This window comes from Gossypium hirsutum, chromosome A11 (assembly GCF_007990345.1).
Source record: "Gossypium hirsutum isolate 1008001.06 chromosome A11, Gossypium_hirsutum_v2.1, whole genome shotgun sequence".
NCBI classification, from domain to species: domain Eukaryota; kingdom Viridiplantae; phylum Streptophyta; class Magnoliopsida; order Malvales; family Malvaceae; genus Gossypium; species Gossypium hirsutum.
This window is the reverse complement of record NC_053434.1, coordinates 13,859,529-13,931,617: the sequence shown is the minus strand read 5'-3', so window position 1 is coordinate 13,931,617 and position 72,089 is coordinate 13,859,529. Positions and strand designations below refer to the sequence as shown.

Here is a 72,089-nt window from a genome sequence, read left to right as displayed (position 1 = left end):
GTCTATTTCTTTTACTTCAAAACTAAAAAGATTTGCTACTTTTTTTTCTGTCGCCCTTGAAATCATATTATATATATATTTTTTATTTATATACTACTACATTTTTTACAGCCTGCTTTACACATAAATGGAGTTAATGGTGATCATCATATCTACCTTAAAAAAAGGGGGAATTTGATATGATGATGAGATCAGCGTACTTTCTCAAAGAGTACTTTAGCAATATGAAATGTGATGGTGTCTAAGTCACAGTGTGCAGCATAGTAAAAACTCCGTGCCACCGTAAGAAATGTTTGCTTGAATTCTGAGTTTTGGTCATCAGCGGCCGAGGGATTTTGCAGTACTAACTGAACGAGCTCTTGCATGTTGGAATCTATTTCCCGGGTTATGTTGTTCTCTGTTTCATTATTGTAGCAGCCATTGACGTGCACCTGAAACAGTTGACGGTAAAAGTAATTAAATATGCATGAAGCCGTATGGGTATGTTGCTTAGTTCTTAGAGTCGAAATGGAATGAGATATTTATGCAGCAGAAGACCAAAATTAATCATATCCCATGCAACAAATATTCAAATTTAGTGGATATCATACCATCCCTTAAAGATAGTTGCATGCATCGGGATTAGATTCACTTGGTATATATAAGTGGGCATGTTATACTCATTTCATTATAATTGTAAAACGAATAATGGTTTAAGCGTTCCCATTGGGAGTCTTCATGGAATCCACTTAGAGGGGGAGCCCGTCAATTCAGCAACACACAGGGATTTATACCAATGACAGTGACAATGAGATTTTCTTATCGGATTATAATGAAATGAAAGATGGTAAAAGAATGGGGACAATGTTGTTGAGGCAACTGACCTTTAGCATTTGGCGATGATAAAGCTGATGGCAAACTGAATTTGTGAGGCTGGAGAGTGGGTCGTATCGGGGATGAGACAACAGTTCGTCCAAGGACCAACGGCCAGAGCTGAGGTTGATGGTCTGCACCACTAACTCTGCGAGTCCTCGGTGCCTATCACCATCCTCCACCCACATCAGCATCCACTTTTCCCACTGTTTACACAGATAAAAAAAATAGATAAATTAGAAAGCTTAAAAAATTAACACCACTGATATATATTTTTTTTACTCAAAAGATTTACTGTTTACAACTGCATGTGAAAGTTACTGTAGCTATATCCCATGTCTCAAAAGTGTAGATACTTTTGAGAAGGGGGGGTGTTAATGATTGAATGAAAAATGGTCCATGGTGCAGGCTATGGGGATAAAATGATTACTTACAGCACGGCGAATGCTGCAGCTAATGTCTCGACCATGAGCCACAAGTGCGTCCAATGATAGATGGTTCAGGGTCCGAAGCAAGATGTCTATCATCTTCTGAATTGTCCTGTTTGAGTCCAACTTCCTACAACAAAAATCACATGTAAGCATCACTTCTTTTGTCAGCCTTTCTTCCACTCCAACACATTGACCCTACTGCCCCTACATCACTGCCTTTCGTTAAAGTACACTGTGTCTTTTTCTTTTATTGACCAGTGTTTCAGTACATATTTTACTTTGTACCCAAAATTCTTTTGTCGACGCTACAAATAAAACCTATCCCTCTCTTCAAGGGAATCAATTATTGTTTTTGTTTTTGAGATGGGGAATCAATTGGTTTAATCGTCCATTAAGGGTGAAAAATTAAAAACAGTTTTTGAGTGTATGATGATGAATTAATTACAATAAACATGCATCCATTCATAACTTAATTAATTACCTCGCATTAATGTGGCCAAATCGTGCATCAACAACAGTTCTGAAGACTAGGAGGAAAGAATTCCTAAGGTCCTTAGGTTTCCTTGCATTGTCAAAAGAAGAGGAGATGGTGTCGACCAAGAAAGCGGTCTTAGCCCAAGCCAGCCGCTCTTGCGACCTTTCAAGCTCGAATATGCTGGCTGCCGCCATAAAATAAGTTAAGAGAAGAGATCTACGGGTCACCCCAAAATCAGCCAGACCCATTTCCGAGTACCACCTGCTCAATATATAAACAGTACTTCCTCATTAACTATAATTGAGCAAGCAGGGGAATCATGATTGGATATATTTTTACTTACTTTTGCATACTATCCCATTCCATCCTATGCAAAGCTTGGCAATTATTGTAGTCTTGTTTTGCAAGATCAAGGAACACATTATTGTTCACATACCGCATCCTGCATGAGATCAAAAGATCAAGAGGCTTCTTTTTGGTGGAGCCAGCCAAAAAAGCTGTATTAATGATGATTAATGAATCTAATTTCTTTAATTTAAACATGAAGCATGCACACTAATAATAGCATTTGCATTAAAGAAAATAGTACTATCTAGGAGTATCACTACATTAATTAAGTAATCATGCCACGTTGCGAAACCAAACAAAGAAGATATCTTAAACAATATTCGAGTGGACCCCCAACTTAGTTGGTCTGAGACAGCCGAGATTATGACACAAATTAAGGCAACAAATTGAACTTGATGATGACAAATATGACCAAGAACCGTGCTAGGTTTCCCTCGACATTCCAAAATGTCTAAAGCCAAAGCTGACTTGCTTTCTTTGTTGTTTTAATTTTGAATTTCTTTTCACAAACAAGGAAACGAATGATGTCATTACCTAACTTTAGTTCTATGCAAGAATCATAATATGATGTTAGTTTGGTTGTTTTCACTTTAAAGAAAAGGTAGATAGTAAAAACATTAACAAAAATATTTTATTTTCCTATTTCATTTACTTTTTGTCTTACTCTATACACATTTTTATATTATAAAGAAGAAAAAGTTACCTGTAAAGAGTTTTTCCAATCCACACATCATCTTCACCTCCATATTGTTCTATGTAAAACCTTGTTTCAACTCTAGGCAGGCTTGCATACCATGGGAGATTCAATGCCAACCCAACCTGTTTATGTAATTCATTAAAATTTTACTACTCCATCATAAATTAACCATCTAAATCATATTTCACTTTCTTCTTTTACCCGAAAAAATATGGTTAAAATAAATTAATTAATTTATAAAAGGTGGTTTTACAACTATCACTTCCTCCCAAAAAAGCCATTATGCAAATTGCAAAATGCTGCTCATAGTGTGCCCCCCATAAATAGCCAAAATAAACATGCATGAACATATATATAATATTAGTGTGTTAGCTGTCTTAAGCGTGAGTATTCTTTGCTGTTATTTGATGATGACCCTTTTGAAGTGCTTCGCCCCCTTGTTTATTAGATATATGAATTTTAAGTATTAGTTGTTTTTTTTTTCATTTGGAAAATCTATGTGGCATGTTGTTAAATTTATGCCTGGTTGGTCGGACTGCAAACGAGAACTTGTAGCATTATAAATTGCCCTAACTTCAAAGACACACACACATTGGGCATGAACCAAAACAAAAAGAGGAAGAAATAAAGAGACAAAGTGCCGACTAATCACAAATAGTAGAAGAGATTTAATAAAGAGAGAATCAAATCAAATCAAAAAAAGTAGCCTCTATATGTTCTACTATTTTATTTGGATTTAAAGAGCTTTTTATGGAATATAGAAAAAGAAGTTCCATCCATGAACAAAACAAACAACTTTGCACTGCATATATTTAGTAATATGAGAAGTGTCCAATGGATGGATCTAAGTTAGGTTACGTCTGAATAGGAAAAAAAAAGTTTGAAATTTTCCATTTCCATTTATTATTAAAAAATTGTTTACTCCAAAATTCACTTTAGGGTCGGTCAATTTCGAATTAAACCTATTAGATCAAACAAGAAAGACGGAGTTCAAATATTTAAATATTGCCACCGTTGGGGGAGACTCAAGAAAATAAAGAAAGAATATTGGCAGTTATGATAAAAATTAAAACGAGCAACCAAAAAAACAAAAAAGGAAGATTGCAAAAGCTTAATAACGTTGGTTAGTTGATGTAAAAAGGGAAATTACACCCAATGTTACTACACTATTAGAAAATTTATATTTTCATCACTCATCTTCAAAAGTTACAAAATAATCTTTGAACTATTCAATAGCTTTCACTTAAATTACTAAATTATTCCAAAATTTTCATTTAAGTCGTTGGTTGTTAAAACTTTTTTTAGAGTCCGGCTAATGAGCTCCAAATGACAATTTGATGATCGATAAGGTGGACCAAAACCCATCAACGAGTAGAAGAACGTATTTTAGGTCTAAGTCAATTTAATTATTAGTGTTAGAGATCAAAGAAAAAAATTATTTTGATTTGCAAATATGTGACTTTAAAGCTATTTCATAAATAAATAAATAAAAACAAACTATAGAATAGAAAATGAATGAGAGGTTTCGCTTTATGCAAATAATTTTAATAGAAAAAATTGTATAATAATGACTTTATCAGCATTGTGATTTAAATAAAATTTTTTGAATAATTTAATAATTATTTTGTAACTTTTAAATAATTTAATAACCATTTTGTATTTTTTTAAGTTAAATAATCAGAAACATAAACTTATTAATAATTTAATGAATTGGTTGTAGTACAGGGAAAAGGAAAAATAAAAGTGATACGTGTAGTTGGAGGTATTTGCTAGCGGGAACAAAGAAATAGCAACCGAAATGTAGGAAAGGAAATGAAATAATAAAAAGGAGAACAGATATTACCTCACCAGGTAAGTCTTTGGTAATGATCCATTTGTCTAATAATTCATCAGCCGCTTGTTTTTGTGTTAAAAATTTGGATGAAAAGCGCTTGGCATCCTCAAGAATCTTTTCTCCAGGGAACAGCACCTGGGAAGCCCTATACAGGTTGAAAATCCCGGTTATGGCTTGGTTGGACTGCCCCACAAAGCAGAAGAACTCCCCGCCTTTCTCAAAATGTCGGAACACATCTGTTTCATTTCATGTAATCAAATCCAAGGATATCGGGTATTCAAAAATAATAACTCCATTTGCAGAGAATAGGGATAGTGGTCCAAAGCAAAGCTTATATACCTGAAGAAACCTCGTATCCATGTACCCTTAGTAACCTAAACCCCATGGCCGTGTCGTCAATGTCATAAACCCGAGTGTTTCTTGCCCAGGAAATTCCATCTTCAGTCCAGTATCTGATATTTTTAAGACACTGATGATGTCAGTATTGGGGGAGTAAATTTTGCTCATATAATTTACATGCGGGCCCATACCTATAAACGTAATCTAGGCATTCTTTAATTTCTGGGTGGAAATATCTTGAAATCCCAAGGCGTTGCAAGCGGTCGACAGTCCAAATATGTTCAAACAGGTCAACCGGATACACATTGGGGACTACATAATTTAAGTTAATATTAAAGTTCAAAATAACATGCACAGCAAAAGGTGATATATTACCAAATATGACTAGACAAAACAGGCAATAAACTAGTTTAAATTACCTCCCCCATTGAATCTTTGAACAGTTTTCATTAAATATCTGAGGCAATTCTCATCTTTGGTTTGCATGAGTGCGAAGGCAGTGGAGGATGGCGAGAACAAGAAAGACCCATCTATGCACTGCAACTTCAAAAGCTTTTCCCAGTCCAAGTCTGGCATCCCTTCAAGGCTATGGAGTAGTGTTGTGGGTACATTATGCATTATCTCCTTTGGTATCCTATCCCACACGCACAATGATTACGTTACATACATATATGTAAAGATCATGACCAACGGGTCCTACACTTTCTATATTCAAGTAAATTAAAGATAAGGCTGCTTTTCTAGTAAATTGGTGAAAAGCAAGCAACATAATAATTGTGGAAGCTTGGGAATTTGAGTTGTCTAAAAATCAATACCTTGTGAGCTTTAGATCTCTCTTTGCATAGATGTCTTTAAAGACAGGGGAGTCATACGGTACTTCAATGTGTAAACTTCGAGCTATCTCCAGAAGCGAAGGAAAAGCCACTTCAAACCCGATTGGCATGTGCTCCTCACTCTCGTTTTCGAGTTTGCTTATATTATCTTTGAAAAACGACACCCCTGATTACCATTCATATTTAAAACAATAAAATTAAGGACAAAATCCGATAAAGAATAATCCTGGATTTGATTCTTCTGTCTTTGTTTTATAGCAAAATATTTTTACCACACCTTTCTGGCATTTGTCAGGATGAATACCCCATGTTTTCAAGGCAATAACACAAGCTAAAGTGTTGATCAGACGATCATGTGCCATGAATATTTGTCTATCGCCCCAGGATCCATCGGGGAGCTGATTGTTAGCGATCCATTCGAGGCTGGATGGAAACTGAGGAGCACCGCTACCGCTAACGTCTTCAACCAGAGCAACCCAGGCTGTGTCATAAGCTGAGCTACTTATCTCTCCATCCTCCATGGAACCCAGCATCGACTTAATGGTGTCCACACGTTCCTTTACCTTATTCGACTCATAAACCTTTTTTTTTTTTCGGATAAAATAAAAATCACATCACCATATCTACAAAGCACTCACTGCTTATGATTATATGTAATGAATTAAAAATACAAAATGAAAAAGAAAAGTGTTTGGGTGTTGGTGAAATAATATATTCACCTTAAGAGCTCCCTCTTCTTCTATGTCATCATCCACAATCTCCTTCCACTTTATAACTGGCAGACCATTTTGAAACACGCCAGCATATTCTGCACATTAATATTACTCACTGTTAAATATATCGAATTTGTTGGTAATTATACAGAAAAAAAAATTAAAAATGCAAAATGTTGAAATTGGAATTAAGTAAAAAATGTTGAAATTGGAATTAAGTAAACATCGTACCTTGAGTGCGGGGTTTGGATATAGCTCTGCATAAGGGCCGAATATCAACGTTATCGCCTTTGTCTTTACCCCATAACGGCCAAATGCCTGTAGTTAAATTAAAATATTAGATTATTTTTACATAATCATGTACATGTACAATTTATACACTTTAATTACATTTCTAGACATCAGCGATGGCTAATTTACCCACTTTTAATCTAATGTTTTCTTTTTAAAAAGGACAAATAATATGGACAACATGTAGTTATGAACTTAAAACGGCCAAATTGAAGCTTCATTCTTTAAAGTAAATATAATAAACTGAGGTAAAAAAATAAAAATCTCAAGTAAAACATAATCCATGTCTTTGTCTCTCCATCAGAAACAATAAGTATTGCATGATAAGACAGAAATGTTGTGGTTTTTGCATCCCAGAATTTCAATGTAAAAGACAATCAATCCAATTACTATGAATTCTGCAAGAGAAACCAAAAAGAATGAAAGATCCCTGTTGCAGAAACCAAAATCCTAAAGGAAAAGGGAGATTAAGAAACAAATGATAAAAGAAAAAAAAACAGTGAGTCTGAATTCCCCTTTGCTCCTAGTGAGAAAAGGTGGTGATAAAATGAATATGTTTTTTTTTTATTTAGATTAGACATACCTGCAAAGGGTAAGGGAGGATGATATTGATTATCGGAGAAGGAAACTATAGAAGAAGGAGAGGAGGAGGGGAGGGAGAGGAAGGAATGGGAAAACATGTTTATGGTAAGGAGTGGAAGGGAGAGAGGAGAGACAGGTAAATAGGATTGGAGTACAAACTAAACTCAGTCTCGGCATTTAAAAAATAAAGAGAATGAAGGGGAAGCAGACAGAAACGACTTCCCAATGGATTCCCGCAAGCGGGTGCATGGGATCGTCCATATCTATGGAACCGAGGGGCACTCCTGTCCTTCTCCTTTTCCTCCCTCTCCTCTCTTCTTTTAAGGCGAACACAACAATAAACAAATAGCATATTTTTGTTTATTTATTAAGCTAAATAAATTAATATAAGTAAGATTTTTAAACTCTTTTATTAAATAAATTAATTATAAATAAAATTTATTCAATTTATTTAAATTCATAAATAAACTCGTTTATGTGAGTTTAAAACTCATTAAAAACTTGCTTATTGATTCATTAATATATTTATAAAATTATTATGGTTTGGATTTTTATTTATTTATAATATAATTATTAATATTTATATTTAATTATTTTATATTTATATATATGTTTAATTATTGTTTGTAACTACTCATAAACATGTTCACTTAACTTAAACGAATAAATAATTTATCACAATTCGTTGTGATAAATTAAACACTTTTCACCGCTTAATAAACTTGTATTCAAGTGATTTTATATCTTTTAATTCAGTTTTCTATCTTTTTACCATTTAATAGCTTATAAAACACTCATAATCTTATATTATTTTCTCTACATGTAATATTCATATCAAATACTTATAAAAAAATCATATCAATATGATATATATATATTAATATTGAACAATTGTTTGACATTTTAATTTACATAATTTACTTTAACACAAATGATGAAATTAAAAATTAAAAATCCGTGTAAAATTAATTTACATTTGTTCCAATTATTATAAAAACTAATTTTAAAACTTGAATTTAAGTAGCTAACAATTTGATTATATTGTTAATAGGAGCTTGGCTTGTTGGTTAAGGCAGAAACCTTGAGTCTTTGAGACTCGAGCCTCACCATGTGATTGCGTCATATGATATCCACCTCATTTTGTGTGTGTGCTTTGCACTAAATTCATTCCACATGCTATTGTAGTTAGTTGGACATGTATTTGTGCAAAAAATAAAATTGATTAACTTAGGTGACATCGCTGCTATTGCAACAACCATGAAAACGTGGGTTTAAGCTCATTTCTCTTCTAGTATAATTAAATTTCAACAAAAAGAATTATTCATAAAATCATAAAAAATTTAAAAATATTTTTATTAAATAATAAATGTTTTTAAACAATAAATTTTAATTATATATATAAATCAATATAATAACCAATTCTAATTATATGAGTTGGTGTAGGAGTAGGGTGACAAAACACACACACCACACAACATAATGTAACATCAAAAAATATACATAAATATATCAAATTTTATATAATATTGTGGGAGTAAATAAGAATTGGCAAATAATATGAATGTAAAATAAAGAAGTGGACAGTGTGGTGAAAGGTTAATAGTTATGAGTAATGAGAAGAGGGTGGGAATCTTGATATGCATAGAGAGATTTATTCTTTGAATTGTCCTATTCCAAAAAGAGTATACTCAGTAATGTCGTTATCAGTTTGCATTGTAGTAACCCCATTATCACTAATTAAATCCAATACTCCTTGCTTTAGTTAATTAGCATACAATTGTTATTAGTCGCTCATAAAGAAATGTCTTTTGCGGCTATCAACTTTCTTCATTTCCAACCCCAACACAGTTATCCGATCCAGAGACGTAGCTAAGGGGACTGGCAAGGGCCCCGACCCCCTAAAATGAAAAAATTATTATTTAGGCCTTATAAAAAATTTTAAAATTTTAAATTAGTAAAGGTAAAATTACACTTTGACCCCTAAAATTATAAAAATTTGATTTAATCCTTTAAAAATTATAAAGATATAAACTATAAAAAAAATAAAATTTCATTCAGTCCCCTAAAAAGTTATTCTGGCTTCACCCCTGCTTCGATCCACAGTTGTCACCCGTTTCTTATATTATTATAGCAATTTCGTCAATTATTTTTTTTATATTTTCTTGGCTTAGAAGTACGAAAAATGAGTGTTGGATATATAAACATGAGAAGGAGAATAATGCAGGTTTTGTTTGGTTGAAGAAACAAAAGAAAGTAGGGACAAAAATCAAACCATATAATATTACATTAATTAGTTCTAAAATGTTTGTTTCTACTATGGAATCTAACAATTTTTGATGCGCATACTCTCCATCTCTTATGCTTGATAATGCCTGCACTACACCAAAACAGGTCTTTAGCGGCGTATTTTGTGGCGTTTGGACAACAAACGCCGCTAAAAATTGAACATTAGCGGCGCATTAACGAAAACGCCGCTAATAATAAGCAATAGCGGCGATTCACAAAAAGCGCCGCAAAAAAATAAGGCCAACGACGTCGTTTATTGAGTTTTTGGGCCATTAGCGGCGTTTTTACAAAAGCGCCCTAATGCTCCTGTCTTTAGCGGCGTTTTCTGAGAAGCGCCGCAAAAAACCTAAGGGCAACGACGCCGTTTTCTTTGTTTTTTGGGCCTTTAGCGGCGTTTTCTTAAAAGCGCCGCTAATGATTTGTTTTTAGCGGCGTTTTTCTGTAAGCGCCGCTAATAGTAATAAAAAACCATTCCAATTATCTCATGATTTGATATATTTTTTATTATAAGATGAATATTTCGTTGTATTTATTATATATTGGTCAAATTTACATTTAAATGATAACAAATAATATTAATGTTTAATACAAAATGTTTTTATTAATTAACGAGAAGTCCTAATTAAGTCCTAACTATTTATTATTATTTTTCAATCACAGTTTATTTAAATTACTTTAGTAGAAATATATATATATAAAATTATGAGTAAAATAAAATATAATACAACTTAAATTGTTGTGTTGTAAAGAATAAAAAATAGAAAAAATTTGATATATAGTTCGACTAAATTAATATATAAATCAAACAAAGTAATATAAAACACCAAATTAATATCGTGATTAATAATATTATATATTATTTAATTAGTCGGGTTAGTACGGATAATGATGAATAATTATGATAATATGCATGGGACATGGCATATAGCTTCCTAAAACGATGTGGAGTGGGCACCAAACTCTAATTAATAATATTTTTGTAGTCCATGCCCCGGTAGAATGGGTTGAAACATCGATCTTTTTCTCTGGATAATGATATGCAAATTAAGTGAGATGCTTAGGGGTTAGGGGTGTAGAGGTTAGACGTTAGGCTTTAAGACTTAGGGTTTAGGGGTTTAGGGTTATAGGGGTCGTGTTAGGGTTTAGGGTCTAGATTAATTTTTTTAATTTATATTTTAAATATATGTTCTTTATGTACGTAATTGTAAATGAGATAATAATAAATTTAATAAACTGAAATTATGAGTATATATATAGTTGAAATTATGGCTTAAGAGATATATATTAATATATGTTATATTTAATTACTGAGATTCATACCATTTGATATTATAAGTATCTAAAATATTTATTTTGTACTACAATAATATTACGATTTGGGATTCTTGGTTTTTGAGTTTGGGGTTTAGGATTCGGATGTAAGGGTTTGTGGTTTGGGGTTTGGGGTTTGGGATTTGGGTTTTTGAGTTTAGAGTTTAATGTTTGGGGTTTGGGGTTTGGAAATTTAAGGGCCAGTTTGGGGTTTAGGGTTTAAAGATAAGTTATGATATAATATTTGATTTTAGGGTTTGTTTATGGTTGTTTCTAGTTTTTGGGTTCAGGTACGGTGTTCCGGCTAACGGGTCACGGGTCATGAGTTTTATGGTTTAAATGTGGATATTTTACAATATAATTCGAATTAAATTAAATTTAAATTATCAATTTAATAAATATATATATGAAAAAGGATTAAATCCCAGAAGCTTACAAAAATTAGATGGTTTTAGGGTTTAAATTGTATTCATTGAAAACGATGCCGTTTCTAGTGGATTTGCATTAGAATTAGCGGCGCTAAACATGAAACGCCGCAATAGATGAAATAATACCGGCGTTTATTATAAAAGCGCCGTAAAATCTTGTAAGTTGTGAAGAAAACGGCGCCGTTTTCTTATTACATTTAGTGGCGTTTTATACAAAACGCCGCAACTATGTTTTCTTTGTTACGGGAACGGCGTCGTTTTCCATTGTTATTAGTGGCGTTACACCCAAAACGCCGCAAATATATTTTAAAGATTACACGAGTTTGCGTTAAACGACTGCGTTTGACCTTATATTTAGTGGCATTTATATATAAACGTCGCAAACTCGAAATGGTGTTACGAAAAATGACGCCGTTTTCTTATTACATTTAGTGGCGTTTTAGATAAAACGCCGCAAGTATGTTTTCTTTGTTACAGAAACGGCATCGTTTTCAAGGATATTTGTGGCGTTACACCCAAAACGCCGCAAATATATTTTAAAGATTACAGGAGTTTGCTTTAAACGACTGCGTTTGACCTTATATTTAGTGGCGCTTATATATAAACGCCGCAAAATCGAAATGGTGTTACGGAAAACAACGCCGTTTACTTAGTTGGTTTTAGTGGCGCTTTTATTAAACGCCGCAAATTTGCATTATAACTTAAGGAAACTGCGTCGTTTTCCATTGTTAGTAGTGGCACTTTGCTTAAAACGCCGCAATGTTGTTTTAATTTTAATAGAAACGATGCCGTTTTCTATATATTATTCGTGGCGTTTTTTCTAAAACGCCAAGAGGTTTAGTTACTTGATGGGGAAACGACTGCGTTTGGCGATATAGTTAGTGGCATTTGTTTATAAACGCCGCAAAGGGGTTAAATATGTTGACGTAAACGACGTCGTTTGTTTTCCACCATTTTCACCAAAACAAAACTAACATAAGGTCCCCGATTCTCCACCTCCCCAAAACAGACATCTCCCCCAAATCCCTAAAATTTCCCCTAATCCCTAACAGTTCCCCAACGTAGTCCAGAACGGCACCGATTTCTTTGCTGCATCACAGCCTCCGTGCGTATCCGGTACCGCAACCATCGGTAAGTTCGTCAACTTCCTTTTTCTTTTTCATGCGTGAACATTTTCTGGAGACTGGAATGCCGATTTAAATTCAAACTGCATGCTTCTTATCCGTGCATATCCGTACTTGTTGCTTGTGTTTTGGGGGGATTTGGTTCAGCTTGCAGTCCCCATGTGCTAGTCTTTTGCTTTGACGTCAAACTGCATGCCTCCTTCTGTTATCTCTTTTAGGGTTCAACAACCAGTAGAACCCCTTCAGTGGATATTAGCAGGAAAAAAATTTAACTTATTAAAGCACTTAGCCAAATTTCAATAATTTAGTTACAACCGCCCCTTAGTTTAGATTGCTCGCTAATTACAATAGAATCTTCCAAACTGTTTACGTGACAACCTATTTTTGAAAGAACTAATTTTCTCTTAATAATCTCTTTGGAAGTATCAATTCATGCTTGAGAAATATGATCTCACTCTGTCACGTGGATCTCTCTAACAATCAATTCAATAGCACTTTTCCTTCATTGCTAATTATATAATATTAACGCAGACCAGTCACTTTTTCTATCAAGCAATGAGTTTCAAGGCATGATTTGTTTTCTGTGTTTTTGTCAATTTGTCAAGGCTAAATGAACTTGATATTTCTTTCAATCACTTGGAAGTTGAAGCAGAGATGATGTTACCAAGTTGTCAAAAACAATGATTTGTTGTCATTTTGATTTTTGATATGCTTGATGTGGGGTTATTTAATTGTTAACTTGTTAGCTTGTTCAGTACTGCTAATTTATTTATTCGTTATTACTTTTTCAATGTTAAAAGTTGACAGCACACATATATGCAGTAAAGGTTTAGTGTTTTAATATTTTCTAAGTCTTTGAATTTTTATAAAATCGTTTGTGCATAGATGGCATTCTTTTTTTTAACATATTTGGTTCTCATATTGATAAAGTTTTACAAACTGAAAAAATATTTGCTGCTAACTGATCATGGTTCATCTACTGTAGGCAGAATTAATATTTGGTGCAATTATTTTCATATCTGACCATTGACATCTGGTTTGCTGCCTGTGTTTTGGCCAAACTATTGTTTGGGCAGGTACAGGATAATTCATATACATTTTCCCTTATTTATATGCATTTTCCCAAATTACTTAACCAAATTCATGTTTCTGACTGCAGTCTGTCTTTGTTGGTGTGAGTGAAGTAGACAAAGTTGAGTGAAATATTAAGGTATGTTTTAGTTCATAACTTAAATCAGATCTAGTTTTATCATGATGATTTTTGAAAAATGTTTCTTTTGCGGCACTGGTTTTGTATACATGCAATTGGTTTTGGTTGTTTTCCTTTAGCTTATGTTTCATTTTACTTATTTTACAACTGCCATGTACTTTTCTGACTTATGTTTTCTTGTATTATCCATCAACGATTGTTATATATGTTGAGCAAAATAGAAGCAATTGTTTAAATTGTACCGGAATTACATTAAAATATTTTATTTTAAAATTATTCGAAATTTCGGAACTATACGTTACATTCAATAACAAATTAGTCCACTTTCTTTTCACATTTCAGTTTCATTGATATCAAATATGCTTAATTGTTGTATACATATTATTCTATATCGCAAGTAAATTATTTCGAAAATGAAGGTTATTTATTTCTAAATAATATAAACATTTGGTTAAAAGCTTGTATAGTTTTAAAATAATTATATGTTTTCGTCCAAATTTTTTTGTTTTTCCTTTAGTTGCTATTTTAATCACGGAAATTTAGTTTGTTTTGTTTTCTTTTATTTAATTTGAATCTTGGAAAAAAATTTCAAACTTTGACCGATTTTTAAGTTTAATTTTAGATAACTTATTGTAGGAACGGTCGTCCGGTCAAAAAGTTGGACGCCTTCAACTTTTTGAAATTACACATAGGAAGAAAGATGGATCTCCCATGACTCCTGAAGCTGCTGAAATAATGGTACGTTTACTTAATACGATTTGACTTATTTTAGTTATTTATAGTGTTTATTTTCTAATGGTTTAATTCATTGCAGTTAATGCGACTATTGTTATGTTGCATATGTTTTTCAATATATAATATTGTGTTCCTAACTATGTGATATATTTATTAGGAAAAACTAAATGATAAAAAGGCGGAGTACGAAGCAATTGCTTCTAGTGATAGTTCGGTTCATCTTGAAGATATTGATAATCGGATTATTACTGAAGTTTTGGGTCCTGAAAGGTATGGTCGGGTTCGATTTCAAGGATCTTTTGTTAGCCCAACCCAATATTTTGGATCCAGCTCCCACCAATACATGGCTTCGGGGAGTCAGGCTCAAGCTGAAGTTCAGAGGTTAAAAGACCAAATGGCTCAGATGCAAGCGACTACAATTGAGGTTCAAAGGAAATATGAAGAACTCCAGCTACAACTTAAAGCAGAGGCGGAAGCGAGGGAAGCAGCGACTGCAGCGAGGGAAGCGGAGGCTGCAGCAAGAGAAGCAGAGCAGAGCAAAAAGTACGACGAACTTCAGCAGCAGCTTCAGATTATGATGAAGATGTTTAAGTCGCAACTTCCACCTTCATAGTGTATGACATAAATATTTTTATCATTTTAACATTTAACATTTAACATTTTTTTGCAAAAACAATATGAATTCACTTTTATTTATTGATATTAATATTATTTTATTCCCTTATGTTAAAATATTATATAAATTTATTGCTATTGGTTGCTTTTGAAATGTTGCTTTTGAAATTTTGCTACAGGAGGGCAGAAAAAATGAAAAATTTAATAAAAAAAAATCCCAAAAATAGTGGCGTTTTTGTATAAAAGCGCCACTAAAGAACATGTTCTTTTGCGGCGTTTGTAAAAATGCCACTAAAGAACATGTTCTTTAGCGGCGATTAGAAAAAAACGCCGCTAAAGAACATGATCTTTAGCGGCGTTTTCCCTTAAGCGCCGCTAAAGAACATGTTCTTTAGCGGCGTTTTTTTCTAAGCGCCGCTAAAGAACATGGTCTTTAGTGGCATTTTTTTACAAACGCCGCTAAAGAACATGTTCTTTAGCGGCGTTTTTTTCTAAGCGCCGCTAAAGAACATGATCTTTAGCGGCGTTTTTTTCTAAGCGCCGCTAAAGAACATGGTCTTTAACGGCGTTTTTGTTTGTAAACGCTGCAAACATTTGCGACGTTTTCATTAGCGGCATTTTTTCCGGCGCTTTAAGAAGCGCCGCAAATATCTTTAGTGGCATTAAAAAGCGCCGCTAAAGGCCTAAAAAAACGCCGCTAAAAACCTGTTTTGGTGTAGTGCTGCCATTTAGGTCACACCAGTCCTTTTTATATTAATTACTCTTCGATTGCATCACATGCACACCTATACTATTCAATGGGAGGCCTCAATTCATGATTTCTTTTTAAATAAACATGTAGAAGTACAATTATTTTGAAATTATATCTCCTCAAAGTCAAGTATAAATCTTCTTTGAAACTTAAACTTTTTATTTAATGCAGTAAAAAGGAATGTAATGGTTTTATAAAATATATAATAGTAATTATATTTTTCTTAATAGCAAGTGAAAGAATAAATAAAACAACTATTATAAGGTTTAGAATCTTGACTTCACTTTAATTTTGTACCGATATGTATGTACAATTAAAGAAGTAAATTACAATTTATCACAAAACCAAGGTGAAAAAATGAAATTCATGTCACAACTACATGTGTTTTTTCTTTTACTTTCTTTCATTTCATCTATATATGTTATTATTCTTTGATCCCTCCAACATACAAACAAGATGACCGATAATGTTTGTTTTGCCAGCAATCATTGTTTAGGACCTATTTAATATATATTTTTAGTTGAAAAACACCAAAAATATTTATTTTGAAAATACATCAACTTTCCATAACGTGTATTTTCATATCATCCAGCCTCATTCTTTTTCCCTTTAAATTTCTCTATCGTATTTAAAACTAACCATAATTTTACATATTAAAATAAATAAACATTTTAGTAGTTGTTACAATATTAATTTGTGCAGAAATTGTGTTTAGACTTGTGCCAACAAAGACAACCACAACATCTTACACAACATTGGTTTAATTAGTAATTTTTTACTAAGTTTTTGTATTATCATTACTTATGTATTATGTAGCAAAAACAATATGTGTGAGGTCTTGTAAACAAGTTATGAAAGACTTATCTCTTATGAGGTAAAAGGATAATGTGTGAAGAATCCTCAACAATGTAAAGAGCATGCCATTACAAAGTATAAGAACTTGAGGATAAGGCGTTCGTTTCATATGGAAGATATGATGGGTTTCCAAACTTAAAGATAACGTTGAAAGTACTCTCATCGATGTTTATGTAACGATCCGATTTTCAGTGGTATCGAAAACTACAATTTCGGAACCTTATTTCCATAAATTGAGTCTATAAATATTAAATAAGAATATTTACAGACTTATTATATAAATAAATTAAAATTTGGATGGTCAATTTAGCCAAAATTATGATTAATTAGAGCTCAGGGGCTAAATTGTAAAAATTCAATCGTTATATATTTTTAATTAAGAAATGACTTGAGGACTTAAATTGCAATTAGCCAAATGTTCAAAATAGCAATTAAACCATGTCAAAGTGAGGGTTAGTGGATGATATTAATATATGCTAATTAATTAAGGTAAAAAAATAATTAACCTTTAAATTAAGTATATATATAATAAAATTTAGTGGAAGATGGCATATTCATTTTCTTCCCAAATCCAACCAAGGCTATTAAAGAAGAAAAAAATCAATCTTTCAACTTTTCTATTAGGCCATAAAGCTAATTCAAGTTATAAATTAAAAATTATATAAAAATTATAAATTCGTGTAAAATTAATTTATCTTTTTTTTACTAATATCAAACTAACCGTTCTAAACTAATTTTAAAACTTGAATTTAAGTAGCTAACAATTTAATTATGTTGTTATGGGACATTGACTTGTTGGTTAAGGCAGAGGTCTTGAGTCTTTGTGACTCGAGCCTCATCATGTGATTGCGTCATATGATATCTACCTCATTTTGTGCGTTTGCTTTGCAATAAATTCATTCTATATGCTATTGTAGTTAGTTGGGCATGTATCTGTGCAAAAAATAAAATTGATTATGACTTAGGTGACATTGCTGCTATTGCAACAACCATGAAAACGTGAGTTTAAGCTCATTTTTATTCCACTATAATTCAATTTCAAACAAAAGGAATTATTTATAAAATCATAAAAAATTTAAAAATATTTTTATTAAATAATAAATGATATTTTTTAAACAATAAATCTTAATTATATATATAAATCAATATAATCACCAATTCTAATTATATGAGCTAGTGTAGGAGTAGGGTGACAAAACACACACACCACGCAACATAACGTAACATAAAAAAAATATACATCAATATATCAAATTTTACTAATATTGTGGGAGTAAATAAGAATTGGCAAAGAATATAAATGTAAAATAAAGAAATGGGCAGTGTGGTGAAAGGTTAATAGTTATGAGTAATAAGAAGAGGGTGGGAATCTTATTATGCATAGAGAGATTTATTCTTTGAATTGTCCTACTCCGGAAAGAGTATACTCAACAATGTCGTTATCAGTTTGCATTGTAGTAACCCCATTATCACTAATTAAATCCAGCACTCCTTGCTTTAGTTAATTAGCATACAATTGTTATCAGACGCTCATAAAGAAATGTCTATTGCGGACTTTCTTCATTTCCAACACCAACACCTAAACCAACCTCAACACCGTTATCTAACTTCGATCCAAAGGCGTAGCTAAGGGGGCTGGCAGGGGCCCGACCCCCCTAAAATGAAAAATTATTATATAAGCCCTTTAAAAAAATTTAGAATTTTAAATTAGTAAAGGTAAAATTACACTTTTGCCCCCCCTAAAATTATAAAAATTTGATTTAATCCTTTAAAAATTATAAAGATATAGACTATAAAAAAAAATTAAAATTTCATTCGGCCACCCTAAAAAATTGTTCTGTCTTCGCCCCTACTTCGATCCACGGTTGTCACCCATTACTTATATTATTATAGCAATTTCCTCAACTATTTTTTTTATATTTTCTTGGCTCAAATGGAAACGAAAAATGAGTGTTGGATATATAAACATGAGAATGAGAGTAATGCAGGTTTTGTTTGGTTGAAGAAATAAAAGAAAGTAATGACAGAAACCAAACCATATAATATTACATTAATTACTTCTGAAATGTTTGTTTCTACTATGGAATCTAACAATTTTTTATGCTCATGCTCTCCATCTCTTATACTTGATAATGCCTGCTATTTAGGTCACACCAGCCCTTTTTATATTAATTACTCTTCGATCGCATCTCATGCACACCTATACCATTCAATGGGAGGCCCCAATTCATGATTTCTTTTTAAATAAACATGTAGAAATACAATTATTTTGAAATTATATCTCCTCAAAATCAAGTATAAATCTTCTTTGAAAATTAAACCTTTTTTATTTAATGTAGTAAAAAAGAATGTAATGATTTTATAAAATATGTAATATAAATTATCTTTTTTTCTTAATAGCAAGTGAAAGAATAAATAAAACAACTATTAGAAGGCTTAGACTCCTGATTCCACTTTAAGTTTGTACCGATATGTACGTACAATTAAAGATCTAAATTACAATTTATCAAAAAACCAAAGTGAAAAAATGAAATTCATGTCACAATTACATGTATTTTTTCTTTTACTTTCTTTCATTTCATCTATATATGTTATTATTCTTTGATCCCTCCCACATACAAACAAGGTGACCGATAATGTTTACTTTGTCTGCAGTCATCGTTTAAGACCTATTTAATATATATTTTTAGTTGAAAAACACCAAAAATATTTATTTTGAAAATACATCTACTTTCCATAACGTGTGTTTTCATATCATCAAACCTCATTCTTTTTCCCTTTAAATTTCTCTACCATATTTAAAACTAACCATAATTTTACAAATAAAAATAAATAAACATTTTAGTAGTTGTTACGATATTAAGTTGTGCAAAAGTTGTGTTTAGACTTGTGCCAACAAAGACAACCACAACATCTTACACAATATTGGTTTAATTAGTAATTTTTTACTAAGTTTTTGTATTATCATTACTTATGTATAATGTAGCAAAAAAAATATGTGTGAGGTCTTGTAAACAGGTTATGAAAGACCTATTTCGTATGAGGTAAAAGGATAATGTGTGAAGAATCCTCGACAATGCAAAGAGCATAAAGTATAAGAACTTGAGGATAAGGCATTCGTTTCATATGGAAGATATGATGGGTTTTCAAACTTAAAGATAACATTGAAAGTACTCTCATCGATGTTTATGTAACGATCCAATTTCCAATGGTATCAAAAATTGTAATTTCAGGACCTCGTTTCCATAAATCGAGTTTGTAAATATTAAATAAGGATATTTACAGAATTATTATATAAATAAATTAAAATTTGGATGGTCAATTTAACCAATATTATGGTTAATTAGGGCTCAGGGACTAAATTGTAAAAGTCCAATAGCTATAGATTTTTAATTAGGAAATGGCTTGGGAACTTAAATTGCAATTAGTCAAATGTTTAAAATAGCAATTAGACCATGTCAAAGTGAGGTTTAGTGGACGGTATTAATATATGCTAATTAATTAAGGTAAAAAAATAATTAACCTTTAAATTAAGTATATATATAATAAAATTTAGTGGAAGATCGCATATTCATTTTCTTCCCAGATTCAACCATGGCCATTAAAGAAAAAAAATCAATCTTTCAACTTTTCTATTCAGCCATAAATTGGTAAGCTAATTCAAGTTATTTTCGTCTAATTTTTATAGATTTGAGGTCATGGGAGCTTGATTTAGCTAGCCCATGTACCAATTTGCAAAATTGTTAAAGTTTTAGAAAGTTCTCATTGTTTATTTCTTAAAGGGAATTGATAAAAATTAAGCTTAGGTTAAGAAAAAAACTAAATTGTTAAGCTTAATTGTTAATTTCGTATGTTAGGGACAAATTGAATAAAATATAAAATTATCATGAAATTCCAATAGGAATAGAAAATATGAGGTCCCTAATGAGTAATTGTGAAATCGAGTTTCAATCCAAAGCTTTAGATTGAAAGTTATGCTTGTCCCGAGTTTAGGGACTAAATTGAATAAATTAGAAAATATGCTTGATTTTGTAGTTGATTTTGAATTGAACTTAATTTAAACTTAATTTAATAGTATTATATGTTTGTAATTTTTTTTTAGCTAACATTTATATGGAATTGTCGAGACGGAAAGAAAAATCGAAAGTCATCGACGAATAGCTCGAAAATTCAGTTTGTATTTCTATAATTCAGGACCAATTTAATTACTGTATATTCATGTTATTTTGCATTATATAGTATTTGAGTTGAGTTGTAATTGGATTTTTTAATTGAATTGCTTCAACGAAGATTGATTATTGAGACAAAGACTAAATTGAATATAATAGAAATTTCATGATTTGGTTGATATTTGATAATTGGTATGAAATTGAGTTGAAACATATTGTATCATATGATGAATTGATTATTAATTAGATATAATAAAGTATTATTTGAACTATTTATAATGAATCCGAAATTAATTACCCTATTAGTTGTTCGGACCCAGTCGAATATAGTTGGTGTGCCAGAGGGTTAGATTATTGATTGAAAATTATCATTTTCAGGCAACCCGGGATGGTAGATTGTACGTATAGAGTCATCACTTTCGGGCAACCTGGGTCGTACCCATTCTGAGTCCTTGTCTAGTTAATAGAGTTATAAACAAATGAATTAATTAAATGATACGTGAATTGGTAAATGAAATTCAAATACAATATGCGACAGTGTGCAAAATGAATCAAAAACAAGTCTTAAGGGCCAAATAAGTATGAAAAGGCCAATAGGCTTGGAAATAGTTGAAATACATATATGAAATTGCATATATATACGTAATTGTTTATGTTAATCTATGAATAATCGTAAGTACATACAAATGATATTATGAATCGATTTGATAGCTTGTAAAATGAATGGTAATTGGTAATTTGGTATGCATATTGTAACACCCCCTAACCCCAAATCGTCGCCGGAACTGACTTACGAGGCATTACCGGACATATCAGACAACTTACTAATAATTCATAATTAATATAAAATTCATAGTATAATTTAATAATTAAGTCCCTATATTGGACTCTCGAAGCCCAAAATATGTATTAAAAGTAGAACGGGACTTGTTCGAGTATTCTGGAAAAATTTTCGTAATTTTTTTTACAAAAATTTCGACGGTATTTCTGCTTATTTTTGCCTAAAACCCCCTGTAAATTCAAACCAAAAACAAACCAATACCAATGTTTCAACCAAAGAATTTTACATCTTAAACACTACTAGATCATGCTTAATCCATTGATTTATTACTTAAATTTTAAAGTGTTAACATATAAGGAACTAATTCATATCTTTCATTTCATTTCAAAATTTAATACCAAATTTACTATTTTATAACTTTAAACTTACTTATCATCCAAAATTTCATAACTATCTAATCACAACAAGATCATTTAACCTGTATATAAATATATATACATATACATGGCTCATGTATAACCACCTAGTACATGCTACTTAAACAAAAAGAAGAAATACATCACCAAAATTTTCTTGTTGGAGTCGGGATCTTTCTGGATGTTGAACTGGATCTTGAACTCTAATGACCTGCTCACGGAAACAACCGTACACTGAGTATTTCATACTCAGTGGTATTACTATAAACCAAACTATTTAACATTAATAAATTGCAACATCAACCATAAGCTTTATAAATCATTTAAACTAATTATACATAATTATATATCACTTCATAAATCTTAAATTCATATTTCATTTTTTTTACATACTAATTCAATTCATAATTTAATTCATACATTCTTTCTCGTACTTTCAGTAGTGCCAAATCAATCAATCTTATTTTCAAATTTTCATTTCAATTATTTACCCTATTAACAAGGCTCGAACTCTAATAGATACGCGGATTCCACCCAAACACACCAGAATATCCAACACAAACACACCCGGAATAATATAAATCCTCCATAACACACCAGTATAATATAGCCTTCCAAACACACCGGTATATCATATCCTCCCAAACACACCAATAAGGCATTAAATGCCTCTTTAGTTAAACTGTAGCATATAATAACAGAATCATCTTCTCGGCCGAGCTACAAATCTCCTCATCACATCGCAATCCTATGGCATGCCATTTGTATCCAATCTAGTCCGACAAGTTAATAGGGTATTATTTTACTTTTCCAATTTCGAATTCATTTCCACAACAATTTCAAATATTCAATCAATTCAAAACATCTATTATCTCAATTCACATATAATTCAATATTCACACATATTCTTACTTAATTTCAAATATTATTACTTACCTTATTTTAGATGTCCCATGACTACAAATTCAATATAACATTTAATAAATATTTTGAGTTATAGTAATACAAACTGGAATATGCGTTTACTCCTCAACGATCTTTTCTTTTCCTTTGGATGTCGACGCCTCATTTTCCTTGTTAGCAATTAAACTTGAAGCTTTAAAATCTCAATTTCTCCCCCCCCCCTTTTTTTTTCTTTCCCTTTTTCTTCCCCTGTTTTCGTTTTGTTCTCTGCTTCTTTTCTGTTCTTTCTTTTACTTTCTTTTTATTCTATTTACTTATTTCTTTTAGTTATTTTATATTACTTTAATATTAAGTAAACAAATTATTTTATAACAAATGTACCAATATTTTTATTACAATTGTCATTATTCAATTTGTTTATTATAAAAAAATCTTATAACTTAATTATTATCATAATTATTATATAAGAAATTATATATATATTTTTTACACATGTACCAATAATAATTATGCACTTGTCTTATTTCATAATATAATATCAATTTAATAATTATTAATATATATAAATATCTTTTACTTATTATTTAAGAAAATATACAAATATATATCTATATATATTTTTTTTAAATGTGTATAAATACACATATCACACATGTAACACTTTTATCATCATACATTTGGCACAAATTTTAATTTATTTATAATCTATTAACAAAATTTTAAATCAAATAATAATAATAATAATAATAATATTAACAATAATAATTAATAAAATCTAAGAAAAATCTTAGATTTTTCTATCCATTTTGCTGCCTCAATTATTACAAATGGCTTAACTGTCATTTTAATCCCTTTTGCTTTCTATTGTTTTAGAATTAAACTTTTAACCTTTACTCAATCTAGTCCTTTTTACTAATTACTCTAAATTAAACTAGTTTCACCTAAATAAAACCTAATTAGACATATAACTAGACTCATAATTATTCCTAATAATTATTTACGAACCCGTTTCACTAAGACGGAGCCCGATAATGTACTTTTTCGGTGCCCACGGATTTTGGGTCATTACACATATATAATGAGTTAGTGTAGTTAAATTGATTTTAGGTATCTTATGTTGTATTGGAAATTATTGGCATAAAGTTTTATGTGAATTGGTTATAATGTGAATTGAAATTGAATGTATTCATATGCTTTAAATTTGTAATTGTTTTGGCTTGAATCATAGAAATATTGTTTGAAAAAATCCAAATCGAAAACAATTTTCTTGTACAGTGAAAAATAAAAATTTTGAAAATCGAGCCGAATTGTGATATTTTATAGCAATAAACCCTTAACCAAATTTGTACATATGTTTTTGGATAGATGGATCCTTGTCGTTCCTAGATTTTACAACACAACAACCACTAGAACTTCAACACATGCATCTTTTGGTTCAATGCAAATAGAAAGCATGGGAGGATGAAGTATCTTTTTGTTTGTATTGATGAATTCTCGAGATTTACCTAGGTTGACTTTTTGAAAGAAAAATTAGAAGTTTGAAAGTTGTGTGTTAAATTGATGAATGGCATAATAGATTTGATTGGAAAAATACTCAAATTAAAGTGATCATGGTCAATAATTTGAGAATGAATAATTTGTTAATTTTTGTTATAATGTTGGGGTTGTGGAAAGAAAAAAAAATATCAATACCTTCTTTATAGGTATCAATACCATAGTTCACAAGGAGATTCAGAAATTAATTGCTCCAAATAACTAGTTTTCACCCTTCAACTACCCCAAACAACTAGAACTCAAAGAAGGGCCCATAAAAAGAGTTCAAGAACACTCCAATGAAGACTAGAGAACAAGTTTCAAAAATCAAGAGCTCATAATTCAAGATTCTTTCTTTTATTCTTCTTATACTCATACTTTGTACATAAGAACTTGTTTGATTTAGTTTCATTTATTTTATTCAAGTGTTTATTTGAATTTGCTAGCTTTGATGTCCAAGATTTGTATAACAATATAAGATAAATTTTATCACTAAGTCACTTGGATGTAAAACATTTTCAAAGACTTTCAATATACTCAAAAACATGTTTTAAATGTGTTTCAACTTGTTTCAAATGTTTTTTAGTTAATACCAAAATATTTCAAGGTGTTTAAAATATTTTTAAGGTATTTTGGTAGCTTAAGTATCGGTATTAAGGGTTTAGGTATCAATACATTGCAAGTTAGTAGCCTCAGAACAAAATAAAAGGCAAGGTTTTAATATCTAACCTATAGGTATCTATAAATTCCTGATATGTACTGATATTTGGCCTTTTAATGGCTATAAATGCCTACATTATGAGGGGTATCAATACCCTCTTGGTAAGTATCGATATCTAGATTGTAACATCCTCAAAACCCCCTTGGTCGTAAATAATATGAGATAAAATCTTACCGAAATAAGGTATAAGATCAAAGAAAATGAAAGTTGCAATATATCAAAAGAGAGTTAAATCAAGAAGTATGACATGATGCATTAAGGAAGGGACTAAATTGTAAATATATGAAATTTTTTGGCTCAAGTGTAAATATTCAAAATTTAGGAGATCGAAGTGTAGAAATGAGAAAGTTGAAGGAACAAAAGTGAAAATAATCCAATTTACAAAGATATGGAATTGGCATGCAGGGACCAAATTGAATATGTAAAGAATTATAAGGGACTAAATCGTAATTTTATCAAATTAAGTGATGATTCAAGGATGGAATTTTGAAAAATCATAAAGAGTAAAATGGTCAATTAGCAAGAGAGAGAGTTCTAGAATGTAATGATGATGTTGATGATATTTTGGTGATTTTTAATTAATTAATTAGTTAAATATTATTTTATTAATATTTTGCTTAGATATTTATTATTATTTTATTTAGAAAAATAGTAATATAAAAATAGAGGAAGGATGAAGGAAATGGATCATCCTTCCAACGTGAGTGAAAGGGTGAGAAAAGAAGTTTTATTTTCTTTACAATTTAGTCATTTGCCATGAAAACCTACCTTTTTACTCAAAATTTTTGAAAATTTCCTTAGATTTTAAAGATAAAAGATGAAGTGGAAATTTTAGAGAATATGCTCATCAATTTAGAAGCAAAAAAATAGTAGATGAAAGTGGAAAAAATGAGAAGAAAAAGGAAGGAAAGTGGTGAATATGAGAAATGCATGGAAATGAAGAAGAAATGAAGAAATTCTTGACAAAGGAGGTAAGTTTCATACTAAACCTACTTGTGTTTCAATAGATTGAGTTAAAGATGTTTTGAGTACTAAGATTAAGAAATGAATATGTAATCTACACATAAACATAAGTGTGTAAATTGTATAGTAATCAAAAGTTTGACAATTATGTGTGAATGAATGAAAGATAGTACAAAGAACCATGGAAAAGAAAATATTTTTTCATTAAAACAATTTGAAGAACAGCGGTGACTTAATTTTAAAAATTCACCAAAAATTATATAAATTTAGTTAGAGATTGAATTAAATATGTAATTAAAGTTTATTGAGTCTAGTTTCATATAAAAGAAACGGTGACAGAAACAGAATTTTATAGGTTTAGATATATTAATTTTCGTGAAACAAGATGGCAGTAGATTCAGGTTCCCCTGTTCTGAATCTGGAAAATCATAAAAAATTGTAAAAAAAAAATAGGGTTTTAAATTTATATGTTTAAATTCTTATTGAGCTTATTTTTAAAAGAAACAAACAGAAACATCATCCAAACCCCATACTAAGAGATAATTAATTTTTAGTAAAGAAAGGTCGAAGCCGTCAAACAACAGAATAGGGACAAATTTGAAGAACTTACTGTACTTATTGGCTAAGTCATTAATTTTGAAATTTTTATGGTAAAAAGATATTTGAGTCTAGTTTCAAAAACTCAAACAGATCTTAATTTCGAATTCTGTAGCTCAAGATATAAATAATTTAGTATCTATGACTCAAGTTGATAGCTTTGATATGAACACATAAGTAAATAGTGGAATTATAGATAATGTTACATATAAACATGTTATATACTAAAAGTTAAAAGTTCTAACAAGTATATACATAAAGGATGTGAATGGAGAGGAGGAGAAGGAAAAATATATATGAATATATATAGTAGATGAATTTAAAATGTTTCGAAATGGTGGTAAGTGATTGAATGATTAATATATGTAAGTATGTTTAAACGAATTGATAAAAATAATAAGTGAATAATTGTTAATTGGTGTGATATTGAATTCTTTGTTAAAATTTTATGAGGAATTAAATTGATTGGCACATTTTGGAAATAAATATGAAATATACGTAAAGTGGGTAAACTACTTTTGAAAACGCAAGTCCTGTAACACCCCTAACCCACATTCGTCATCGGAACAGGGTTATAAGATGTTACCGAAGTTTACGAAACAATTATACAAAAATTCCATTATTTACCTATATTCATATAAAAGCTGTCCACTCGAGTCATAGTCACTAAATTATTTATATCTGGAGCTACGGAACTCCAAATTAAGATCTTCTAATTTTTCTTGAAACTAAACTCATGTATCTTCCTACCATAAAATTTTCAGAATTTTTTGTTTAGCCAATAAGTATAGTTTATTCTTTAAAATCTCCCCTATTTCACTGCTCGATAGTTCTGACCACTATTCACTAAAATTTAATTATCTCTCTGTACAGAATAAAAATAATGTTATCAGTTGTTTCTCCTAAAAATAGACTCATTAAGGAATCTAACCATATAAATTCTGTCCCATAATTATTTTTTTACAATTTTTAATGATTTTTACAAGTCAGAACAGGGGAGCTCGAAATCACTCTCACCTTATCTCACAAAAATTCAAATATCTCCTGATATGAAAGTCTTTTGCTTACACCGTTTCTTCTATGTGAAATTAGATTCAATAGGATTTAATTTCATATCTTATTCAACCTTTAATTATATTTTCATAATTTATGGTGAATTTTCAAAGTCAAACTACTGCTACTAACCAAAAACTGTTTTAGTACAAAATATTGTTAACTAGTTTATAACATCTTTACTTCAATTCATTTAAACTCTATACATGCCATATAAATCTTTAAACATAAAACAAAAGCTACTGGAATTGATCTAGATAGTGTGCCTTGTTGTGTTGATCCGATCTATCAACTTCACTTCAATTCAATCTACATAAAAATATCAAACACACACAAGTAAGCTTATTAAAGCTTAGTAAGTTCATAGATTTAAAAGTAATACTTACCAAGCACAATATTTCCAAACAATACCAAAACATTTACTAAGTTTCCTGCCATTCACAACCACTGTTATAATATTTCATATAGTTGAGCTCAACATTAACAACTACTCAATCTCTTTCATTTGGTTCACTTCTCTTGTATTTCTTATTATCAAATTAGGATACGACTTACGAAATTGAGTACGTCATTGTTCAGTGCCACGATTCATAAACTCAGTGTGGTTTTCCTCATTGAAATACCATACCTACATTTTACAACTCGGTATGGGAAATGTCATACCTACATTTCTTAACTCAGTATGGATTTGATAATATCATACCTACATTTCACAACTCAATATGGATGATACCATACCTACATTTCACACTTTGCCATGGAACAACCATGGTCTTATCTGTCAATTCATCACATGTCACGATACGAACGTACTCAATTCCTGCGTTTTTTTTCTAATTTGCATTTTCCACATTTATTCTTTCATTAACAAAATTTTCATAATCCCACAACAAATTCATATATAATAACACATTATATCATTCAAGCATTCAGAAATAAACATCTAAATTCAACCATATGAACTTACCCGACTGATTTGTAGAAGATATTGAAATTTAGAGACTATTCCGCAACTTTTTCTTTTCCTCGTTCTTCTTTGGATTCTTGATATGATGTAAAAATATGAAAAACCAACTTTCTCCAGACCTTCTATGGCGTTTTGGCTGAGAAAATATGAAGAGATCTCTAGATTTTTCAATTTTTTCCTTATTTTATATGTTAAAATTGTAAAATTTTCAATTTTTCCCTTATTTCCCTTATTTTTCTGCTGATTTTTTTTGCCCTTACCGTCCAGCCTATTCACTTTTAGGCTGAATTTCCCTTTAAATCCTCTTTCTTTTAACACTTGAGCTATTTAATCCTTCTAGCAAATTTTATTTTTGTTACAATTTAGTCCTTTTTATTTAATTGACCACCTGAATGTAAAAATCTGTCAACCAAACTTTAATACTAACTAAATGACACTCTATAAATATTTATAAAAATATTTATAGCTCGGTTTTCAAATTTGAGGTCTCGATACCTCGTTTTTGACCCGTTTGACCTAATAAATTCTTTTAATTCACCAAATTCAACAATTCACAAATTCTTCTAAATTCTTACTTGACTCATAAATATTAAATTACTATCTTGTTTAATCTTACTTGTCGGATTTACTGATCTCAAATCACCATTTCTGGCACCACTGAAAATTAGGCCGTTACAAGTCCTCCAATGGTCTTATTTGTAAAACTTTAATATTTGTATTAATTTTATATACTTTGTTATCTTTGATTGAATATCATGTTTTCTTATGAGGACTTGATAATAGAAATAAATGTAAGTGGCTGATATGTAAAATGAAGTGGCGATTATGACATCTGAATATATATTCAGGTAATGATATATAAAAATAAATAAATAAAAATAAAGTGTGGAACTTGTAAGAAAATAGAGACGACATTGTGATGACAAGTTCGCCATGTCACAACGTGGAAACCCCAACGTCGCGACGACAATTCATAAATTTTTATGAACTTTACAGTTTGGCCTTTGATCAATTGTGGATGTTTTAATGAACTCCTTTAACTCATTATTAGTTCTATCGTAAATTCAATTATTACTAAAATGAGTTAATGATCTACATCAATTAAATAATATGATAAATTGATCTAAAATTTTCAGTAGCTGCTTCGACAATGAATGTGACATCATGATGCCTTGACTCGATGATCGGGTCGGGTATAGGGGTGTTACACCTAGGTTGTATGGGCACTTTTTAGTGTAAAATTAATGCTAGTAATGGCTCTAATTCATCCCCAGCGGTAAGATTTGAGTTTCTTGGTATAAATACAAGTCAAGAACATAACAAGGCACAATAGATATCCATGCATCAAACACAAAATAATCAATTTTACTTCTTTATTTTATTCATTCTCTTGTACATATTCCATGAAAGCTTATTATAATATATTTTATCATTATGTCTTCATTATATTTAAAACTTCAACTTGCAAACACACACCTATTAGAGGTTGATCACTTGTTTGCTCTTTCTCATTGTAATTATAGAGGGTACTTAATGTTTTTATATAGAAAATTAGGGGGATGGTTTTATCTTAGCCTAGTGAAAAAGATAAAAATTATCATTTTCATGGTCACTCCGCACATGCTTGTCCAATATTGAGAAAGATTCAATATAAAATTGAATAATTATGGGTTCCTAAGGGAACAAGAGACTTAGTAACTAATATTCAAGGACCCAAAGAGATTTGGGTACCAAAATCTAAGTATCTTTTGTAAGTGTGTTAGAGTATTGAAGAGCAAAGTACAAGAACTTGGATGCTCTAGACACATAAAGAAGGTGAATAAAGGTTACACATGATTAATTATATTTTATTTGTTGCCTATAATGGTTGTACTTCTAAGCATGATTTTAGTTTGAGTTTAGAGATATCCTTAGAGTGCGTGTATGTTAGAAGATTGCATTTAGGACACATCACATGCTTGCACATCGTAGGAGGAGAAAGCAAAGCTTAATAATCTTTTAAGTTTAAATTTGTTTTTGAAAATCATTTTTGCAAATGAAACTTTTAAGTTTGTTTAAGGAAGTTATTTAGAAGAAACTAATTTGAACATGTTAGAGAATTTTGTTTTGAGCTTGCTTAGATAAATAAATTTAACAAACTTGTAATAATTTGAGATTTGATGTTTTAAACGCAAGTTTGTAGGTCTCTTAGTGTTTAAATGATCATGTTTTGATTTGAGAAATTATAGGACATTGAAACCATTTAGAAATAATTAAAATATGGGATAAAACTTCACGGTTCAAAGAGCTTGGAAAGATATATTAGCATAATTGTTCATTTAGAGTACAATTTTAAGGAAATGTGCTTTCAAGATTTGATTTTTAGTTTGCCTTGTTTATTTGGTCGATTGATCACTTGAACAATTTTGTTTGATTATTTGGAAGTTGTTGAAAAGATTCAAGTTTATTGAAAATGAACTTATCAAGTTTCGATTACCTTAATGTCCATTTACATACCAAATATTAGTTTTAAAGACTTAAAGTTGAGTTTTGCTCAATCCATACAGATATTGTACATTATAATGTAAATTTGTGTTTATAGGTAGCCTAGGATCATATAGGTTGCACATAGTTGATTTTATATGCAAATATGTTTGGAGCATGTAACTTGTGCTTAATATGATATTTGCTGAGTATGTATGTCTTATTTTAACATATTTGAACAATTAGTGCTTTGGTTTAATAGGCTTTTTTATCACACCAAGGTAGTCACCTAATAATTCTTTGACTCAAGCATGTTTGTACTCTTGTTTTAGATTGTTTACACTTCTTAGTATCATACACATGTTGGAATATTTTTTATAGGTTTTAAGATCTTTGTATGGGAATTTAGGCATGTTTAAACTGCATTTTCCTGCACTTTTGTTGCAAGGTATCGATACATGTTATCAAGTGTCGATACCCCTATTCAAAAAGTGACCAGTACTAATAACCAGTATTAATACCCTTTTAGAAGGTATAGATATCTCTATCCCATAGTTTTTAGGTGCTTTTTTTGTGTTTTAAGATGCATACAAGTATATTCAAATCATATTTATGCACATAATTGGGAGAGTATCTTAAATTGAAAGTCTGAAATTGAAAATGTTTTGTATGTTAATGTTGCTGAAAATCTTTTGGCTTTTCATGAAAATACGAGACTAAAGATACGTTCATTTGAATCTTTTAAACTTGGTTGAAAATATTCAAAATGATCAAAAATACTTTTATATTACTTTGGTGCATATCTAAACATATATGTTCATTCAAGAATTCCGTTAGAGGCCATGAACTTACATCGTATATGGCATTGCAACAAAGAGGGAAGTAGATAATGAGGTTGCATTGTTGATAGAGCTCTCAATATTATTCTTTAGGTAAACTATAAAAATAGTCATTTTTATTTGACTTAGATTACATTTTAGTCACTTATATTTGAAATGTTACATTTTAATCATTTACGTTATCATTTTGTTATAAAGTGATCACTCTACCATTAAGCTCCGTTACCTCCCTAACAATGGTCCTACGTTACAATCTAAATGAGTTTTAAATACCAACGTGGATATCCTACATGGTACTCCAAATTAGTTAGGGAGGTAACGGAATTTAACAGTAGAGTGGCCACTTCGTAACAAAACGATAACGTAAGTGACTAAAACGTAACATTTCAAATAAAAGTAACTAAAATATAATTTAAGTCAAACAAAAATAACTATTTTTACAGTTTACCCTTATTCTTTAAAAGAATTTATTGCAGATTTTGCCTACTGGTTTTTGGTGTTTGGACCATTCAGTAGTAGCGGCGGAAAGAGAGATTCTTAGCGCAATAAAAGCATTCCTTGGAATATCTTTTATTCAAAGCGAGAAAATTTGATCCATTATCCATAGCATAGATGCATTCGGGAAAAAAACACATCAGTTTTTGCAGGACATGCATATGAAATGGAAAATAGAGAATGGATTGCAATAAATACCAACTTTAATGAAGTGCACACAATTGTCAAATTTCCCTACTATTTCTCTGCGACATCAAAACAAAATGAAGAGCAGTTAACGTGGATGGTGATACATCACATGACAATCAGATTGCTTTAACCTGAATTCTCAGATTACCAGGCATGCTGGGCTACCAATTCTACAATAAGAATTCCATACACAGGGAACACCAAAAGTAGGATTCAAGGCATCGATGCACGACTGAAAGTCTATTGAGTAATTTCAAGCATCATCTTTATGAAATTTACACGCCATTCTCAAACTTGGCCCTGCTCCACATAGTTCCCATACAACTACCTCGTACACACAACACAAAAAAACCAAGGCCAGTAGGCTCTGTTCGGCTACTTGTACACCACTGAGCTCTCATAAACACTAAAAAATTTTAAGCAGAGGTGATGCATTTTGTTTTTTTTTTTCCCACTTCGATCCAAAACAAGATATCTACCCATAACATATTAACTTTCAACATGCTCTTCTGCAAGTAAGATATAAATACTATGCACCAAAGTAAAGCAAAGACAACCAGTTTATTTTTCTTTTCATCTCGATAGAAATGGAAGATCAACACGTTACATCTTTGTACAAACAAACACTAGACCGTCAGCAACTCCTGAAAGACAAGAAAAAGCCAGATAAACATATAAAACATCAGTTTACTACACACAAGCATTAGGACAATTTGAAGCAAAAAAGAAAAGGCAAGGCCAAGAAAGTGGTCTTTGAGCAAAAAGGGAAAACAATGGACTTGTTTCTTTTGACAAAGCATACCTTCTCCTTCTGCTTGTAGACGCTATCAATCTTCTTCATATACTCATCTGTGAGTTTCTGCATGAGGAGAAAGATTTCACAAACTTGGGCACTGATGGGAACATGCAGCCCCCAAATTGACTTATCAATCAGAACAGATATTTACATGCATGATTGCATACGCACCGATGCAAAAACACGTTTATTGCGCATGGAGTTATGAACAGAAAAGAAATAGAAGAAAATAAGAAGCCCCTGGAGAGTACATTTTAAGGGCTACCTCCAAAACAGGGAGTTGTCAAAACTTCAGAGATATAAAGAGGGACTTTGGAAGGTAACAGTACCACTACCTACAAATAAGCCATTGGAAATATGCAGGAAAGTTGAATTTGGTAAAACGAATTGTTGTGACTTAATTACTTTAATAATGACTTTTAGATGAAATCATAAAACCCAAGTAGCAAAGGGCCCCATACATTGTGGATCACCTAGGCACTATCATCCAAGCCATTTAGTGCTAATTGGTCTTGTAACCAAAAAGCAATTGCATCTTGTTCAGCCTTATAGGGGCAAAAACATTTGTTGCCTTGACTTTGTTTAAGAGAGAGAGAGAGAGAGAGAGAGAGAGAGAGGTAAAATCTTAAGTCACCTGCAAATCACTTGATAAGTCCTTCACATTGTCTTCAGACAGTTTTTTCTCCTAGATAAAATTGGAAAACAATATCAAGAAAAGATTATCAAGAAAACACAAACAAGGGAAAAGAAAGTAAAGCAAGAAGCAAAAGTGCAAAGGAAGGAGAGCTGTAAAGATACAAGCCTTCTCAAGTTTTTCATAGGCTTTAAGGGCATCTCTTCTTATATTCCTCACTGCCACCTATAACAAGTAATCAACAAAGAGAATTTAAGTAAATCAGTAACCAAATTTAGACACCATTAAATTATTAACCCAAGGAATGCATGCATTTAGAAACTTGTGCCTCAATACAACTCAACACTTGCATATGCTTACAGCAATTATAATCCATTCAGGATTTTTACCCCTAAACCAAATTTAAAGGTTTTTGACGAAGAAAACCCAATTTTAAGTTGAATATCTCCAATTATTGTTGCTTTCATTGCCTTTTTCTTTTTTCTGAATACCCGCACTCTTTTTCAGGATAATTGAGGATACATGTGTCTTGAGCTTAAATATCCCAAAAGCTTGTTTGGAGAGAGAGAGCGTGTGTGTGTGTAATGAAAAACTAAGCATAAAGTGTAGTGCCTGCAATCCAAACCAAAATTACAAAAGCTTAAAGTACCTTCCCTTCTTCAGCTTGTTTGGCCACAACTTTCGACAATTCCTGCAATCATGTAAAATATAAAGAAACCCAGTAATCAAACTTTCTAGAAATCATGCTAAAGAAACTTTGCTAAGTACGTCTCAAGAGAATACAATATCCTAAATATTAGCAAATTAAATCTAACCATCATTGCTTTCATTTTATCTACTAGAAAAAAGTATAGCTTGCCAACATTTTTCTTAGGAAAATCCAAAACAATTTTCCACTGTGCTAATAACCATATTTGCAAACTCTTTGAAGTAGCCCCAGGAACTCAGGTAACAGTGAATATTTGCACTTGCTATAATGCATTGTTAGGGCAGCAAAATCCACAAAATGAAGAGTCTGTTTTACAGCAAGCCTCAGTACTAGAATGTCACAAGCTTCACAAAATAAAAAAGAAATTCCAATGGCCATGTGTAAAGCAGAAATAAATAATGCCATTGCAAGCAATTATATAATGTTCATGCTAACTCACTCCATTATGACATTCAGAAGTATGAAAGTTCAATATACAGGGGAAGAAGTGAGGCATAGACCAACAGAGAGAGATAAATATACACATGATATGGAAATTTTTCATGAAATAACAGCAAAAGTAAACTCCAAAAGGTACGTATAGTTGCAGGCAGCATTACCCTACCACTTAGGAAGACAAAAAAGACCTCAAGAATAAAAATATTATAAATGCAAATAATAAACTTATGAACATGATATAATATAATAAATAACTTTGGAAACAGAAATGCTATAAAAACACTTTTTGTCACCCACATGCCAAATATCAAGAAAAATGGCTGATACCTTTCTTCTTTCAGTTGTCAGTTGAGGGAGAGACAAGCGAATGACTTCACCATCATTGTTTGGAGTCATACCAAGATCAGAGTTAACTATAGCTTTCTCTATAGCCTTTAAGCTGAAAAATATTACATGTCAAAACATATTATCAGTTATTCAGAGAAAGCATATAGAATTCTAGATGCTTTCATGGGGCACTCTTGCAAATAGAGGTAAGAGGATATCAATTTTCCGTCTCTTAGAAAAGTTTGACAATATATGAACAAACATACAATGCATGAATAGCTTTGACTTTTATTTGCTATACCTTTTCAAAAAAGCAAGTTGTGAGAGCGCATAATTCATAAATGTTTACCATATATATCGCAGAAGATGAATCAAGCATACCACATACACCAGAAGCAAATCTTTACTAATGTTTATCAGCTCGGTCTTATACCATACCTGGATTTGTCAAAGGGCTGAATCAATAGAGAACTTGACTCAGGAGTACTGATTTGAGCAATACTCTTTAAGCTGACCGGAGTTCCATAATATTCCACCTAAAACAGCACACAATTAAAGTAAACCTTTCTAAGAAAAAGATGAATTTTAGCTTTATAAAAAATTAGTAAACTTTGGCATCTTACATGTATATCATTAGCTATATTGGCTAATGAATATCAAGCAATATATCCTTCTTTGAGCGGTCTCAAATTGAATCCCGAGAATACAATATAAGATTCAGCAATTCCAAAATATTTTACATAGTCCTAACCATGGTTTTTGCAAACCATTTTCCAGAATAGCTTGTTCAAAATCCCAATATAAACCATGTGAACTTGTAAAAGATTTCATACCTCAACTTTGTCAAGCATTGATGGGTTTGCCCTCCCTGTCCTTATGGAATTGAAATTCGCTCTAACCGTCTCAATTGTCTTCTCCATTCTTTCTTTCTAATTAAAAAAAAAAAGGAAAAACTTAATTCCAATACCACCCAATTTGTGTAAAAACGTTTCTAGCTTCGGTTGAATTTATACACTCACAACATCTTTCTCAATGGAAGATTTCTCTGCTTCGATTTCTTCAATAGTTGCGCACTTCACGAGTCCAACTCTATACATTCCAACACGATACAAATATTAAAATGAAACAAAAGAGCGAAACCCAAAGCTATGCTATCCTAGAATTTCTCTGTAGCATTTCTTCAAACACATAAGAAGTATTTTCAGCAACAAACTTGCCTCTTACGTAGCAAATGTTTAACAACGACGCGTTTGCCGGATGATTTAACGGCGACGTGACGAATACTGGCGTAGTTCGCAGCCGAGCTCCACGAGTGCGCACTAACATTGATGAAATGACACTTCACGCGACCGAATCCCTCCTGGGCACAATCTGAAAGGGGAAAAACTTGTCTCGTCAAAGCACAGTGCTAGCTAACGAGAAAAAGAAAGGCTAAAAAGAAGAAAAAAAGAACTAAGAGAGAACCTGAATGAGTGAGGAAAGACTTGGGAGGATTAAGATTGGGCCTGAAAAGGGTAGTGGAAGAAAAGGACGCTGCCATTTCAAAGTAGAAATGGGTGATGGATTTTTTAGGTGTTTAAAGTAGAGAACTTGGTCTTGGCTTGTCAACCACCTAAGAAAGGAGGGAAGAAAGGGTGGATGAGGATAAGAACTTTTCGCTCTTAAACGCTTAGTTTGGAGTTTCGTTTGGTTAGACGTCTAAGTTCATTCATCACCAAATCGGCTTTTAATTTACCTGTGGGGACCGGTCTATCGTTGCGGGTTCGGGTATACTATATCTTTCTTCGGCTGAGCCATTATATTTATTTAAGTTCAAATTCTGTTATTAGACTCTGTTTTTTTTTTGTGTAAGTTATGAATTTAGTACCTATACTTTAATTTAGTAATTTTTAGTTCCTGTACTTTTAGAATTTAAATGTTTTAGTTTTATCCGAATGATAACTATTAAATTCATTCAGTTCTGTTATTTTGAAAATTTGACGTGTCAAACATATTATCACATGTAACATGCTATGTTTGTTTGTTATTTTCACATATTACTCACAAAAAATTAATTAATAGATTTAACGATTGTAATTTGCATTAAGACTAAAAATTTGAAATTCAAAAAATATAGCCACTGAGAATGATCCAATCAGTGAACGTGGATTAAATTTATAACTTTGGGCATAAAACATGACTAATAACATAATTTAACCAAATAGATTTAATTGTTTCGTTGGGTCAAGACTAAAATTGATAAAATTAAAGTTTAAGTACTAAATCCATAATTTACACAAAGTATAGGGTCTAATAACATAATTTGACCTTTTTTAATTAATGGATGGTAAAGTAAATGTAATTTTTTTTTAAATAGGACCTATAGCCTAACCAAACAGGCCACTTATTCGTCGATATGACCAGTCCAACTGGTCCGCTTAAAATAAAATTCAAAACAAATCAAAAATAGAAATATCAATTTAATCATTTTTTAGTTGGCTCAACTGCTAATTCAACTAATTTATACCCATTTTTTATCTAACCGATTTAAATTCATTTTTTGGATCGATGACCAATATTCAATCCAACTAACTAATACAATTCAATTCAAATAGCACTGAGGAAAGGGTCTTATAGTTAATTTCGGCATATTGACTGCTAAACCAACCTAGGTTAAACCAATTATATCATAGTCCTTTCGTACTATATACATCGTAAGCCTAACCAATAAAAATAATCTAAATCATTTTTAGTTACATTTAAGCATTTTTTTTTACTTTAACAAATAAAAATAAAAAAGTACCATTCCAAAATAAATACTGTAGAGGCTTGTATTAAAATTTTAATTACATTTTGTCTTTTTTATTGTGACACTTTATATCTGATTTAATTATTAAATTTAAATATAAGATGTCATATTATATTATTGAAACAATTCACTCTTTCTTTTGCTTTTTATATTATTTATTTATTTAAAACGCAATAGTAAAATTAATTGATTTAAAATTTTAACAGCATTTATACTTATTCTATGGAAGACCGACATGTAAATTCAATTTTGCAATATATCAAATTTTCTTCCAAACCAATTCTTAAAACTTCAATTTTCTTTATCGTACCATAAAGCTAGATTTCCATACTTACTTTTCGTCAAAATATTATTTGTAAAATATTAACTTATAAATACTTAACAAAAATATTTAAATTCAACCCATAACATAATATTATATATATATATGCGCCTAGGTATATGCCATTATATTAACTGAGTTTAACAACAAAATTTTTATTTTACCAATACTTGTTTGAGGTGAACTTTAATGCTTTGGATGCTGCTGATGACTTCTTACCAACTCTAACTACCTGTGCACGAAAAGTAAACAACTATGTGCTAAGTATTTTATGCCGAGTGATGTTAATAACATATAGATCATTAAAGTGTTAAACAATACTATTTTGATAATAAATAGAACTTAATATCATTACAAAGAAATTTCCAACAATTAGAAATTTTCATATCATAAAATCTATCATATCCAATGATAAGATAATAGTTTTAAACTAATATAAAATCCCACAATCATCTTTATTCACTAAAGTCAAATTTTCAAAATCCACCATTATTTCACTTTTCTTTTTATTTAGCTCTCATACTAAAGTTTAAATATATGATTGGATACATGAATCCATCCTTCCAAGTTGTTCAGCAGTGATGACTATTAGAGTAGTCCATAACCCTCCAGGAATTGGGACTACCCATAACCATCTGAAAATTGGGGCTAATAATATTAATAACTATTGGCACATATATGTAAAACAAGTTTTAAATATTTAAATTTATTAATTTTTTTTAAAGAAAACATAACTTATACTTAAATTTTAGAGGAAAAAACAATCTTTTCTTGCCAGGTTAAAATATGAAGATGAGAAAATATATGCATTTTTTTTTCCTTTTTTATGTATTATTATATCACTTATTAAAATATTATTACTGTCGAAACCTTTTTTTGAAATCGCCTTTTCGTTAAAAAAACAAAAAATGAGAGTCACCACCAATCTTTTTTATTAGGTGTGATCGGATAACCTCGTAGTTTGATCGTTTTAATAAGATGTTCAGTTTATTAAAACAATATTTTTCGGTCTAAAAAATTCAGAAAATAGGTTCGGGAGTTAGTTACGTACGAAGAAGGATTAGCACTCTCGTAACGTCCAAAATTGATACCTAATTGATTAATTCATGTCTTAGTGTCGAAAGTCGAAACTTGGAAATTATTTAAAATAAGATCCCTCTTTGGACTAATGTTAATTTTACCTAAAAATTGCTTCAATAAATCGAAAAGTATGTTTATGACCCTCTCATCTCGAGGCAACGAAATGTCACATCCCGTAAGTTAGGATACGAAACTTTGAAATCTGTAGCACCCCAAACCCGGCCCAGACGTTATGGCCGGATCTGACATGCCACATCAAAGCGTTCAAAACATTTTATATTGTTGATCCAGAAAAACCTACTTAGTGTTTTAAAATATAATTTCATTATAGGTTAAAGTGAATGGAAGCTGTGCACCAGGTAGGAAACCGGAAAAGAGGAGGTGAGTCTATCGGACTACTTAAGTACCAAGCTCCCTTCGGATCCAATCCTAGACATGCACACCGCCATTGCCACACCTTAACGTCATGTATATTTCTAGGAAACCGATTTGATTAAGTCATTTTTAGGAAAAGTGATTAATTTTGGAAAATACTTTCATTGCAGAAGCTTTGCTTGTTGTCGTGTTATTTTGAAATCAATTGTTGTTTTTTTTTGAAAACGCGCCCTAAAGCTATCCAATTTCAACAGTTAAAATAAGTAATACCTATCTTAGTAATACATATTAAAACCATCAAAAATAATTAAGCGGCTTTATTACATTTAAAAACCCAAACCTCAACGTAAATAATAGGATGTCCAGTTCACCAGAAGAAAACCAAACTTTCAGAACGGGTGGCCACTCCAAATTCCCTCACAGCTCCAAGCCCACTATGGTTGGGGATTTCTTGCATGAAAGAAAATAAAAGGGGTGAGTTTGGGGAAACTCAGTGTGTAAGGAAAACCCATTCAAAGCCCAAGTCAGCTCAAGCCTATTGGGCCTAAGCCCATTCAGGTAACAGTGGTACTGGACCAGAGTCCTTTTCAGATTACAATAAACTGGGCCTTAGCCCCTTATTTAGATAACAGTATGGCCCATAGGCCCATTTCAAAATACATGCAACATCAATAACATATGCAAGCCCATTTGGGGAGACTACTCAACCCACCAACCACTACACTCCACCCGTACCAGCCCTACACTCCATGTGGGGAATAGCTCAACCCACCCAGCCCAACACCCCACAGTTGCAGCCTTGCTGCTCAGTTAACAGTAAATTGACGCAAAGCCTCCAGTACGTGGACAAGCCACTTTCAGTACTTCCTCCGTCAATATCCCAATCCCATGCATCAAATACTAACAACATGGCATGCAGTAAATAACAACAGTCAAACATGCATTTAGGTCAATTTAACCCTAGGGGTATTTCGGTAATTTATCTACTAGGGGTAAAACTGTAAATTTTCCACTTTTAAAGGTATTTCAGTAATTTATCTATTTTAGGGGTTTTCATGCATATCCCTACTTTTCACGTACTAACAGAATCACGTACCGAGGGTTCTTACCGAATTGGGCTCGTTGGCCCATGAACCCGATCTTTGGCCCATTAAGCCCAAATTATCAAAATGTACGAAATCGTGCGTACTGCAGTTTATTACTTTAGATTACCAAATATACAAACCCAACTATCTTACGAGCATTCGCACACTCGCAAATTCTCAAAATACCGACTTTTCGGTATTTCAGCTTTTCGGCTTTTGCCAATCTAGTCTATGAGAGGGTGTCAGTTACACACCTGTTTGCGACGATATGCTGACGAGATCCACACACGAACTGCCTACAATTGGATTACTAACACACTAATCTAACTATTCAAATACGAACTACGTATTAACCCCTTACAATATTTGGCCAACCACACCTACAGATCATAGTAAGCTTATAAGAAATCAATAAGCAACTCATTAACAAATTTTTGTCAATGTTTACCACATAATCATAATCTCACTGCAAGCTGTCTTCCTGAACAACAGTCACTAAATCATTTATAACTAGAGCTACGAAACTCCAAATCAAGTGCCGTTAATTTTACCTGAAAATAGACTCATATATCTTCTATCTATAAAATTTTCAGAATTTTTGATTTAGCCAATCAATACCAGATTTTTCTTAAAGTTTCCCATGTTTCACTGTTTGAATAATCTGACCACTCTTCATTACGAATCAAATTTCTCATTGTAAAGAATTCAAAATATGTTCTCTTTCATTTCATTTGAAAATAGACTCATTAAGCTTTAATTACATAATTTATTCTACTTCTAACTCATCTCCCACAATTTATGGTGATTTTCCAAATTCACGTTACTGCTGCTGTCCCAAGCAGATTTATTACCAAATCACTCTTTCACACATAACTTGCATGCATGTTTTTTTTAAACATGTATATCACAATCAATTATCACATATCTATGATTTTACTTAAGTATAATCTCCATTTCATCATTTTAAAGCACAACATATTAGCCGATTTTTCCCCTTAGCATCTAAGCACATGCATGCTCATTTGTTTGGCTCAACTTCGCATATCTTCCATTTTTCATCAAAAGAACATGAAACAACAACCATTTCCTTCATTTTAATTCATGACCAAATGCTCACAACACAACCAAAAACCAAAATATGCTTCAAGAGTTAAGGCAGAATCAAGAAGAACTCATGAACATCAAGATAGAAGCAAACTACCATGAACTTACCTTCAATTTTCTTTCCCAAGTGACCGAACATTCAAGAGCTTTCTCCTCTCCTTTCTCTTCTCTAACTTTAGGTTATGATGAACAAAGATGGACAAAACTTTGTTCTTTTCACCCCCTTTTTTTTAATAAAATTTCATATTTCATCCATTTAATTCTTTAATACAAAAAACATGAAATTCCCATCATGGAACATTTATCTAACCCATTATCATGGAACATTTACCTAACCCATTATCATGAAACATTTATCTAACCCATTATCATGGAACATTTACCTAACCCATTATCAATTTGTATCAATTTCTACCATAAATTATGGATATCAAGTGCACATTTTGTCTACAACAACATGATGGCCGGCCACTTTATGTAAAATGGGAGGTTTGTTATGCAAATCCTCCTATTTTGCACTCCTATTTATTTGGCCACTTCAATTTAGCCTATAGCATTTTCAAACATTTTCACATAGGTCCTATTTCATAATTTCACCCCTTTTTTCTTATGGAACAAAAATTAACAAAAATTGACGGGTTCTATCTTAAGCTTGGACCTTCTAGAGGCCCACTAACATAATTAAACCTATGCCAACATTCACAGAATTCCCGAAAATTGGGGCGTTACAACTCTACCCCCCTTAAAGAAATTTCGGCCTCAAAATTTACCTGATCCAAATAGTTAAGGGTATTGTTGACGCATAGTCTCTTCTTATTCCCAAGTAGCTTCTTCCCTTCCATGATTACGCCATAGTACTTTTACCAACGGAACCAACTTCCTTCTTAGAACTTTAACCTCTCGATCTAAAATTTGTATGGGTTCTTCCTCAAAGGTCAAATCAGTCCTTACTTCAATCTCCTCCACTGGTACAACATGTGAGGGATCCGATTGATATCGTCTTAACATAGACACATGAAAGACGTCATGGATTCTGTCTAACTCTGCTGGTAACTCTAACTGATACGCTACTGGCCCTATCCGCTTAAGAACCCGATAAGGCCCTATAAACCGCGGACTCAATTTGTCTTTCTTGCCGAATCTCAAGATCTTCTTCCAAGGTGAAACCTTTAAGAAAACCATATCCCCAACCGCGAACTCTATCTCTTTGCGCTTTAGATCCGCATACGACTTTTTCTATCAGATGCCTCCTTTAATCGATCTCTTATCAACTTAACCTTACTTTCAGTATCTGCCACCAACTCCAGTCCAAGCACTTGTCGTTCACCCAACTCTGTTCAACACGTAGGCGTACGACATCTCCGCCCATAAAGTGCCTCATATGGAGCCATCTGAATACTTGCTTAGTAGCTGTTCTTGTATGCAAACTCTGCCAATGGCAAGTAATCCTCCCAACTCCCACTAAAATCGATAATACAACCCCTTAACATATCCTCCAAAATCTGAATAACCCTCTCCGACTGTCCATCTGTCTGTGGGTGAAAGGCAGTACTGAAATCCAAACGTGTACCCAATGCCTCCTGCAACTTCTTCCAGAACCGAGATGTAAACCTAGGGTCTCGGTAAAAAATAATCGACACTGGCACTCCATGTAGTCGCACTATCTCTACCACATACAACCTAGCCAACTTTTGCAGGGAGTAATCAGTACGAACTGGTATGAAATGGGCAGATTTTGTTAACCTATCCACCACTACCCACACAGAATCTTTCTTGGTGGGTGTCAAAGGTAGCCCACTCACAAAGTCCATAGTGACTCTCTCCCACTTCCACAATGTAATTTTCTTCGGTTGCAGTAATCCAGAAGGAAATGGATGTTCAGCTTTCACTTGCTGGCATGTCAGACATTTCCCCACGAACTCCATTACTTCTTGTTTAAGCCTAGGCCACCAGTACAATTCTCGCAAGTCGTGATACAACTTATTCCCTCCAGGGTGCATGGCACAAAGTCCCCCATAAGCTTCCTTCAATATTGACTGTCTCAAGTCAGAGTCCTTCGGAACACAAATTCTTCCTCGGAAGCATAAAACTCCTTCAGTATTCAGTCCAAAATCCTCATTCTCACCCTTTTCAACTTGCTGAAACCGAAGAACCAACGAGTTATCCTTCAACTGTTTTTCTTTAATCTGCTCAGTCCAAATAGGTCTCACTTGCAATTCTGCTAACAGACTTCCATCATCAAATAGACTCAAACGTGCAAACAAGGCTCTCAAATCAGAAACAACCCTTCGACTCAATGCATCAGCCACCACGTTAGCCTTACCTGAGTGGTACTCAATCGAACAATCGTAATCCTTAAGTAACTCTACCCATCTTCGTTGCCTAAGGTTTAACTCCTTCGGAGTTAACAGATACTTTAGGCTCTTATGGTCCATGTATATGATACACTTTTCTCCATATAAGTAATGTCTCTAGATTTTCAACGCGAAGATCAATGCTGCTAGTTCTAAGTCGTGCGTAGGGTAGTTCGCTTCATGAGGCTTAAGCTGTCGCGAAGCATAAGCGACCACCTTACCCTCTTGCATCAGTACACATCCTAACCCCACATGCGACGCATCGCTGTACACAGTGAAGTCCTTCCCAGACTCCGGTTGAATCAACATTGGTGCTTCAGTCAATACCTTTTTCAAATGGTCAAAAGCTTTTTGTTGACTCTCAGTCCACACAAATGCTACTCCTTTCCTTAACAGTTTCGTTAATGGTGCAGCAATCAGAGAAAATCCTTCTACGAACCTTCGGTAATAGCCTGTCAAACCCAGAAAACTCTAAATTTTCGATACTGATTTTGGTGGTTTCCATCCCAGAACTGCCTCAACTTTTCAAGGATCCACTCTAATTCCTTCAGCAGAAATCACATGACCTAGAAAAGCCACTTCTCGCAACCAAAATTCACACTTACTAAACTTTGCATACAGTTCCTTCTCTCTCAGCACTTGCAGCACAATACGAAGATGCTCATCATGTTTCTCATCGGTTTCCGAGTATACCAGAATATCATCGATGAAAACTACCACGAATCGGTCCAAGTAAGGTTGGAACACTCGATTCATCAGATCCATGAAAGCGGCAGGTGCGTTCGTCAACCCAAACGGCATAACCAGGAACTCGTAATGACCATATCGAGTCCTGAATGCTGTCTTATGAATATCCACTTCCTTTACCCTTAATTGATGGTATCCAGATCGAAGGTCAATCTTGGAAAGTACCGAAGCTCCTCTAAGTTGGTCAAATAAATCATCAATCCTTGGTAGTGGGTATTTGTTCTTTATTGTCAGTTTGTTCAACTGGCGGTAATCGATGCACATGCGCATTGTCCCGTTTTTTTTCTTCACAAACAGAACCGGTGCTCCCCATGTAGACACACTAGGTCTAATGAAGCCTCTATCTAACAACTCTTGGATTTGAGCTTTCAGTTCCACTAACTCCTTTGGTGCCATTCTATAGGGTGCAATGGATACTGGAGCTGTTCCAGGCAACAAATCGATTCCAAACTCTACTTCCCGATTCAGAGGCAATCCAGGAAGCTCCTCTGGGAAAACATCTCGGAATTCCCTAACAGTCTTGACGGTATCCACAGTCAGATCCCCAGTTTCAACTTGATTTACAAAAGCCAAGTACGCCTCGCATCTCTTACGCATCAATTTCTCAGCCCTTAAAGCTGATACCACATTGGACAAGTAATCTCTTTATTCCCCAATAATCATTACCTCCTCATCCTCAATAGTCCTTAACACCATCCTCTTAGTTGCACAATCCAGCGTTGCCCTATGCTTGGTCAGCCAATCCATCCCTAAGATCAAATCGAATTCTCCGAATGGTAACTCCATTAAATCTCCACAGAAAATCCTACATTGAGTTTCTAAAGGCACCTCCCTAAAGAGTTTCTCTACTTTAACTGAGTGACCTAACGGACTTATCACAGTTACCCCACATACAGTTTCCTCAAAGTGAACGCCTAATGCCCCAGAAATATCACATGCAACATATGAATGAGTTGACCCCACATCTATTAGAGCAGTATAGGGTACGTCAGAGATAAAAAACGTACCAGTTATGACATCAGGTGCGTCACCCTCATCGCGGTGACGAGCAGCATATACCAAAGCTGGCTGACGAGCCTCAGTGTTAACAGTACCCCTGCTAGGTGCCCCATGTCCATGGCCATTTCCACCGCGACCTTGGCCATGACCTCTCGACGGCGACGGTCCATCTCGCACTGGTTGCACGAGTTGCACAGCCCTTTGTTCAACCACTTGAGCCTGAACTGGCCTCTTAGGACAATCCTTGATCTTATGTTCTTTTGATCCACAACGAAGACAAGCCCCAGAACATTTCCAACATTCCCCCAGATGCATTCTACCACAATCTCCACAAGCTTGTGGTCTAACAGTGTTTACCAGAACCGCTCGAACTGGTTCCTCCATCTTAGCTCTCTTAACATTCCGGTTTGTAGCACCAGTTGGTCCAGCATCTCTCCTGAACCAGTTTTGATCCCTGTCACAGTTCCTTCGTTCAGCTTGCTTCACCTCTTCGGCTATCTTAGCCTTTTCTACCAGTGCAGCAAAATCGCGCTCTCTCTGCGGAACTATGAGCACCCTTAGCTCATCCCTGAGGCCATCCTCAAAGCGAACACTGTGCTCGTATTCAGTAGAGACAATACCATTAGCATAACGGCTCAATCGCAGAAACTTTGCCTCATATTCAGCAAAGGTCTTACCACCTTGGGTCAGGTTCAGGAATTCTTTCATTCGTGCATCCACATAGCTAGCTCCGACATACTTCGCCTTGAAAGACTGCTTAAACAACTCCCAAGTTACCCTTTCACCTGGGGTACCCTCTCTCACAGTGATCCACCACTGATACGCCTCATCCCGTAGTAAGGATACTGCTCCTTTTAACTTTTGCTCCACTGAACAGTCCAAGTCATCCATAATCCGCTCCGTGGCTTCTAGCCAGTACTCAGCCACATTTGGGGCTATTCCAGATACACCTCTAAAAACTTCCGCTCCGTTGGCCCGAAGTCGCTCAGAAATGGACCCCCTATTCATAAGCCCGATATTAGCTCCGACCACTCTTTCCAAATCTCTTAACATGGCCTGGAACAGAGCGTCATCCCCCGCGGCCCGATCATACGGCCCATTCTCATCCACCGGTGGTGGTCGTGCTACTCCAGCAGGTATGTGTTCAGAAGACGAAGATCCAGCTTAAGTATTACCTCGGCCTCGACCACGGCCTCTTCCTTGAGTAGCTCTCGTACTCATATCGATTTATCTGATTACGAATTTTATGCAGTTAGTTTACTGTTTCCACTGTTTATTACAGAATATCTTATGAACAGATAAGATTTCAGAGTTGTTCTCGCGTAACTACAGTTTAGCTACTGTCTCAGTTTCCTAAGGCTTAGTTTACCCTACAGTCTCAGTTTTGTAGCCTTTACGCTACATTATCTATAGTACGATTTCTAAGGTTTAGTACTTACTACAGTACAGTTCAGCATATAAAACAGAATAGTACTTACAGCCTTGGTGCCGGGGATTCAGTGTGCCACCTCATCAGTTTTCAGATAAACTCAAAAGCTTTAGGCTTTTTAAAATCCATTTTCCAAACATTTGTGTTAAAAAAAATAAGTTCGGAGATTATCTCTTTTAAACAGGAAATTTATTTTCAAAAGTCAGGTTTTTTTTTCAAAAAAATACCCTCTTTTTTTGGCATAAAGTTTTGAAAACCCTTTTTGGACCCGATCCGCAGTCGAGTTGTTGCAACCTAAGCTCTGATACCACTAAATGTAGCATCCCAAACCCAGCCCAGACGTTATGGCCGGATCCGACATGCCACATCAAAGCGTTCAAAACATTTTATATTGTTGATCCAGAAAAACCTACTTAATGTTTTAAAAGATAATTTCATTATAGGTTAAAGTGAATGGAAGCTGTGCACCAGGTCAAAAACCGGAAAAGAGGAGGTGAGTCTATCGGACTACTTAAGTACCAAGCTCCCTTCAGATCCAATCCTAGACATGCACACCGCCATTGCCACACCTTAACGTCATATATATTTTTAGGAAACCAATTTGATTAAGTCATTTTTAGGAAAAGTGATTAATTTTGGAAAATACTTTCATTGCGGAAGCTTTGCTTGTTGTCGTGTTATTTTGAAATCAATTGTTGTTTTTTTTTTGAAAACGCGCCCTAAAGCTATCCAATTTCAACAGTTAAAATAAGTAATACCTATCTTAGTAATACATATTAAAACCATCAAAAATAATTAAATGGCCTTATTACATTTAAAAACCAAAACCTCAACGTAAATAATAGGATGTCCAGTTCACCAGAAGAAAACCAAACTTTCAGAACGGGTGGCCACTCTGAATTCCCTCACAGCTCCAAGCCCACTATGTTTGGGGATTTCCTGCATGGATGAAAATAAAAGGGGTGAGTTTGGGGAAACTCAGTGTGTAAGGAAAACCCATTCAAAGCCCAAGTCAGCTCAAGCCTATTGGGCCTAAGCCCATACAGGTAATAGTGGTACTGGACCAGAGCCCTTTTCAGATTACAATAAACTGGGCCTTAGCCCCTTATTTAGATAACAGTATGGCCCATAGGCCCATTTCAAAATACATGCAACATCAATAACATATGCAAGCCCATTTGGGGAGACTACTCAACCCACCAACCACTACACTCCACCCGTACCAGCCCTACACTCCATGTGGGGAATAGCTCAACCCACCCAGCCCAACACTCCACAGTTGCAGCCTTGCTGCTCAGTTAACAGTAAATTGATGCAAAGCCTCCAGTACGTGGACAAGCCACTTTCAGTACTTCCTCCGTCAATATCCCAATCCCATGCATCAGATAATAACAACATGGCATGCAGTAAATAACAACAGTCAAACATGCATTTAGGTCAATTTAACCCTAGGGGTATTTCGGTAATTTATCTACTAGGGGTAAAACTGTAAATTTTCCACTTTTAAAGGTATTTCAGTAATTTATCTATTTTAGGGGTTTTCATGCATATCCCTACTTTTCACGTACTAACAGAATCACGTACCGAGGGTTCTTACCGAATTGGGCTCGTTGGCCCATGAACCCGATCTTTGGCCCATTAAGCCCAAATTATCAAAATGTACGAAATCGTGCGTACTGCAGTTTATTACTTTAGATTACCAAATATACAAACCCAACTATCTTACGAGCATTCGCACACTCGCAAATTCTCAAAATACCGACTTTTCGGTATTTCAGCTTTTCGGCTTTTGCCAATCTAGTCTATGAGAGGGTGTCAGTTACACACTTGTTTGCAACGATATGCTGACGAGATCCACACACGAACTGCCTACAATTGGATTACTAGCACATTAATCTAACTATTCAAATACGAACTACGTATTAACCCCTTACAATATTTGGCCAACCACACCTACAGATCATAGTAAGCTTATAAGAAATCAATAAGCAACTCATTAACAAATTTTTGTCAATGTTTACCACATAATCATAATCTCACTGCAAGTTGTCTTCCTGAACAACAGTCACTAAATCATTTATAACTAGAGCTACGAAACTCCAAATCAAGTGCCGTTAATTTTACCTGAAAATAGACTCATATATCTTCTATCTATAAAATTTTTAGAATTTTTGATTTAGCCAATCAATACCAGATTTTTCTTAAAGTTTCCCATGTTTCACTGTTTGAATAATCTGACCACTCTTCATTACGAATCAAATTTCTCATTGTACAGAATTCAAGATATGTTCTCGTTTATTTCATTTGAAAATAGACTCATTAAGCTTTAATTAAATAATTTATTCAACTTCTAACTCATCTCCCACAATTTATGGTGATTTTCCAAATTCACGTTACTACTGCTGTCCCAAGCAGATTTATTACCAAACCACTCTTTCACACATAACTTGCATGCATGTTTTTTTTAAACATGTATATCACCAATCAATCATCACATATCTATGATTTTACTTAAGTATAATCTCCATTTCATCATTTTAAAGCACAATATATTAGCCGATTTTTCCCCTTAGCATCTAAGCACATGCATGCTCATTTGTTTGGCTCAACTTCGCATATCTTCCATTTTTCATCAAAAGAACATGAAACAACAACCATTTCCTTCATTTTAATTCATGACCAAATGCTCACAACACAACCAAAAACCAAAATATGCTTCAAGAGTTAAGGTAGAATCAAGAAGAACTCATGAACATCAAGATAGAAGCAAACTACCATGAACTTACCTTCAATTTTCTTTCCCAAGTGACCGAACATTCAAGAGCTTTCTCCTCTCCTTTCTCTTCTCTAACTTTAGGTTATGATGAACAAAGATGGACAAAACTTTGTTCTTTTCACCCCCTTTTTTTTAATAAAATTTCATATTTCATCCATTTAATTCTTTAATACAAAAGACATGAAATTCCCATCATGGAACATTTATCTAGCCCATTATCATGAAACATTTATCTAACCCATTATCATGGAACATTTACCTAACCCATTATCAATTTGTATCAATTTGTACCATAAATTATGGATATCAAGTGCACATTTTGTCTACAACAACATGATGGCCGGCCACTTCATGTAAAATGGGAGGTTTGTCATGCAAATCCTCCTATTTTGCACTCCTATTTATTTGGCCACTTCAATTTAGCCTATAGCATTTTCAAACATTTTCACATAGGTCCTATTTCATAATTTCACCCACTTTTTCTTATGGAACAAAAATTAACTAAAATTGCCGGGTTCTATCTTAAGCTTGGGCCTTCTAGAGGCCCACTAACATAATTAAACCTATGCCAACATTCACAGAATTCCCGAAAATTGGGGCGTTACAGAATCATTGAGAATAAATTTGCCTTTATTTTTTATTTGAAATCTTATATATTTTAATTTTGAAAGGATATTCGGTTATTCAAGTTCAACGAGAAAATCAAAACCCTATAAGTTAGGTACAATTTCTCGAATCTTCCAAATATGGAACATTGCCTTAATATTTAAAATTTTCTTTTTATATACCGGGTAAAAATTAATGTGACATAAATTGATATAATAATGGTAATAATATTAATAATCAAATTGCAATAATAAGATAAATAAAGTAACTTAAAATAAAAATGAAAATAGAAAGTGCACAATTTAAAAAGATAAATAAACATAACATGAAGATATTAAAAATAATAAAAGAAATAATAAAACAACAAGAACAACAAAAACATTATAATTAAAATAATAATAACAATAATAAAAACGCAGAATTAAAAAAAAGTATGAATAATCTTCTTTTTTTATGTAAAAGGAAGAAGAAATAATAATAATAAATAAAATAAAAAAGTTTGTGGAAAGGTTGAAATAAAATAGATTAAGGATTAAATCAAGGCTAAAGTTAACTTAAAAGTAGAAATTTAAATAATAAAATATAAAATATAAAAATGAAAAAGTATTTAAAAAATAAAATGAAAATAAGGAATGAAATTGAAAGCCAAAACAAAATTTTAAGGGAGGAATCAAGAATTAAAATAAGGTGAAGGACTCAATCGTAATGCACGAATAAAAAGGGGGACCAAAAGGGAAAGTATTTCCTACTTTCAGAACGCACAGTTCCAATATGGACTAAAATGAAACAATGCAAAAAATACAGGGTAAAATTAAAAAGCAAAAAAAAAGAATAGGATTAAATTGAAAATGGGCAAAAAAGCAGAAGACCAGCACATAAATATCCCCCTTAGCGAAAAAACACGCGAATCCTAGCTTAAAGTCAGGTCGGGTTTCGGGCCTTGAGCAAAACGGCGCCGTTTAGACCCTTATATAAATAGAAAATTTCAGAATAAAAAAAACACTTCCCTCTCATTTTTCCAAAAAAAAATCTGAAAACTCTCTCAGGTTCTCTCTCACTCTTCCCTTCTCTAGCCATCGGAGTCACTGTCGGCCACCGTGGCTGCCGCTGGTCACCAACGATGGCACCACCGTCCATGGTGGCCGAAAAAGTAAAAGTATTTTTTTTTGCCTTTCGAATCTTCGAACCCATTAGGCGTCGTTTTTCATAAAAAACGACGAACATCTGCCACCAACGGCGGCAAAACGCAAAGTGTCACTCAACTTCGACCTCCTTTTTTGTATTTTTTTGTTTATTTTTTTATAAGTGAAAATGAAAATAGAAACGAAGAGAAAATAAAAAAAATCACCTTTTTTGAGTCTATTTCTTTTGTATTTAACCTTCTTTTTTGTATTTGATTTCATGTGTATGTGTGTGTGTGTTTTAAAGGAACCATTTTTTACAATCAATTTTTAGGCTTTTATAGCCGATTTAAATTTTTATTTTCTTTTACTGTTTCAACTGCTCGTTTGGTTTACATCTTTTCTTCCTTTTTCCTTGCAGGCGGCAGTGGCAGAGCAGTTGGTAGACTAGGTGGCAGCAGAGGCTTGTGACTAGGGTTTCTTCTTTTGCTGAAACTAGTTTAGTTTTTTGCCACTAGGGTTTTTTTTTATTGTTGGGCCATTTAGACTATTGTAATTAGGCTTGCTGGATTGATGTAATTGGGTTAGATTTTTTTAGAAAGGACAATTAATATTTGGACCTATTTTTTCTTTATTTTTTGTTTTGGTTTTCTGGCGAGCCGGGCAAAAATGACCCACTATAGTTGCCCTTCTTTGCTTGTTGTCGTGTAACGGGAATGGAGAAAAGATTTTAAATGGCCAATTTTGTCTGGTGTTGCCAAGTCTCAACTTCTTTTAGTGCTTTTCTTCTTTAAGTAGCCTCATTCCAATCCACTGCATCTTCAGTGGGATAGGAATTAGTACTTCGATCTACTCCACTGTAACTTCAAGGAGATTAGACTTGCATCTATAATCTGCTCCACTGCAACTTCAGGGAGATAAGATTTGTAACTCGTATCTTTAATCTATTCCACTGCAATTTTAGGGAAATAAGATTCGCATCTTCAATCTTCTCCACTGCAACTTAAAGGAGATAAGATTTGTGGCTTTAATCTGCTCCACTGCAACTTCAGGGAGATAAGAGTAATGACTTCAATCTTCTCCACTGTAACTTCAGGGAGATCCGATTTGAAATTTGTATCATTAATCTGTTCTACTGCAACTTCAGGGAAATAAGATTCTTTATCTTTAGTTTGCTCCACAGCAACTTCAGGGAGATGAGACTTGTAATTTGTAGCTTTAATCTGTTCCACTGCAACTTCAGGGAAATAAGATTTGTTATCTTCAGTCTGCTCCACTACAACTTTAAGGAGATGAGACTTGTAATTTGTAGCTTTAATCTGTTCTACTGCAACTTAAAGGAAATAAGATTCGCTATCTTCAGTCTGCTCTACTGCAACTTCAGGGAGATTAGACTTGTAGTTTCAATTTGTTCCACTGCAACTTCATGGAGATAAGATTTCCTATCTTCGATCTATTCCACTGCAACTTCAATGAGATAAGATCTGTAACTTCAATTTGTTCTACTGCAACTTCAGAGAGGTAAGATCTATAACTTCAATCTGCTCCACTGCAGCTTCAGGGAGATAAGATTTGCTATCTTCAATATTCTCCACTGCAACTTCAAGGAGATAAAATCTGTAACTTCAATCTACTCCACTACAACTTCAGAGAGATAAGATTTCTAATTTGTAGCTTTAATATATTTCACTGCCATTTCAGAGAAATAAGATTCACTATCTTTAGTCTGCCCCACTGCAACTTCAGGGAGATAAGACTTGTAACTTCAACCTGCCCCACTGTAACTTTAAGTAGATAAGGTTTATAGCTTTAATCTGCTCTACTACAACTTCAGAGAGATAAGATTTTCTATCTTCGGTCTGCTCCACTGCAACTTCAGGAAGATAAGATTTGTGACTTCAACCTGCTCTACTGCAACTTTAGGGAGATAAGGTTTATAGCTTTAATCTACTCTACTGCAACTTCAGAGAGATAAGATTTGCTATTTTCAATCTGCTCTACTGTGACTTTAGGGAGATAAGATTAATGGCTTCAATCTGCTCCACTGCAACTTCAGAAAGATAACATTCGCCATTATAACTTCAATCCGTCCCACTTCAACTTTAGAGGTATAGGATTTATGATTTCTCTGATCTGTTGCATCATTTTCTAAGGAACACGACCTGTAGAATCCATTTGATTGGCCTATTTATGCCAAGTGATTAGGATGTCATGATCAGAATGAATCAAATGCTCCTAGCTAGATGTGTATGAATGATGCTTGTACGAATGTAGAATGCCATTTTTCGAGAATGATCCCTTTTTAATGCTTAGGTTGTCATTGCTCGTTGTTCATCAATGTTTTATCATTGATGTGTTACCATGCCTTCTTGTTCACTTTGACAAAAAATCTGAAGAAATAGTCACAATTTAGACTATTCTCTCTCAAATGTTTTCAACTCTTAAGTTTGGTTAGTTACCAGTGGTCCTGTTTCAGGTCCTTGTACTATTTAGAAGGCCCTTCAGAGCAATATGCAAAACTCCTTTTACTTGAATATTATTAGTCTATTAATCGTTATTTCAATAAAAATGTTTGAAAAAGATTATGGTGGTTAATGTTGAAATCTATTGGGAGCAAAGCTCAAAATGAGTAGATTAATCAAAATAGCAATCTTGCTTAAATACAAAGTGAATAAGATGAAAACAGGTGTCCCGGATATTGTAGCATTAGCTTCTCCGCACAAACTCCTCAATGACCTTTTGAACTTGATATGCGTTTAGAAGACCTAGAATACTATGTTCATGCTCCAAGATGTAGCATTCCTCCTTCTTGTTAATTCAGAGAGGACAAGATTACCACATGCCCCATCTTTGATCAAAATTTGAATTGCCCTTTCTTGAGTTTTTAACCCAGAACCCATTTGGTCTCAACGTGCCCTTTGCGAGTTTTCACATTGGCCTCTACTCTTCCTTTTTTTTAGGTGAAGTATTTATTGACTAAATCCAAATTTACAGGATTAGGCAGATTTTTACCATCCATCTCAGTCAAAATCAGCGCTTCTCCAAAAAAGGCTTTCTTTACCACATAAGGTCCTTCCAAGTTTGGAGCCAACTTCCTCCTGAAATCCTTTTGTATGGCAGGATCTTTTTCAATACTAGGTCCACCTCATAAAATTTTCTGGGACGAACTTTTTTGTTGTAAGCTCACATTATTCACTTTTGATACATCTGACAATGTCGAATGACTTTCAACCTTTTTCTCTTCAATCAAGTTTAGCTAATCATATCGTCATTGGATTTATTCTACTTAATCCAATTTCAATTCTGCCAAAACTCAGAGAGAAGGAATCTCGACTTCAATGGGTAAAATTGCCTCCATTCCATAAACCAAGAGAAAGGCGTTGCCCCGGTTGAGGTCCTAACAGATGTTCGATAAACATAGAGGGCAAATGGTAACTTCTCATTCCAATCTTTGTAAGTCTCAGTCATTTTCCCCACAATTTTCTTAATGTTCTTATTGGCTGCCTCTACTGCACTATTCATTTTTTGGCGATATGGTAATGAGTTGTGGTGTTTGATCTTGAACTGACTGCAGACTTCTGATATCTTGTTATTATTTAAATTTAGTGCATTGTCAAATATGATCCTTTCTGGCATTTCATATCGACATATGATCTCTTTCTTTAAGAACTTACTAACTGCCGACTTCGTGACATTGGCATATGAAGCTGCTTCTACCCACTTTATAAAGTAATCGATGACAATGAAGATGAACTGATGCCCGTTAGATGCTTTGGGTGAGATTGGCCCAATGATATCCATGCCCCACATAGAGAAAGGTCACAGAGAAGTCACAACATGAAGAGGTGAGGGAGGTACATGAATTTTATCTCCATAAATTTGACACTTATGGCATTTCTTGGCATAACTGATGCAATCTCCTTCCATGGTGGACCAATAATACCTGAATCTAATAATTTACCTGGCCATTGTAAAACCATTCGCATGTGTTTCGCAGACACCTTCACGTACTTCTTCCAAAATTTTTTTAGCCTCAACAGTGTCTACATATCTTAGTAATACATGATCCTTTCTTCTTTTGTACAGGATCTCTTCATCTAGGACATAGTCACCAGCTAATCTTCTCAGCGTCCTTTTATCATCACCAGCTAATCTTCTCAGCGTTCTTTTATCATTCTCAGTTGCTTGGTCAGGGTATTCACAATTCTTCACATATTGCGGTATATCATGGTACCAAGGGTGATCATTCTTTTCTTCTTTTTCTTTGATGTTGTAACAATAAGTCGGAGCATCATAAATACTCAACTGGAAAGGTTTTACATCCTCTTGTTTATTCACTTTGATCATGGAAGCCAAAGTAGCCAAGGCGTCAGCCATCTGATTTTCGTCTTGTGAAAGATAGCAGAAGATGATGTCATCAAACTCTTCAATTAGCTCCAAAACTAGCCTTCAATAATTAATCAACTTGGGGTCTCTCGTCTCTCATTCTCCTTTGAGTTGATAGTTTACTAGTGCAGAATCTCCATATACCTTTAGCACTTTGATCTTACGTTCTATGGTTGCACAAATGCTTATGATGCATGCTTCGCATTCTGCCATATTATTCGTGCAGTCAAAATCTAATTTACTAGTGAATGGATAATAATCTATATTTGGCGATGCCAGGACTGCCCCAATTCCATTACCCATATCGTTTGAGGCTCCGTCGAAGTTTAGCTTCCAATGATGACTTTCTTGAATGTCTTCTTCAGTGGTTACAACGTACATTAGATTTTCATTCGGAAAATCAAAGTTCAAAGGCTCGTAATCTTCTAGAGCTCTACTGGCCAGAAAGTCTGCTATTGTGCTTCCTTTTATAGCCTTTTAATTCATGTAGACTATATCAAATTTAGAAAGAAAAATTTACCACTGGCCATTCTTCCATTTAAAGCAGTCGATTCCATCATGTACTTTAGAGGATCCAGTTTTGAAATGAGCCAAGTTGTGTGGTACAACATGTACTGTCTCAGTCTTCGGGTTGTCCAGATTAAGGCACAACACAACTTCTTAATTGGCGAATATCTTGTCCCACATTCAGTGAATTTCTTACTGAGATAGTATATTGCTCATTCTTTTCTTCCTGACTCATCATGTTGACCAAGCATGTATCTCATGGAATTCCTGAATACCATCAAGTACAGTATCAGCGGACTATCTAGGCTACACTACAGCAAAACAGGTTTTTAGCAGCGTTTGAATGAAAAACGCCACTAAACAACAAGCATTAGTGGCGCTTTTTAGAAAACGCCGCTAATGCTTGATCTTTAGCAGTGTTTTTCAAAAAACACAGCAAAAAAAATTAACACAACACTATCATTTTATATTGAGCCTTTAGTGGCTTTAAGGTACTTTTTAAAAATGCCGCTAAAGATCGAGTATTAGCGGCGCTTTTTAAAAAACGCCGCTAATGCTTGATATTTAGCGGCGTTTAGAATTTTGCAAAACGTCGTCGTTTTGTATTGAGTTTTTAGTCGCTTTAGCGGCGCTTTTTAAAAACGGCACAAAAAATGAAAAAAAATTTAAAATACTATTATTTAAAATAATTTTAAAGATTTTTGGTATATGACTAATTGTTTTTTAATTTTTATGTTAAATATTTTCTTATATAATTGTAAAAGAGATAGTATTAATTTTAAAATATTGAATTAATTATCATTATAATTTAGGGTTTACAGTATTTGGTTAAGGGTTTAATGTTTATGAGTTACTATTTTAAGGTTTATGGATTATGAGTTTAGGGATTATGGTTTAAGGGTGGTTTAATGGTTGGGGTTTAAGGTTTAGGTGTTAGGGGTTAAGGGTTCAGGACTTATGTTTTAGGATGTTTATGGATTATAAGTTTAGGGTTTAGATTAATTAGTGTTTTTAATTTAATTTATATGATAAATATTTTCTTATATAATTGTAGAAGAGATAATATTAATTTAAAAATATTGAATCAATTATCATTATAGTTTAGGGTTTATGATTTAGGGTATATGGTTAAGGGTTTAAGATTTATGAGTTACTATTTTAAGGTTTATGGATTATGGTTTAAGGGTTGGGGTTTAAAGTTTAGTGGTTAGGGGTTAAGGGTTAGGGGTTTAGGGTTAATTGTTTATGTTTTAGGATTTTAGGGTTTAGAGTTTATGGATTAAGGGTTTAGGGTTTAGATTAATTAGTGTTTTTTAATTTATATATTAAATAATTTCTTATATAATTGTAAAAGAGATAATATTAATGTTAATATCTTAAAATTTTGATTATAGTTTAAATTATTTAAGAGATAATAGATAAATTTTATATATATTAAATGGTTTAGGATTTAAGGTTTGCTTGATATTTGTTAAATGATAAAATTTTATACAACCAATTAATACTTTTATTTTCAAAAATATTTAATCTAAACCATTTGATATATTTAAATATTAGATTAAAAAAACAATGATAAATAAATAAAAATATTGATAACAAATAAAAATGAAATACAAAAATAAAAATAAAATATAAAATAGAGATTAGTAGCGTTTTTATGAAAAATGCCAGCAAAGATATGCAATAGCGGTATTTTTTTTAAAAAACACCACAAAAAATATTCAATAAAAAAATGGCACCGTTTTATCCCCAAATTCCCCCCTGAAACCCTTAATTTTTTCCCCTAAAATCGGTATCCTTGAAACCCTTTAGGTGTTTCTCTCCGCCGCTTCTGCTACTTTCCAATTTTCCCAAGTAAATAGTTCTCTTTTAAAAATCTCGAATTCTTCTTGCATTCCTGTGCTCCACTGATCTGAAACTGTCATGCTCTTTCTTTTTCATTGACCCATTGCATTATTCCACTTCACTTTGTTCTAAATTTTCAGATTTCCATCTGGGCTTTTATCTTCCCCTGTTTTTATTTTGTGGGTTTTTGTTGTAATAAGTTTCAATCTGCACCCATGGGAAAATCAAAAAAGGCCCCTAAATTTGCTGGCATGAAGAAAATGGTCACTCAAAAAGCTATTAAACAGCAAGTGTTTTTTCGCCATTTTTCTAGTCCTCTTTTTTAAAATAAAAAAATATTTTCCTTCTCTTTAATTTACTTTGGTTGATATAATTTTCAGGAAGTTGTTTCTTTAATTTTCAGGTAGTTGTTTCTTTTCTTTCTCTGTTTGATTATCCAGAAATTACTTTTTTTTCCTCTCTGTAAACAAACGAGATTTTGGATTTAAGATTTGTTTTTCTTATTTTTTTATGTAGAGTCTATACTCTATTAGATCTGTATTTAATTATTAGATTCTGTTTTCTCCTTCTTTTTCTTAAGTTGAATATGAAGTGGAAGTATTCTTACAAAGCATGGATAGTCACTATTTCTGATCAAGGAACTGCCACTGTTGAGGTATGGGATAACAGTTGGGAACTTTGAAAGAACAAAGTAATTGATACTGTTGATTTGGTTCTATCTTGGCTTTCACTTTTCATTTTTGTTTAAATATTCATGAGTACAGGGATATAATCTTTCAAAGGTGAAAAAACTTTTGAAAAATTTAACATATTCCCATAGTTGTTTCAGTTTAGTTAAGCTCGGAAAGAAGGTTCCGCTTGAATAATTTATAATTTGTATGTTTTAACCTGTCCATGTTATAGTATTTTGAAGTTTTATAGTTGGGAAATTTACATAGTTTTTTCATGGTTATTTGAGATGTCATATGCCCATTATTAAGCCCCTCTTTATATGGTACTGGTTTTGGTTCATATCATCTTGCATCAAAGAACTTTGTGCTTATCCATTATGCTAACCTTTACCTTGTCATAGTTTGATATTTATCAAATAATAAGTATATTAAAAGAACCAGTAACAAACTAACGTCTATTTAAAATTTTGATTGTTAGGATGGTTTGTAGACGTGATGTTTATATTTGCTGGTTCATAGGTTCTAGGCATGGTGGTGTGGCTTAAAGCGACTGTTATAAACGAAGAAGGAACTCTCAAGCTATTTTTATCAGACTATGAATGTCATGTGAAAGATATCTCCATAAGTGTAGATGGTGGAGCTTCTTGGCTTTATCAAGGGTATGCTATCGTTGCCTATTCGGACAACTATGCCAATCGAACTCTTCATTTTTATTGAAGCATCCACGTCCCACAAATGATCCTTCAAGGACCCTCCAAATACATAGAATCAGTCATTATTCTGTCATTAAACCATAGGGTTGTTAATAGTATTCTACAAAACTAAATTATGCATCAGTTAAAAATCACATACATGAATCTTTTAGGTTTACCATCTTGTTCTTTAGGTTCTGCCGGAGATACTTATCTTTCCTGTTATGATACTTATTGTATTTATTCAACTTATTATCCAAGATCATTGATGCTTTTCGAGGGAAAATCATGTCTGAAGTTGAAGATGCGATTATCAAGAAGATCAAAGAAGGAATAATAAAGCTTGACTCATTGTTGCAGTCGCTTCCAAAACAACTACAAGTTAATAGTGTTGTTGCATTGAATGTGACTTTCATAGATGACCCTTTGTTAACTAATTCTTCCGTAGAGCTTGAAATTAATGGTTTATTCAACGGAGCAGATGAAATTTCAGTTTCAAACTATTACAGTAAAAGAGCACGGAATTTCCTTTCCTGCAATGGTTTCTGCTTGGATTGTGCTATTTCTTTTGTCTCTTGGCATTTGTTATGTTTAACAGTTTCTTATGATGTTCTGTAGGTTTTATTTGCCCTTAACTGTACAGATTTGTATTGATGACAGAAGTAGCAGGTAAAGCATAAGTTACTGGTTTATTGAAGTTGAGAACTTAAGGCTTCTCTTCTTGCTTGTAGTGCATTTCTTGAATTAATGCTGAGTGTATGATATGTATTTGTCAGGCATGGTTATTGTTCCTTTACACTGGTTTGTCTATGCGAGAGAACATATTGCGAGCAAATGGAAGTGATATTCGTCCATGGTAATTGCATCCCTTTTTTCTTTTTCAAATGTTTTCTGAAAGCAAACTTGTACATGTTTATACTAACAAATTATACTTTTTTCTTTTTTTAATTCCAAAAAACTTAGAGACTAACTCGAAATCATTCAAATTTAAAAATTTTGACGCACTGATAGATGTAGGATACTGTTAAGTACTCTAGTTTTGCAAAAACCCCATGGAGGATATAGCCAAGAGTCTCTTACGGTCTGATAATTTAAAAATTTAAAGACACCAAATTTGGTTTCATTTTTGAAGAGTCAAGTCCCTGCTTGCATTTAAATTTGCCCCTCTAGTTAAATTTTTTTAATAAACTCAAAATTCGAATATCAAATCTTACTTTTGTACGAGAAGTTATGCATGCATGCATATAATTTTGCTTATAATTCTACAGCAACAAAACTTGGTTGTTGATAATGTTTAACTTGCAGAATCAACTTATAGTTAGAATCAATTTCTGAGCTTCAGAAAAAGGTATGTCATGGTTTCTCTTATAATATATATCTATGTGAATATTAATATGGCTTGAAATTTTTTCTAGTTGTATTGCTTTGCAGTTATCTGTAATATATCTATGTGGTTTGTTTTATCTTTGTAGGGCAATGAGATTGAATGAGAGTGTTATTTTAAGAGAGTACACTGGACAACGATATGAAATTGAGACACCCATGACGGTGATAAACCATTTAACCGTTCTTTGATTCTCTAGCTATACATGAAATCGCTACTTATGAGTATTTTATAGAATAACTATGAGGTGGTTGTAAAGTTGCTTTATTTCGAAAGCCATGGATTAGTTCACTTTTTACAAGTGTTTTGATGTATATGCCCTGGTTTTTGTGAAAACTATAGTCCAAAGTATCCACTTAATAATTGAATTAACTGGAAATGATGAGGTTTATGTCAACTTAGCAAGATCATAGTTCCTGTTGTAAGAATTGCCTTGATTACTTGAATCTTATATAATATTAGTATGTGGAGTTTTGTTAGTAATATCTTTGATTAAATATTAAGACTATACCTTTCCTTGATGTTCTGAGAAAAAAAAAGTGTGAAGAATAGAAACCATTGCGCATGTCATAGGCATTGAAGCATGTTTGGTACTTTGGTGTTGGGTAATCTGTATGTTTTGGTTCCTTATTAATCTCCTTTACTGTTTAAACTTGTGATGCAGTCTTGGGTGAGTAAAATACCAGAGTATCCTCATCCAGTGGCATCTTCCATATCCAGCAGAGTGATGGTAGAGCTTGGAATGGTGACTGCTGTAATTACTGCCGTAGCAGTTCTTGTTGTTGGGTTTCTAGTAGCTGCTGCATTTGCTGTCACCAGTTTTAAATTTAAATGTATTAAATTACATATTAAATTATATATTGAATCAATGTTTATGTATTAAATTTAAATTCATTAATTTTTATATTTAGTTTTAAAGTTAAAATTTTAATAGAAAATTTAATTTAATTAATATTTTTATTTATCCTTAAAAGTTTATAGTTTAAAGTTCAAATTTCAAAAATTAGACATAATATAATATTTATCATAGAAATAAATAATAAATATTATTTAATTAAAATAATTTTTTAAGGTCTTGTTCTATAGCAGCGTTTGTGAGAAAAGCGCCGTTAAAAGTCATTATTTTTAGCAGTATTTGTAGAAAAAGCGTCGTTAAAGGTCATGGTTTTTAGCGGCGTTTGTGGGGAAAGCACCGCTAAAGGTCATGGTCTTTAGCGGTATTTCTTTCATAAACGCCACAAAATGTTAGCGGCGTTGTCTTTAGCGGTGTTTTTTGCGGCGCTTGTGAAAGCGCCACAAATAGTTTTAGTGGCGCTTAAAAGTGCCACTATAGGCCTAAAAAAATGCCGCTAAAAGTCAATTTTGCTGTAGTGTTGGGAAGCATCAGTACTGGAGCATTGGACTGGTAATGTTTGACCCTGTCGAAAGTCTTCTGGTGCTCCTCATCCCAAATGCCTGGATTGTGTTTCTTAAAGAGATGGAATATAGTGTCGCATTTCTCAGTTAATTGTGAAATAAACCGGGCGATGTGATTTAGCCTTCCTAGGAAACCTTGAACTTCTTTTTAAATGCGCGGTGGAGGCAACTCTTATATAGCCTTTACTTTATCTGGGTCGACCTCAATCCACTTTTCACTGGCTATAAATCCTAGCAATTTTCCTGACCTAGACCCGAAGGTACATTCCGCTGGATTGAGTTTTAGTTGGAATTTTCTCAACCTTAAGGACAGTTTCCTTAAGACTTGCACATGCTCCTTCTCTGTTCAGGACTTATTGATAATATCATCAACATAAACTTCAGTTTCCTTGTGCATCATGTACTGAAACAAGGTTACCATGGCTCTTTGGTACATTGCTCCCCCATTTTTCAGTCCAAATGGCATCACTTTATAGCAAAATGTTCCCCACATGGTTACGAATGTGGTCTTTTCCATGTCTTCAGGATGCATCTTTATCTGGTTGTATCCCGAGAAACCATCCATGAAGGAAAATAGCGAGTAACCTGTTGTGTTGTCCACTAAAGTGTCAATATGAAGTAATAGGAAATTGTCTTTCGGGTTGGCTTTATTCAAATCCCTATAATCTACACATATTTGTACTTTCCATCTTTTTTAGGGGAAGGGACAATATTGACTACCCATTTTGAGTATTTAACCACTTGTAAGAAATCAGCATTGAATTGCTTCTTAATCTCCTTTTTATTTTCAACAAAATGTCGGGCCTCATCCTTCGGAGCTTCTGTTCAACTAGCTTGCACTCTTCCTTTATGGGGAGTCAGTGTACCATGATATCAGTACTTAACCTGGGTATGTCCTGATATGACCATGCAAAGATATCATTGAATTTCTGGAGTAATCTAATGAGGTATCGCTTTGTCTTTCCGGCAATGCAAGCTCCAATCTTCACCTCTTTTTCCCCTCCTAAGCTCACAGTTTCCACTGACTCTTTATAAGGTAGGATTTGTTTCTCATCTTGTTCTACCATCCTCAACAAATCAAAAGACAGATTACAGTCTCGATCATCTTTAAAATCCTGAGAATCCTTCATACACATATCTTGCTCAAAAGGAGATTTTGAGTTAGTAGCAGCGTTGCTCATATCATTAATATCTGGAGACCTATTATAGGGATGGAGAAAAGTCCAAAGAACAAAAGAATCTATGAATAATTATCTGTATGGTATGATTATGAATGATATGGAAAGAATAAGAGAATATTTGCTCAAAATGATAAGCGAAGATGCATTTTATTGAAACAAAAATGTTGGACATAAGCCTATTTTACAAAAGGATTCTTATTGCTCTTAGGCTTAGAGCAATAAGCATGTGTTCTGAAAATTACTCTGAATTAGCTCTAAAAACTGCAAGAATCTCTTCCGCATTCCAGTTGTTCAGAACACTTCTAGGTACATAGGGGCAGATACCTAATAAATTTTCTCCCCCAATTCTTTCTTCAGATATGACGTTGATGTTCAGATTTCCTAACATTTCTTCAGCAGTTTCCTTTCTTGACATCTTTTGTTCAGGGTGAATAGTTCTTCTTGACACAAAGGTCCTGGATATATGAGGAAAGGTCATGGTTCCCACTTGACATTTTCCCTACACAATCGTACTCTTCTCCTTTCTTGTTTCTTCTCAAGCTCTCTCTTCTTTTGCCTCGCATCTGGCATGTATCCTAAGCCAAAGCGGTCTCATTTGTCCATTAGCATGAGTGCATCGACCCTTCCTTGTAGGCATTTCCCAAGTCCTCTCACACGCAAGGCTCATTTCTTAACTGTTAGTTGTAGTCCTATCCTTGTAGTTTTAGAGATTTTTAACATCAGGATCCTATTTCCCTCGACAATGAAAGTTGAATTCACAAATTCTAGCGATCGAAAGAAACATTCTATCGCTTCATCATCTGCCCCTATATATGACGCGTCACTGGTTACGGATGTAATAATGTCTTATTTCGCGTTTATTGTTACCAGTCGACCCTCAGATACCAACTTCAGCTTGCACTGCCCCAGCTGAATGAATCCAAGGCCTCCCCAGGAAGCAATTATAAGAAGGCTTAATGTTCATCACCAGGAAATCTACTTCATAAGTGTTTGGACCAATCAAAAGGGGTATTTCAATCCTTCCAATCACCCGCCTTTTGGTACCATCGAATGCTCTCACTATGTTCTGACACGTCTTCATATGAGAGCTATCCACAGGCAACCTATTCAGTGTGGATAAAGGCAAGACATTTAGTGCAGATCCATTAATAATTAACACACCTGGTAATGTATATCCTTTGCAGCAGGTGGTAATGTGCAAAGCCTTTGTAGATCCCATGCCCCCTGGCGGTATTTTGTCATCATTAAAAAAGACAGTTGTTTGTGCTTATATTGTTGACTAGGCGGTTCAGCTTGTTTACAGAGATATCGTTAGCGACATAAGTTTCGTTTAGCACTTTCATCAACGTGCTACAATTTGTCTCCAAACTTAGGAGTAAAGCTAGCACTGATATTCGAGCTGGTTGTTTATATAGTTGTTCTACCACACTATACTCACTATGCTTTAAGAATTTCAAGAATTCTTTAGTCTCTTTCTCAGTTACCGGCTCATTAACGGGTGATTCAAGTCTGGCCGTCTTTTATTTCTTTTGTTCAACCACCAAGGCTTTTCCTTTTACAGGCTCTGCTCCTACATTGGATGGATTATAGCGCCTTCCACTGTGTGTGTAGAAACCCACATCTTGACCTTCTTCTGAAGCGTTAATTGGGTTCTCATCTCCCGGGATTGTCACATTGCAGTCATAATTATAATAACCCGAATTTTACGGTTATCGAAAAAGTGTATTTTCAAGTCTCTGTTACTAAAAAATGAGTCCGTAAATATTTATCAAAAATATTTAAAAAGTTAATTGAGTGGTTAATTAGAGTTTAATTAAGTGAATTTAGCTTAATTAAGGATAATTGGATAAAAGGATTAAATTGAATAAAGTGCGAAAGTTTAATTATAGATTAAAAGAAAATAAAAAGGACCAAAATGGCGATTATGCCATTTAGCATAAATGAGGCGGCATATAAAGTAAAAAAAAATCTAAGATTTTCACTTAGATTTTAATTATAATATATATTTATTAGTAATAAATGTTATTAAATTAATTTATTATAATTATATTATAAGATATTTATATGATAAATAAATTAGTATAAAGACAAATGTATAGTAAATAAAATATACAAGTGTATGGAAAAAAATACATACATTTGTAATACATGTATTAGATATTAAATAAATATTTATTATTTTATAAAAGATATTTATTAATTAAATAATTATTTTATAAGTTTTTATATGATAAATATATTAAATAATGACAAATGTATGGTTATAAATGAATACAAATGTACTAATAATATACACAGGAATAAATAAATAATACTTATTATTTAAGTATAAATACATATGTGTATATATATAAAAAAAAGGAAATAAAGAAAGAAAAAGATAGAAAATGAAGAAACAAAGCAAACGAAACAGAGAGCCGGGGAAGGAAAGAAAGAAAAAGAAAAAAGAAAGAAGAAAAGGGAAAATTAGAGGTGCAAAGCTTGGAAGTTTAATAGGTAAGTCAATTTAGCCATTTTTACTTAAATTTGATGTTTTAGAAGTTTTGGAATAAGATTTTAATGAAATTAAGTTGATATTTTGAAAGTTATTAGATTTCTAGATAATGTTCATGTTGAGTAAAATGATGAAATAAGGGTTAAATTGATGGAAATTCAAGTTAGAAATGAAATAAGGATTGAATTGTAAAGTAATTCATAAGTTTTATGTTGAAGGGCTAATTTGAAGAAATTTTCAAACTAGTTAAATAAGCTGAAAATTTAGTAGTTAAATTTGAGTTGGGATGGAACTTGAATAGAAATAGAGTATGAATTAAGTTAGTAAAATTAATGGAAATTGATTTTAGGACATAATTGTGAAAATGTTGGAATTAAAGTCTAGTGCTAAAATTATGATTTCCAAAAGTTGTAAAGTAGTTTAAAGTGATAGAATAAAGTGTTAATTGAGAAAAATCAGCTCAATTGAGAGGCTAATTGGGTAGGGACGAAATTGTTATTTATTAAAGCTTAAGGGAAAAATGGTAATAAACAGCTTGCACTAAAACAATATTGGACAGCAACAGTAAATTAACTTTGAAAAATAACCATAAATTGTAGAATTAGAAGATGAAAAAAATATGAAATTTAAGCTCATTGAGTCTAGTTTCTTATAGAAGAAACGGTGTAAGTAATGAATTTGTAAATCATGAGATATAATAAATTTTGAGAGACAAGGTCAGAATGAATTCGGGTTCCCCTGTTCTGACTTTGGAAAATCATAAAAAATTGGATAAAAATAATTAGGGGCTAAAATTTATATGTTTAGAATTCTGAATGAGTATATTTTCAATAGAAATAAATGGAAATATCATTTGAATTCTGTGCGAGGAGATAATTAATTTTTAGTGAAGAAGGGTCAGAACTGTCAGACAGCAGAAGAAGGGTATCTTTAAAGAATAAACTGTATTTATTGGCTAAACCAAAAATTTTGAAAATTTTATGGTAAGAATATATATAAGTCTAGTTTTAGGGAAAATTATAATATATTAAATTTGAGTTCTATATCTCCGGATATAAATAATTTAGTAACTATGACACAGATGGACAACTTGAATATTCATAAAAGTAAATAATAAAAATTATAGATTATGTTACTTACAAGTGTGTTATGTACATTAAGGATGTTGAATGGAGAGGAGGAGGAGGAAAAATATATATGAATATCCAGCTAGCATGGCTAATTTGCATGTTATAGGCTTAAGGACTAAATTGAATAAAAGTAAAACTTCAAGGGGAAATTTTGTAAAAATGTCAAAAATGACCAAATTGAAGGGAATGAATTGTTTTATTATCTAAATTAATAAATTGAATGAAATTGTCAATTTAAGATCAAATGAAAATAGGGAAAATGGTAAATTACCAAAATGCCCCTAAATCTTGATATTTCTGCAATTTCGATAGGTAAGTTCGTGTAACTTGAATTATATTCTTAAATGCTTGAAATGTATGTTATTGATATGAATATGATTTGAAAGTTCATTGTATGAAAATTTATGAAACATTGATCTATTTGATAAAAATGGGAAGAAATCCCGGTTAAATTAAAAGGAAATTTCGATGGATCTCTGAAAAGGAATTGACGGTAAAAAGGTTCTAGCCCGGACGGGTGATCTTATCCTGATATACCCTCTCGAAGAATATGTGGAAAATGGATTTAGCCCGGACGGGTAATCCGAATTAGGGTCTGAATTTAGCTTGGACTGGTAATACCGACAATACTCTATGAGTTTATATTACAGGGGATTTAGCCTGGACTGGTAATCCCACTGTAAGGATGAGGTTCGCGGGAGTGTGCTCTCTGAAATGAAATGTGTAAGACCATGGTTGAAAGATACCATGGCAACCTGATATGAAATGTGTAAGACCATGGTTGAAAGATACCATGGCAACCTGATATGAAATGTATAAGACTATGGTTGAAAGATACCATGGCAACGTAACATGAAATGAATAAGACCATGGTTGAAAGATACCATGGCAACATGACAGAAAACTAGTAAAACCATAGTTGAAAGATACCATGGCATCATGTCGAAGATAAATAAGATCGTGGAAGAGAGACGCCAAGATATCTGCTGAACAACTAATATTCAGGTAATATATACCAGATGACATGATTATATGAATTGGTTATACAAAATGGTTGTGTGAAATGTTTACAAGAATTGGTCATATGGAAATATATGTACAAAATAGTTATATGAAATAATTAAGAAGATAGATAAATGAAATAAGTATAGATACATGGAATTTAATTTATGTTAAGTTTAATACGAACTATTACCGAAATAAATATACATAAAATATAAGGAAATGATGGTGCATGGAATATTGATATAACGAAATGAATGATATATGCTTATGAAGAAACAGTAAGAGAATAATATATTTTGTGACATGTACATATATAATTATCTTTGATATGTTAATACAAGGAAATTATGTAAGTTGAGACTATTATTAAACTCAACTGTGATATGTTGAGAAAATAGGTATATCAATGTTGAATTTATATGAAATATGTGCAAGTATACTAACAATGTTGTTGTTTGACGCTTAGACAAGTGTCATGCTATTAATTGAATGGTAACATGTTTAATTATAAGAAGCATTGAAATGGTAAGTACTTAGATGAAAATATAATTTAAGATTTTGCGATTTTTTTTATGATCCCGATTTTATTCCGGTTGGTTTCTAATGTATGTTTTGGGCTTCGAGGGCCCAATAGAGAGACATTATGATTATTTTCAAAATATGAATAATAAATGACTCAGAATTATATGAAAATGTTCATTAAACTCCGGTAATGCCTCGTACCCTATTTCAACAATGGATACGGGTAGGGGGTGTTACAATAATTACAGGGAACCCTCTTGCTGTCCTTGTAGGGAAAGGCTACAGGTTTCTGGATTATGACCCTCTATGCAATTTGTACTCCGGATTCATTGCTCATTGGTTGTGAAATAATAATCACTGAATGGTTGACCTTATGGACATTCTCCGTTGATCTTTCCTCTGAGGCGCATATGTCTCATTCTTCTGAGCCCTTAACCTCCTCAGAAAATTCAATTTTCTTATTATTTATCAGATTTTGTACTAGGGTCCTGAATTCAATGCACTCTTGAATTTCATGACCCTGCTTAGCATAGAACTCATAGTAGTTCCTTATCCCTTCGAGTCTCTTTTCTGAATCTTATTTTATTAATCCTCCTTCTACCAACTTTTTCCAAACCCATCTCAGTGGGGGTTTTTACGTCTGCCACATCAATTTTGGTTTTTTTCCCTCCACTCTCAATTATCGCATTTAGCCCTTTATCAAAATGACTGGGTAATGGATTTCATGCCACATTAGGTCCTGATGGGTCGTCAAGCTTTACAATCCCTATCTTAATGAACCTTTCAATTACCTTTTGGCATAACTGTAAAGAAAAACCTCAACGTTTGGGGGCTTTTGGTTTTATACCCTTAACCATTTTATTTTTTGATTAACACCCTCAACGTTACGATTTTTTTAGAAATCAGTCCACTTTTAACTGTCAACGTGAGTTGACCATTAATTAAATTGTAGGTTAAAATAGTGGCCCATTTGGCATGCCACATAAGCACATGGCGTCATATATGACGTCATCTATTTAACTTTTTTTATATTTTGTTTTCATTTTCTTTCTTCTTCCTCTTTCTCTCTTCCCCTGCAAATCACATCATCGAATGATTCTTCTAAAACCTAAAGCTTTAAATTTACTCTTTATCACCACCACTATAATGGCAAATTTCAAAGAAATGAAAAATTTCTTCTTCATATCACCAAAAGAAAAGTAAAAAAAAACCCAAGGAATGAAGATCATCAACAGTTTTAAAGTTTTCAATCTCGTCCCTTGTTTTCCTATCAACCCTTTCATTAACCGTAGCGGCTTCTTGTCCAATGGATCTTAACTCTTTGCCATGATTTTCACCCTTCAAATTCAACACCCAAAGCTGAAATCTCGAAACAAAACTGTTGTGTTTCACTGTTATCGATTTTCGGCATTGGATTAGCCAAACACATTAAAAAAACCAGTCTTTTTCAGCTCCCTGATTTGCCCACTTTCGTTTCATACCTCCATGATTTCCAATCCAAGCTCTATTTGCTTTCTCTCCTTAACGATGTCGTTTCCCTTTGTTTCGAGTCGACCCAGTTAGTGATTATGCTTGATCTTTGTGGCGAGATACAAATGACTAAAGATTGGGTCGCTAAATTTGGTTAATCCACGGTGTTAGACCAATGTTGCAAAGCTGATCTCGATGATTTAATGGCATGTAATACTTGCTTCTATGCTGGTAACGAGGTTCATTCATGGTTACACGGTACTGATTGTTTTAATGGCTATTGATGGTAATCGCTTACATCGTACTGATTGTTTTGATTTTATTGTTCTTTATGCTGTTGGGATTGTAATACCCCAAAAATTTCTATAGTAAGATATCATCATTGATATAGAAAAATAAGGAAACAAGTGACAAAAAGGGAAGATTTGAGTTATGACGACATTGGGAAGTAAATTATGATATCTTGATTTAGGAAAGGACTAAATTGTAAAAGTGTAAAAAGTTTTATTGCCTACGAGTAAATGCTCAAAACTTGAGGGGTTAAAATGTAAACATAAAAAAGTTAAAGGGCCAATAGTGTAAATATTTTAAGGGTGGAATGATCTAGAAACTAAGGAAAATGGATGAATTAGGACCAAATTGAATAGGTGAAGAGTGATGAGGGACTAAATTACAATTTTACCAAATTAAATGATGACTTAAGGATGAAATTTTAAAAGATAATAAAGGGAAAAATGGTCAATTAGAAGAGAGAGAAATCTAGAAAGTAATGATGATGTTGATGATATTTTATAATTATTTAATTAAGATAAATATTATTTTAATATTTTAATGAGATATTTTACAATTTATTATTAATTTATTTAATATATAAGGAAGGAAAGATAAAGAATTTCT

The 72,089-nt window shown here is 32.9% G+C and overlaps 3 protein-coding genes across 10 annotated transcripts; 1 reads left to right on the top strand and 2 right to left on the bottom strand.

Moving 5' to 3' along the window:
- Window positions 1–191: 191 nt before the first annotated feature.
- Window positions 192–7,493, bottom strand: LOC107923002 (ent-copalyl diphosphate synthase, chloroplastic-like). Its single transcript, NM_001327215.1, is given in 15 exon segments — window positions 192–431; window positions 864–1,058; window positions 1,287–1,410; window positions 1,765–2,019; window positions 2,102–2,200; window positions 2,810–2,925; window positions 4,647–4,873; window positions 4,977–5,089; window positions 5,168–5,288; window positions 5,396–5,610; window positions 5,792–5,975; window positions 6,087–6,390; window positions 6,529–6,617; window positions 6,754–6,840; window positions 7,397–7,493. Coding segments are annotated over 15 exon segments (2,466 nt in total).
- A 25,513-nt stretch (window positions 7,494–33,006) lies between these two features.
- Window positions 33,007–37,517, bottom strand: LOC107924544 (ribosome-recycling factor, chloroplastic). Of its 2 annotated transcripts, XM_016855041.2 has the most exons (11): window positions 37,168–37,444; window positions 36,921–37,074; window positions 36,723–36,792; window positions 36,537–36,632; window positions 36,142–36,239; window positions 35,704–35,815; window positions 34,879–34,920; window positions 34,398–34,454; window positions 34,230–34,280; window positions 33,602–33,658; window positions 33,007–33,443 (listed from the first exon to the last, which is right to left on the bottom strand). In XM_016855041.2, exons 1-11 carry the CDS (start codon window positions 37,241–37,243, stop codon window positions 33,426–33,428), a joined length of 831 nt encoding a protein of 276 aa, XP_016710530.1. In that variant the 5' UTR covers window positions 37,244–37,444; the 3' UTR covers window positions 33,007–33,425. The 2 variants fall into 2 exon arrangements, with proteins under 2 accessions (XP_016710530.1, XP_040937058.1); XM_041081124.1 differs by lacking the exon at window positions 33,007–33,443 and having other exon boundaries at window positions 33,612–33,930; window positions 37,168–37,517.
- Window positions 37,518–59,108: 21,591 nt separating this feature from the next.
- LOC107924601 (putative BPI/LBP family protein At1g04970) lies at window positions 59,109–62,858 on the top strand. Of its 7 annotated transcripts, none has more exons than XR_005904873.1 (8): window positions 59,109–59,236; window positions 59,808–59,882; window positions 60,418–60,557; window positions 61,209–61,259; window positions 61,367–61,446; window positions 61,896–61,938; window positions 62,063–62,138; window positions 62,639–62,858. XR_005904873.1 is itself a non-coding variant. In XM_041081123.1 (7 exons), exons 2-6 carry the CDS (start codon window positions 59,814–59,816, stop codon window positions 61,910–61,912), a joined length of 357 nt encoding a protein of 118 aa, XP_040937057.1. In that variant the 5' UTR covers window positions 59,109–59,236; window positions 59,808–59,813; the 3' UTR covers window positions 61,913–61,938; window positions 62,639–62,858. The 7 variants fall into 7 exon arrangements, 4 of the variants coding, with proteins under 4 accessions (XP_040937057.1, XP_040937055.1, XP_040937054.1 ...); XR_001691810.2 differs by having other exon boundaries at window positions 59,148–59,630; window positions 60,852–61,259; XR_005904872.1 differs by having other exon boundaries at window positions 59,150–59,630.
- Window positions 62,859–72,089: the final 9,231 nt, after the last annotated feature.

What these genes read in the sequence shown, in the direction of transcription:
- LOC107924544 (XM_041081124.1), bottom strand. Translation starts at nt 37,243, where the DNA reads ATGGCAGCGTCCTTTTCTTCCACTACCCTTTTCAGGCCCAATCTTAAT. An exon ending in GTCTTTCCTCACTCATTCAG is followed by an intron (nt 37,075 to 37,167) that starts GTTCTCTCTTAG and finishes TTCCCCTTTCAG; the next exon opens with ATTGTGCCCAGGAGGGATTC. An exon ending in AAACATTTGCTACGTAAGAG is followed by an intron (nt 36,793 to 36,920) that starts GCAAGTTTGTTG and finishes TGGAATGTATAG; the next exon opens with AGTTGGACTCGTGAAGTGCG.
- LOC107924601 (XM_041081121.1), top strand. Translation starts at nt 59,814, where the DNA reads ATGAAGTGGAAGTATTCTTACAAAGCATGGATAGTCACTATTTCTGAT. An exon ending in AAGGAACTGCCACTGTTGAG is followed by an intron (nt 59,883 to 60,417) that starts GTATGGGATAAC and finishes GCTGGTTCATAG; the next exon opens with GTTCTAGGCATGGTGGTGTG. An exon ending in ATTGATGACAGAAGTAGCAG is followed by an intron (nt 61,260 to 61,366) that starts GTAAAGCATAAG and finishes TGTATTTGTCAG; the next exon opens with GCATGGTTATTGTTCCTTTA.